Source organism: Scleropages formosus, chromosome 7 (assembly GCF_900964775.1).
Source record: "Scleropages formosus chromosome 7, fSclFor1.1, whole genome shotgun sequence".
NCBI lineage: Eukaryota > Metazoa > Chordata > Actinopteri > Osteoglossiformes > Osteoglossidae > Scleropages > Scleropages formosus.
Window position 1 is genome coordinate 9,508,718 of NC_041812.1, and position 72,089 is coordinate 9,580,806.

The 72,089-nt window shown below is 46.3% G+C and overlaps 2 protein-coding genes across 10 annotated transcripts; both read right to left on the reverse strand.

The window, feature by feature from the left end:
- Window positions 1-3,259: 3,259 nt before the first annotated feature.
- Window positions 3,260-40,734, reverse strand: LOC108937571 (sickle tail protein). 9 transcript variants are annotated; one of them, XM_018757587.2, is made up of 22 exons: window positions 40,520-40,734; window positions 40,160-40,380; window positions 26,591-26,892; window positions 19,548-19,734; window positions 17,434-17,632; window positions 16,949-17,042; window positions 16,094-16,596; window positions 15,659-15,763; window positions 15,250-15,299; window positions 14,031-14,143; window positions 13,401-13,576; window positions 12,941-13,077; window positions 12,711-12,858; window positions 11,974-12,415; window positions 11,680-11,881; window positions 11,308-11,549; window positions 10,918-11,064; window positions 10,462-10,548; window positions 8,676-8,753; window positions 6,962-8,584; window positions 6,374-6,496; window positions 3,260-5,420 (listed from the first exon to the last, which is right to left on the reverse strand). In XM_018757587.2, exons 2-22 carry the CDS (start codon window positions 40,332-40,334, stop codon window positions 5,004-5,006), a joined length of 5,550 nt encoding a protein of 1,849 aa, XP_018613103.2. In that variant the 5' UTR covers window positions 40,335-40,380; window positions 40,520-40,734; the 3' UTR covers window positions 3,260-5,003. The 9 variants fall into 9 exon arrangements, with proteins under 9 accessions (XP_018613103.2, XP_029109430.1, XP_029109435.1 ...); XM_029253597.1 differs by having other exon boundaries at window positions 8,676-8,750; window positions 40,160-40,734; XM_029253602.1 differs by having other exon boundaries at window positions 8,483-8,584; window positions 40,160-40,734.
- Window positions 40,735-51,188: 10,454 nt separating this feature from the next.
- Window positions 51,189-52,624, reverse strand: LOC108937654 (OTU domain-containing protein 1-like). Its single transcript, XM_018757691.1, has one exon. The coding sequence runs from the start codon at window positions 52,496-52,498 to the stop codon at window positions 51,488-51,490; it is 1,011 nt and encodes a 336-aa protein (XP_018613207.1). The 5' UTR covers window positions 52,499-52,624; the 3' UTR covers window positions 51,189-51,487.
- Window positions 52,625-72,089: the final 19,465 nt, after the last annotated feature.

Here is a 72,089-nt window from a genome sequence, read left to right on the forward strand (position 1 = left end):
TTTCACTATGAGATGTTAATTAGGATACAAGTCTTTGATTAACTTGCGCAAAGTTCCTTGTTGGTTTGTGAATGTCCTAGAAGATTTCTTCTGTTGATGCAGGTCTGCTTAAAGTGTTGGCAAATGTCACTTGTCTAATTAACTTTAAATGCTAAAATGAGTTATTGCCTTCTTAATTACCACCCATTCCTCATTTTGTTCAATATCCCAACATCTGGATGGTATCATTTCATGTTAAATACAATACAATGAAGGAATTACACGCTAATTACAGTGAATGTACTTTGGGATCAATTAATTTGAAAATTTGCATATCTGCTAATTATCTTAAACAAGCTAATTAGCAGTTTAGGGATTAATCTGTCCAGTTTTGTTTCTTGTTTAGGCTCCTACTCAATTTTTTTTCTTTAAACTCATCATCAGTATAATCTGAATGATTCACCTGAATCAGAAGTCTCAGTGATATGTCACCATGAATGTATTATTGACTAATGTTTTTTTTCTTAATACCAATCGAGCAAATTAAACAAATTCTTTTGAGAGAAAATACAAATTTGTTATTTTGTAATTGGTGTCAAGTGTGTAGGCTGAATAGTCAGGTGGTAACTGCCCTCTGCTGTAAAACAAGTGCAGGTTAGAGTTAATCTGTGATCGACTTTTTTTTGTGTATAATGTAAAATATTCCCCTGTCTCCTCATGTCCCACAGCAGGTGAAACTGGTCGTCTGTGCACTTGTTGTCTTGACGTCAAGTTTGAGCTCAGTGGAGCAATGGTCCAACTGCCCCCTGTCGACGATGGGAGTGTCTCCTCACTCACTCCCTGAAGTCTGATCTTTGCTCTAAATGGTCCCTGGCTGAAGCCTGGCTTGACATGGTCCCGCCAACCTTCTCCCAAAAAGGCCTAATTTGGTATTTTTCTCCAAGGCAATTTACATCATGAGCTTTGTGCACCAAGCTTCTTGCAGTGGTTTACCCATTTATACAGAAGGGTAACTTCTACTTCATCGGTTCACACACACATTTTCAGAACCGCTTGTCCCGTACAGGGAACCGGAGCCTAACCCGGCAACATAGGGCGTAAGGCCAGAGGGGGAGGAGACACACCCAGGACAGGATACCAGTCCATCGCAAGGCACCCCAAGCAGGACTCGAACCCCAGATCCACCCAAGAACAGGACCCGGTCCAACCCACTGCGCCACCACACCCCCTCAGTACTTCATCGGTTCAGGGTAAGTATATTCTTCAGCTGTGAGATGAGGGCTCTGTTATGCCACCTGCTCCCCTATTAGGGAGTGTTAAAGTGAGACAAGGAGAGAGAGGCAGTTAATGCACATCAGTGTTATCCAGAAGACCCCAGAAGTGGGACTGAAACTGAGAGCTCAGGCAGACTGTGCTGTTTAAATGGGCATGTGAAGGTAGCACACAAATCTCCCATCATCAGTCCCCTTGGAGAAAAGTTTCAGAAATCAATACACACACACATTTTCTGAACCGCTTGTCCCATACAGGGTCGCGGGGAACCGCAGCCTACCCGGCAACACGGGGGGTAAGGCCGGAGGGGGAGGGGACACACCCAGGACGGGACGCCAGTCCGTCGCAAGACACCCCAAGCGGGACTCGAACCCCAGACCCACCGGAGAGCAGGACCCGGTCCAACGCACTGTACCCCCACGCCCCCCGAAATCAATACACACACACACACACACATTTTCAGAACCGCTTGTCCCTTACGGGGTCACGGGGAACCGGAGCCTACCCGGCAACACAGGGCGTAAGGCCAGAGGGGGAAGGGGACACACCCAGGACGGGACGCCAGTCCGCCACAAGGCACCCCAAGCGGGACTTGAACCCCAGACCCACCGGAGAGCAGGACCCGGTCCAACGCACTGTACCCCCACGCCCCCCGAAATCAATACATTTAATATTAATTCTGCTTCATTTCAGGGGAGGGGGTGCGGTGGTGCAGTGGGTTGGACCAAGTCCTGCTCTCTGGTGGGTCTGGGGTTCGAGTCCCGCTTGGGGTGCCTTGCAATGGACTGGTATCCCATCCTGGGTGTGTCCCCTCCGCCTCCAGCCCCACGCCCTGCGTTGCCGGCTTAGACTCCAGCTCCCCGTGACCCCGTATGGGACAGGCAGTTTCAAATGGTGTCTGTGTGTGTGTGTGTGTGTCTGCTTCCTCCTGCCTTTCCTTTTTTCTCTTGGTGACTGGGCAAGGAGCCATGACATTTCCTTCGCTCTCAGTGCGGACACGTCGTCCCCGGAAGGGCTGATCAGAGCAGCTCCTTCTTCAGCTCATGAGTCACGGAGGGATTTTAATTCTACCCTATACTGAAAGCGTGTTGTAATCCTTGAGGAATGAATTCATATCAAATTCTTTTGTGTTCGCTCAGAGCTCCTGTCGGACTAGTTTTGTCGTGGGGAAATGCTAATTGTCACTTAATGAGTGAAGCCCAGAAGGAATATTAATGATCTGTCAATGTATTAATATATGTAACTCATTAGCCTGTACCTTATAAATTGGCTAAGCTTGGAGGAAAAAAATCAAATTAAGGGATTTGGGAATTAATGGGTCGCTTTGTCTCGACGGAAATGTTGACAACACAGCTCGACGTTCTGTAGCTTTCGTTACATTAATTTTGTGATTATTGATTCAAAATGATAGATGCCAAGCTGTTGATAGGTATGTGCTGTCTGCTCAGTAGGTGTGTTCGGAGATTGATTTTTTTTTTTCTGTTGCGCGTTACATTTTATTATTGTTATCCTTTATTTTTATACCTTTGTCTGTAGCAGTTTATAGTGTTGCATAATAAATTTTACAGTTAAGGGTACCGTGGCATCTTGAGGCAACAGTTCTGTTCTGAGGCCATATGTCATAAGAGATCTATGATGCTGAACCATATACTGTGCTCTGGTGGATCACCATGGTTTGTCTCTCTAAAGGACTGGAACCTCTGACCTTCAGAGTCATTAGATGAGCTCTGTTACTGGATCCAACAATATCCCCATATGGGTGTCTTGAATCTGGGATTGTTAAAAAAAAATCAGTAGCACCTGTATGCCACCTTGTGGACAGGTTATAAAATATCAGAAAAGACTAACTGTCACGTTGCCATGGAGATTAATGAACGAAACTTCAGAGGGAATGAATACTTGAAGTGCCTTGTCATTTTTTTTTTTTTTAAATTTTTATTTCTTTTGAGGGTCATACTTGTTTTGTTTGGGTTGTGTCGTGCTGTGTTTGACAGTTTCAAAAAGCGACTGTCAGCAAGCAGGCAGCATTTATTAAGGTTTACAGATTTCTTTCCACGGTGCCTTTCGTACAGTGTGGTTTAAAGCTTTACAAAAGAGCAGACAAATATATACACAATCAGTTTGCACATCTCTACTGACTCTTTCACTCTGGTGTCAAATGTTTGTTCCAAAATTAAGGCAAGATTCTGGCCTCTTGGCAAATTGTAAATTGTACTGTGTTTACACACAACGCAGCTCAAGAAAAATCATGCAGCATACATTAATTTAACACAAAAATATTGACTCAATCAGTGAAACTTTAAAATGACAGACAGCCACACTCTACATCAGCGTGTGAAATGCAATCTGCAAACTTGGCAATAAATGTTAGGTTTATTTAGAAATCAGTTTAAACAGTTTCATACGGTAAACCGGCAGTGCATACAGAGCTAGAAAGAAAAAAGCACTGGGGAAACTGCAGCGAACGGCACTAAGCACAGTGGTTAATGTAGACTCTTGGTTTTACAGTGTTTTACCTTTGCCTGTTGTCACTGTGACCCTTTTAAACGGATCCATTTCGTGTGATCTGTAGTCGTCAAACTGCACCGTCACAATTTGTGCATGAACACAGCAAACACTTTTATGGGGCAAACGAGAAAAATATTGAATTTAAGTCGATGATCTAATGTTATGACAAGGTACACGATTCTCGAAAGTGTTTTTATAAATGTGATTTCTTGTGACAAAGCTCTTTTAATATATTTTACTTGACCTACTATGCGCAAGTATGTATTTAAGACAAAATATATTCATAAGTACTTTAAACACATTTTTGCCTGGAATAAAGCTATCCCACACATCACTCTGGTCAAAAACATCAGCAATATTGCAAACTTATAGAAGGAATGTCAATGGGCCAAGATTTATGTATCACTAATGTAAGACTCATACACGTTTACTGCAATGCCTTGAACCCCAGAAATAAAATCACCTTCACACAAAACATATTTTCCGCTAGTGGAAGGTACCTCTTATGAAGACTTAGGAAGTATGGAAAACACCCACTGATATTTAGTATATTTTATCAAATTATTTTGCAGACTGACCTGATCCTGCAGATTATTCATCTTTAACTGCATTCGCTATTGAATATACTGATGAGCACGGCAAGATGGACCTAACAGCAAACTTGGCTTTGCGTGCAAGTGCCGTGCAACCGAATGCAGAGCAGAGCTGCAGCCAAACCGGCGCAAAGCAGTCTGACAGCACCTGCACGTTAACACGGATGATCTTGTGTTGATCGTGCACATCACACACACCGTAGCTGACTCTGTGTTTTTTAACATACAAAAACCATTGAAAAAAAAATAAAGTTAGGATTACTATGGGTTAGTCTTTGCTCTCAGCTGGAGCTATAAACTACAGGTCTCCTTGGTCCTTTGATTAAAAATACCGCATTTTCACAACTGGTTCTCTCAGATTGTTGCTCTGTTCACTCACGGTGTGAAATATGTAACTGCACTGTGTAAAAGGATGATCATCACACAGAAGGATGCTGGTGAGCTGCAGAACTTGCTCATGTTTTTGTCTTTTTTGTGTTGAAGCTGTATGACCAGCGAACATGTTTTAATCAAAGGTTGCAAAAGGACATCAAATGTCCTTTCTTTTTATGAACAGCAGACTCCGTGTGTTGTGATGTCACACACACCGACAGCCCCTTTCGCACATCCACCCAGTCCAGCGTCAAGCATCTTTGTTGGACACAGGGGACACTAGATGGCTTTGCTGCCGTTCCTGCCCTGCAGCTTGTAGCAGGTGAAGCTGGTCGTCTGCGCACTTATTGTCTTGACACCTTGACTCATGGTTGGAGAAGAAACAGGGGAGGAGGATGGCTGCAGTTGGCCATTTTGGCTCTGGGCTGAGCCGATGGGTTGGTACTTGAAGCTACGAGTGGTGCTGCTAGGGAGCCTGGGAGAGCCAGCAGGGAAGGGTTGTGTAAGACAAAGGGTGGAATGGTGAGTTTGAGCGGGGTTGTTGATAAAGGAGTTCAGGTTAGTGGCATCTGGGTTAGCAGCAGATGGAGAGCTGCTCTTTCCACTGCTAGGGTCAAAGGCAGGGATCTTAAAAGCAGGAAAAGCAGGGGAAGGCGCTTTAGCATCCCCGACAGCTTTCCCAGCGCTTCCGTTAGCCTGTGAATAGAGAGGCCGGGGAGAGGGAGCTTGTCAGAATGCCAAACTTCCACTTGAATATTAATATCTGTACATGGGGGCCGACAGCGTAAGGAGCTTAATAACTCGAAGTGAAGCGGAAAGGTATGTTAAAGGTCATTAAGCACAACTAGGACAGAGCGTGAAAGCTGGAGCAGTAGGCGGCGCAGTAGTTAGAGCTGCCACCTTTAGACCTGATGGACCCAGGTTTGAATCCCAACACCTCCTATAGCACCCTTGGCTTCGGAATTTACTCTGAATTGCTCAGGTTAAATTAGCCTGAGATGTAAGTAGGAAAATCATTGTAAGTAGTGTATCGCCTTGTAGAGAACTGTCAGCGAAATAAATAAGCTGCTTCCAAGAGGACAGCGACTGCAATGTGCCCCTTTCTTGCCTTCTCAAAACAGCAGGAAGCATCGGCTGCTCTTCAGGGCTTGAAAAGGTGCGTGTTACCTGCCGTTATTTTAATGGGAATGGAGTAAAACTGGGGAGGCGGTGATTTGAGGTACATTGTTGGTCACCCTTGTAATTGGATTTATTATTTTTGCATAAGAACTTACTTAAGGCAATGTCGAGTTTGGGAAATTGTACACATATTGCACCACTGTTGACAAGTAAGGGTCAAAAATCAAAAAGGTGGCAGCAGAAAGAACTGGGGAAAAGGGAGGAGAGCAGTAGATCAGTGGTAAATTGCGGTCCGTCAGTCCGACCGGCCTTCAGACAGCGACAGATGATCAAGGTCAACAGTAATTCAGTGGTACACCAGTCAAATTAGCGGTTCATCGGTGTGTTTACAAGCTTCTGCAAATGAACTTCATCATACAAATACACCAAAGAGCTTTTTCAAATGAACACAGTGCCATTTTTCTGCCATCTCTTTTTGTCCTGCCTGGAAGTCGAGTCCATAAACGGAACGATCTCTACAGTAAAACTACCTGCTGGAACTGCCTCTGGGGGTCCAGAAACTTCTGCTGTTTCACTGCTTTGTCTGCAGGGGCCGGCTGTGCTCTTGGTACGGTCGACGGAGACAGGCTTGCAGCAGAAGTGAGACTTGTGTTCTGCCATCCGTCATGCAGGAGGGAAAAGAGACAACAAAGTTAAGGGTTACACACCCGAAAAAAAAAAAAAAACCACATTGGATTTCACGATTTCTCACTAGTCAGACAGTGACATCAGAGGAGAGAACTTCATGCGGGAAAGCCCTTCAGCACAGTTTACGTACTAAGATCAGATGACACAGAGGCAAAAGCAAAGTCATTTCTAAAATTCTGTACAATTATTCCAACTCTGAGGTTGGTTTTAGCAGCAGTGAGGGAGTGAGTGAGGCAGGAGCAACGAAAACATGATGGTAAAAACGACAGCGACCCACAGAGCACCAGCACATGACTGCATGACTTGCAATCATAGAGAGTCAAAGGAGAGAATTCTGCTCTTCCCCTTCACCTGTGATCAAAGAGGAATAAAAAGCCTGTAAGATTTAAGAGCCCAAGCCACCAGCAAGGGACAGGAGCTGAAGGAGACACCTGATGGCTCTTGGTGGGAGAGTGGGGGATGACAGTTGGTCGAGGAGGAAGTTTTGGTTTGCGAAACTTCGGCTGTGGAGTCCTGATAGCTTTCCAAGTTGGAGAGGTGGCTTCATTCGGAGAAACGGGCGCCTCATCTACCATGTCTTTGACTATGGGCTCCATTAATGTAACCAGTGTGGTTTTGGGTTCTTCTGCAACCACCTCTTTTGTTGGCAAAGGACACATTATGCTTCCTGACGCCTCCAGCTGTTTGTTGGTCTGCTCAAGGCTTGCGCTTTTGCAGAACTCATCTGACCCGTGCTGGGAACCGGACAAGTTTGCCTGACATTCGGTGAATTTTGTAGTGGTGGAGTCGCTGGAAGACCTGTGGTAGCCAATTTCAAATCGCTTCGCTTCTTTAGCCATTTTCATAGTCCCGTCCGGCTCTTCCTCATCTTCATAAACTACAACCTGGAGTGTCTTTTTGCCTGTCTTCGTGCCTGTTCGGATAGCTTGACTTAGTGCTGTCAGTTTCTTCTTGGGAAACTTAAGCCTGAACTTCTTCTTAGGGTCCTGCTTCCCATGATCTACCCTTTCAGTAAGGGCAGATGAAGCTTCCTGTGTTACATTGTGATGATGTGTAACAGTGCTGGAGAGGCTGCAGTAATTCTGGGTGTTTCCTCCAAGAATTGCCTTACCTCCATCTTTTGGGCAAATTACCTGGATTCCATCTCTCTCCGAGTCATTCTCCTCTGGCACTTCCTCTATCCTTTTGTCCACCAGCCTTTGGTCCGGTTGCTCCTCCTCCCCTTCAAATATGGTAGAGAGCCGCTTGTAGGCAGACCGGATATCCATTGGCTCGTCCAAGATGATGATGACTGGTTTCTTGCCAAGCCCACTCTTCTCCTGAGTGGTCATATCTTGGGCTTCGCTCACTTTGACAGTCTGTATGTTTCCTCCTTCAGTACTCATGATTTCCTCATACTCACCAAAGGACAGGGCCTGGACCTCTGTGTCAGTTATTTTAAAGGCGATGTTGTCAGAAGTGGATGTTGCTTCCTCACAGGGGAGGGCAGGGCTCACGACAGCCTCCTGGGCAAACTTCACCCGAGCTCTGGATGACCTCAGAACTGCCACCTGACAGTTGTCTTTACTCAAGGCTTCTGGAAGTAAGTCCAGGTTTCCAGTGGACTCTTGACTCCTCAGAGTTGGACTTTTGGTCCCCTCTTGGGTCATCACTCCCCCACTCCAAGGATTCTGGATGGGAGTGAGAGTTGACCGTTCCTGCTCTCTGCCTCTTTTTTCGACAGGTGTATCATCTTCTGACTGGACCGTTGAGGTGGGGCTGCCTGTTTTCAGGTCTTCCTGGATCCTGGTGTTTTCAGGCAGAGAATCTGCATGCGTTTTCCTATATGTACGCTGAGCCCTGGGGAGACGAGACTGCCCTACTACCCACGGACATCCTGATGCAGCTGGACTGTTGCCTGTGGGTCTCTGTTGGATTCCTGGAGCACTTCCACAAACATTCACACTGTGAACCTGCACAGAGGTGGCTGCTGCTCCTTCTTTGCGTTTCATTGGGTCGTCTTTTCCTGGTGACAGTTGCTCCTTGGAAACTTTATCTGTGTCATAATATAGGACCTGCAGAAATGGGGGAGAGAACTTTCTCGTCTCAATGACATGTTCAGTAAGTTCACATGGAGGAACAGGTGAAACATGCTTGATGACCTACCCTTGGGCTTGCAATGGTGTTGCTTCCATTGTCTTTCATTTCCAGGTGTTTCCCTTTGACCTGGAGACCTTTGTTCTGCTATAACAGTTTGGGGACATCATTACTGCAAAAGCCCCTTATAAGGAAGACCAAGTCAGAATACATTGACTTATCAAATTATGAACACATTTGGAGCTGAAAGTATATAATTAATTTTGTTCATAAATCCAAAGTAGTTTACTAATCAGGATTAATCAAAGGTTAGTAATAGACATAACTCAATTTATTCTGTCAAAAAGTTCAGAGAAAATCTCATATATGGCTATAATTTAAATTTTAAAAGATATGCTATTATTAAATTATCTTAATGAACCACTTATTCATTGAACAATCACTCCACCACTGAAACAGTGACTGACGTGCCTTTTTTAGATGGCCTTAATAATTTAATGTGACAAAATGTGAAACAAAATAAACTTGATAATAAAATATTTACTGTTTGCAAGGTTTTGTCAACTAAGATCTGCGAATTAGTGACTGTGACCACTATACCAGCTCAGATTTTTAAATTGTTTTTAATTAAAATTAGTTTCACAAAGGACGATCTTAATGTACAGGTTTCTAACAGCACATCAATCCAGGCACAAATTACTGCAGTCAAGCAAGAAGTTGGAAAGGAGGAAAGCTCCTGCCCACTCCCACACCTCTCCAAGGTAGGATCCTAACCCTTTCCTAGCCCATGCAGTCCCTTGATACAAAGCTGATGTAAAATAAAATACGGCAAATGGAAAAGAGAACAGGAACAGAGAGACAGACAAGAATATGGGCAGAGTGTTCGGCTTCTTGAACGGCAGCAGCTGCAGCAGCTTCAGCAGAGCCCATTTGTGGTGTCTTCGCATGTCAAAATTCAAAGTACATAACAGCCTGTTCCAATTAACACTTGCAAACACACCACTGGCCCTGGGAGAAATTCTAAATTCTTCCAACAGCTCTATAGGAATTGTTTTTTTTTAAATGGGGCAGCATGGAGGCACAGCGAGTAGAGCTGCTGTCTCACAGCGCCTGGGTGGTGTGAGAGGATGTGGGTTTGATCCCTACTCAGTCTGTGTGGAGTTTGCATGTTCTCCCCGTATCTGCGTGGGTTTCCTCGGAGTGCTCTGATTTCCTCCCAAAGATGTGCTGTTCAGGTTCCCCATAGTGTGTGAGTGACAGAGAGAGTGTGTTCCACTGATGTATGGATGAGTGACCCAGTGTAAGTAGTGTATCTAGCAGTGTAAGTCACTGCGGTGAATAAGGTGTGTGGGCTGATAACACTACATAGAGTTCATTGGAAGTTGCTTTGGAGAAAAAGTGATAAATAAATGTAAAATGTTCACAGATCACACTTGGATTCTCCCTCCCAGTACCCTTGTTCTTTATATTTTATTTGCACAGCACTGGCATTTGAAATGTGGAGATTTATGCAGACTAAATCCCCAGACTGAGAAACCCTTCTTTAGTTAGCTCAGCCATCCACATTTATGCTACCTGCACGTAAGACACAAAACACATCTGCTTTGCATCCTGATTTTATTAATTTTTCATTATTAAGAAGTTCAGGGTGTGAGTCTGAAAGGAGATAAAGGGTTAGAGATTAGGACACGTGCAACTTTGATTTGAGCTCTGGTTTCAGTGTTAGAGGGCAGGGGAGTGAGTGGCATGCTGGGATTGCTCACACATCAAACCAGGGTTGTTAAGTGTTAGGACAAACAGAAGGCTCCAGTAGAGCTGCACAGGCCAGGGATGATGCCCATGCTGGCTCTGTTACCTCGTCCTCCCCAGGCCACAGCTCCCCCAGTGGGGATTCAACCAAAAACCTGGGCTCTACATCTTGAATCGTGCACTTCTGGAACACCTGCGGGACCAAGGCTGAGCTGAGCGTTCGAGCGACACCATGGCTTCCGCCAACTTTCATGGGCGTGGAGTCGTACCACCGCTGACGACTGCAGCATCAGTAAATATTATTCCGCTGTAGGGCACTGCAGGTTGGTGACCGAGTTTCAGAATTCAAACTTTGTCACAACGAAAAATGTGAATTGTAGGATATAGACTATGGAGGTAGGAGAACAGGTTCACATTTGCATCTGTGCTGCTTTCTGAGGGGTCTCAAGGTATCCAGTGTTAGTAAACCCACAGAAATCCCAATCAGAAGAGGAGGCTGAAAGCCCATCACAGTGAGAAGCAGAACCTGTGTACATGAGTGTGCGTGCGTGTTCCCACGCACCTGCAGCTCGGCCATGATCCTGTCACCCTCGTCATCCTCGTCTTCGTCCTCCGGGATAGCAGATGCTGCAATGGGTGGTGGAGTCACCGGTTTTGGGGGAGTCTTGCTGCATTTGGATTGCAGCACAAGAACAGCCTCTCCTTCCTCCTGAAGAGGAGTGTCACACACACACAAACACAGAGATACACAAGTGCAACTCACAAAGCGGAGCTGATTCTATTTGAAAAGGGCAACAAATGCGAGGAACAACTGTGGTTTCCGTCTTGGGTTTTAAGTCCGCAACCTTGCGGTGACAAGACCAGATCTGTAATTACGAGTGCTGTCGTTATTATTGCTATTCTTATTCTGTCCATCTTGCCTCGCTACACACCTCCAGCAGAGGGCACCAACCTGAGGTGCGACGAGGTCCTTCCTCGTTTTGTAGATGACCTCCCCTGACCTCCCTGTGGTCAGACCTGATCCTGGGGGATGAGTTCGCCGTGGTGGAGGAGGGGGTGGTGATTTATTACCCTGTTCTTGGCACCCATTTTCCAGACTGGGTTGTGTGGGTGTCTCTGTCAAACCCTCTGTTGGTGTATCAGTAATCGACTTAGCATGGTCTTCGGTGGCAGGTTTGAGAGGTGGAGTTTCCTCTGTAACATGACAGCACACACACGGGCACAAGCTCACGCAAACACTTGGGCCAGGACACAATAGCATATGAACGTGGAAAGTCAACGCAACATGTGCTCCATCATCAACCTTAGAGGGAGAGCAACACACCTGGGGGCGGGGCCACAGATGGGGGTGTGTTAGCTGCCTCCACAGGGGGTGTGGCTTGTGCCTCTGCCTTCTGGTCTGTGACCTCTAGGCTTGGAACGGACATCATCAAGCTGTCTTGTGCCTCCTGTAGCAGTTTGTCAAACTCGGTCCTGGTATAGCGGCTCAGGTTCTGCTGCTGCTCCTCCCACTCCAACTGGGCTGCCTGGGGGGTGGAATTCCTTATTAACTGCTGGAGTGTAGGGGGGGCAGAAGCGCACCTGCACAAGTGTACAGCGGTGCCCTCAAGGGACTCACTGCTATGGATGCTGCTCTTTGCTCAGCCTTGCTCCTGCTCCTGACAAACTGTCCCTGCGCGATCGAGCCGTTGCTGTCCGCGGCACTGTGCTTTCGCAGGGAGGGGCTGCTCTTTGTGCTCCGCGGGGGGTCCTGGCTGTGGCAAGAGAGGTCGGCAGAGTGCTGGGACCTCTGGACGTGGACCGGAGAGCTGCAGGTGCGGTGGACCACCACGGGACTCGTGGAAACGACCTCGGAACGAAAGGGGGAGCTGCAGGGTTCGGGGGGGGAAGCGGGGGCTTCCGGAAGGACCAGAGGTGGAGGAGGGGAAGCGCAGGCCGTGACAGGGGGAGTCTCCTTGGATATGATCGGCTCCGAAGCAATAGCCGTGGTCACGCGATCCATTGGGGCCACTTTGTCTCCACTGAGCTTTGAATATTGAAGTGCGTTTTCTGTAGTATACCTGTAGCGCACGCACACACACACACACACACACACACACACACACAATTGATCAGCTGAGGAAGGGGATGTGTCTCTAAGGCTACATAAGCTACTAACTCTGATTTACCCATTTATACAGCAGAGTAATTTTTACTGTACTAGTTCAGGGTAAGTGCCTCGATCAAAGGTACTATGCAGGAGAAGGTGGGAGTCAAACCTTAGTCCTTCTAGCAGAAGTGGGCAGCTCTAACCACTACACCACCCGCTGCCCCTATAAGGCAGTGACACACATGACACACATCATGGAGACCCACGTCTTCAGGGTGCCGAGCCTCTCTGTCAGGATCTTCACCCTCTTCATCATGCTCTCCAGCTTGTGCGGCTCCTCCTTGAGGAAGCGCACGGCTTCCACCTCGACCCGCAGCACCGCTCGCATCTTGGCCTGCAGCGCCGGGAAGCCGGCTGACAGGAAGAAAGTGCTGGGTTACGCCGGGCAAGTCCTTAACCGCGCCGGCCTGTGAAACTTCACTGTGGTGCTGCTCACTTCTCAATGTGGCCAGGGCCTCCCCAATGCTCCTCAGATGCACCGCACAGTCCTCCACCTCCTGGAGCGTTACGGGCCGCGGCACGGCGCCATTCTCGCAGCTCTCCTTCAGGTCCTCCACTGAGCGCTCCAGCTCGCTGTGTCAATGTTAGAAGCACAGAAAGATCCCGAAGACTGAAACATGACCTCCACGCGGACCTGAGCTCCACAGCAGAAATGACACCCTTTAACCAGCAGGGGGCTCCCTTCTCCAGAGGTCCACTTTGAAAAGTCAGTACTCAAATAATAACACATAAGCAAGAAAACATTGAGTCAGAGTCATCCAACACCGGGAGCTGTGTGTCTAAAGCCCTTCATAGACACACTCATAGTCAGTTACCTCCCTCGTTTCATCCCCTTCACCAGCCTGTCTAACAGTGACCTTCAAGCCCTCGCCTACATTCTCTCCCAGGACCCTCACCCCAGCTGCAGCAGAATCCCCTCCTCCACACCCAGGTACTCGTGTCTCTCTTCCTCCACCAGTGTCCTCTGCCTCTGGACGGGGTCGTCCGAGCGCCAGGCTGTCTGCGCCGCCTTGTGGCCGATCTCCTGGTCCATGCGCTGCAGCATCTGCTTCAGGGACTCCTGATTCTGCAGCTGTAGTTCACATACACAAGCACACACACACACACACGCACACGGCATTTACATCTGCCCGAAGCCGTGCGGTGACATATTAAACATGAGTGTAGAGCTCTCTTTAGTTCTGTGCCCAAGTGCAGATACCACTGTCTACTGAAGACGCATTCTGAGGGGAAAGGATGGCCACAAGAGGGGGCGGCGGTTAAGGAAAGCAACATGAAGGTTGCAGGTTCAAGTTCTAGGGAGGCAGATAATGTACTTAAATCGTACTCAGACAGCCCAACTCAATACGTTCCATATTTTATGGATTCATAAAGGAACGTACATGACTCTCTTCGGATACGTTCCCTTTAAAAAGTGTCTGTCAGTCAAATGAAAATGTAATAAAAGTGTCCTGAGCTGAAAAAATAATAAATAATAAAAATGTCCCGGGGTTTCACTTGAGCGGAGACGAGAGCGACTCGGCCACCTGAAGCTGCCTCAAGTCCTGAAGCTGCCGCCGCAGGTCTGAGACGCTCCTGCTGAAGCTGAGCAGGCTGCAGCGGAGGGAGGCGGGGCCAGTTACGGGGTCAGGTGAGCCTCCTGCAGAGGTGGGGCGAACATCGACAGGGAGCGTCAGGCAGCAGGCTGTGACAAGAGTGACCGCAAGCTGCATTCTGTACAACTCGTTTTTTGGCACACCTGAATTCCGAAAGGTATAATCTTTTTACAATTTATTTGCTTTTAACTAGTTTCTTCACTTAACCACTAATAACATTTCTGCCTCTAGTGAGCATAACCTGCGTTTACCCTCCAAACCGCTAGCTGGAGGTAAAAAAATCCTGACAGAATCAGAGTGTGGGGTCACCTTGATTCAACTCACTTCCACAGTGTTTACAACTCATGCCTGGTGTTCCAGGGTGTCAATGATCACAATACAATGAGGAACATTGTTTATGGGATGAATCGGTCAACGATCGGAATTTATTTATAAATGTATTTTCAATCATTCTAAAAGGATTTTAATTTTAATGTAGTTAAAAGCTGAATTAAAATGTAGTTCAAGGAATTTGTAATTCATTGCAGCTGCATCTGAGATATAAAATTTTTTTCAGACCAGTGAATAAATCATGGGATGCCTCTTCTTAACCTTTAATTGATCGGATCGTAGTGTTAAAGTGACTTTTGACTTGCGAACAAAATAAATTGCAAACAAGCTTCCAGACTCACTTGTGTTGGTAAGTTGAGTTGAGTGGTTTGTAAGTTTGTAATTTATTATTGACAGTGATGGGGGGGGCAGAGAGGGCTTCTTTTCACAGCGAGAAACTGCCCTGCCCCAGCGTCGAGGTGTGTAAGTCACCCGCCAGGGATCGGGCGGTGGCTTTGCCCGCCCCCCATGTCATGCCAAGACTACAATCACCTTTATATTAAGAGCAGAAAATCCCACGTGTGATCGCATTACGCAAGTTGGGACACAGCTTCACGATCTTTTTAAGGACTGCCTCGTTTGTGGTGTTTGCATGTCTTCGTTCAGAGAGATTCTGAGAGACCACATTCGCCACAGCCTCTCTAGGGGAGGGGGGGTGGGGACCAGTGGATCACGGCCATCCACACCTCGAGCGAAGCTCTCCACACCTCTCTTAGTTCCATTTTCTCAGCGGACACAGGAAATGGGCCACGGAGACAACGGTCGTCTGGGACAGACTCACCTGCGCTGTCCACGCTGGGCGTAGGAGAGGCCACTGGCGGCGACTTCTCGCTGGAGAATAGAGAGAGAACATGTTTACAGTTACACCGAGACATCATCAACGACCGTGTTCTGGTTTAAGACAGAAGCACACGGCTGCAGACACGTCGGTGCGAGGTAGCGGGAGGCAGGCCTAAACACACCCCGTGCGCTTGAGTGCGTGGCGTGTCGGAACGGGTTTGGACAGACTGCTTGGCGCAGGCCGGGCAACTTCTCTGAAGGCTTTTAGTTCAAAGCTCATGCGAGACCTAAGGGAGATGCACGCTGGATCCTCGGGACGAGCCACACGTGACTCGCCACCCCTCATCTCCACAGATCACAACAGTTTTACTGCTATCATTTCTTCCCCATCGTTCCTTGCTGCAGTTCACCTGTTGGTTGCCTTGGCAGTCTTAGCGTTGGGTCCCATGAACAGCGCGTGCTGTACAAGGCCTGTCAGGCTGGCTATCTGCTTCTCCATGGCTTTCATCCGCTCCCTGTGTGTGTGTGAGAGAGAGAGAGAGAGAGAGAGAACACAGAGAGGTCATTGACCGTTATTATAATCCAACATCAGATGCGCTTAGGTTTTATATTTCTACCACACACGTGGATCACAACCCAGTTCAGCAGATTCTTAAATTCTTCTCAAGTTGTCCAAACAGACCTCATATTTCAGATAAAAATGTATGGGCAACAGGGGGCCTATTGGTTAGAGCTACCACCTTCAAGTTATAGGTTCTGTGTATTTATCCTTACCTAAGTGCCGGATCGGGTTTAACACCTGAGTATGTTAGTGTTGGTCTGCATGCTGCTCCACCCTGACCTACCTGGTCTGAGGGTCCGAGAACTCAGAGGTTACACCACTCTGGATCTTTGCTCCTGTGGTCACCCTCTCTAGAGCCCCCGACTGGTGGGTCTTGTGGGGGGATGATGGCGGCGTCCTGGTGCCCAAGGTGGGCAGCTGACTGTCCCCATGCCTCCTAGACTTCTGCCTATACAGGCTGGGGTGCTCGGCAGGGTCTGCCGCAGGGGGTGGAGCAGAGCATAGGTTGCTGCTGGGGAGCCGGTGGTCGACCACATCAGCGAGGGGGCTCAGCATAGCCGGGGAGTCCTCATCAGGCTTCACATCCCGCCGCTCCAAGATGGCGCTGGCGCCAGGTGAGACTGGGGTGCATGAGGGGAGCCGGTCCCTTTGGATGGTACTGGTACTGGTACTGCCACAAGACCCGCGGGGTCCAAAGGGGATGCGGGAGGAAGAGTTGGGGGGGGAGAGCGCACGTGCCACTGGGGGTGAGATCAGGGGTTGCCCCTCCCGTCCTGTCTGCTGTACCTGCCGTGGGGAGAGAGTTGAACCTTCGTCAGAAATGACCCTGAGGAGGGGAAAAAGTCAGAAGACTTATCAGCATCCCACATGGAATGGCCTCACCTGCACCTCTGAGCTGCTCTCATCAAAGTGTGGGGAATTTAACTCCACCCTGTCAAATGGGGTGGAGCATCACTGGCAACAGGGGCAGGGTTTGATCAGTAGAGGTAGGACTTGTCTGATTGCTCACTACTTCATATTCTTCAGTCATGGTGTTTAATCACTCACCCTGATGTTCATGTCTTGCCCCTACTCACCCTGCCATTTCGGTCCTGCCCCACCCACCCTGCCGTTCAAGTGCGGCCCCCCCGCCCCTCACCCTGAGATCCCCGTTGCTGGAGTGGGTTTTGCGGCTGAAGGCTTGGGTGGGGTCCCGGTGGTACACCTTTAGACAGGTCTGGTCTGCAATTGCCCTGAAATTGAAAATTCACTAAAATGGCCTGTAGAAACGCACTTTCATGGAGTCTCTCATAACTGTGAAAATTGTGTCTAAAAATATCTGACTTGCAACATCATCTATCTCTTTTATTTAGATGTTGCATTTGGAAATACAGTAAAGTCACTGGGAAATATAAGGAATATTTAATATTTTTCAAGTCTGCAAATTAAATCTAGAACTATAGTTGTATTTATACATATTTTATTGGTCTACCATTTCCCAGTGTTGTTGACATTCAGAAAACAATGCTTTTTTCATCTTTGAAGTACATCCTCCATGCTGATTGGAGAAACACTGTATCAGTCTGGTTGCACGGCCAATCAGACGGTAGAAGAGGCGGGAACCCCTGCAGAAAGCCGTCCTACCTGATGTCCATGAGCTCGTAGTACATGTTCCTGGCATCATCCCTGATGTACACAGCGACTGTGGGCAACTCCAGCATCTTCATGGAGAGGTGCTGTGGGAAGGCACTAACGAACAGAGCCAGGATCGTGTCCAAGCTGGTGATCTCGTTGGGCATGTGGATTTGTTTGGTCTCGTCCCCATACTGAAGGTACAGCACACCTTTCACACACGCAGACACACACACACACCACCACATCAACACGTGTGTTGTTCATGACATTGCTTTCAGAAGAAACTGTGGTTAGTTCTTTAGAGATCTGCTGCAAAAAGATTCCAGATCTATTAGTATAGCTAGTATATTAACTGAGTGAAATTAACACACACACACACACACATTTTCAGAACCGCTTGTCCCATACGGGGTCGCGGGGGAACCAGAGCCTACCCGGCAACACAGGGCGTAAGGCCGGAGGGGGAGGGGACACACCCAGGACGGGACGCCAGCCCACTGCAAGGCACCCCAAGCGGGACTCGAACCCCAGACCCACCGGAGAGCAGGACTGTGGTCCAACCCACTGCGCCACCGCGCCCCCTAGTGAAATTAACATTAAAACTTATTTCACACGCACTGTCTGAAACCGCTTGTCCTGAGTGGGGTTGCGGCAAACCGGAGCCTAACCCAGCAACACAGGGAGCAAGGCTGGAGGATGAGGGGACACACCCAGGGTGGGACGCCAGCCCACTGCAAGGCACCCCAAGCAGGACTCGAACCCCAGAGCCACCAGCGAGCGGGACCCAGCCAAACCTGCTTCGCCACTGTGCCCCTAAACTAATTTCAAATGACTGAAAATAAAAATACATAATTTCCACTAAATCTGAATCAATGCTGACACCAGCTGTAAACACCATGGAAGTGAGTTGAATTAAGGCGGTCCCACATTCTGTTCTGTTTTGATGCTCTTAACTGCCATCTGTTGCCTCAGAAGGTAAACACAGGTCACTCACACTTTTCTTTAAAAATACATAAGCAAAGGTTATTAAAACTAAATAAATGAACCCAAAAATATTAGTACTTTTGAAAACACAATTCTATCAACACTAAGATGAGGAGCACTGTGCTCAAAGAGAAAAACTCTTAGTGCTGTTATTTAACTTAGATTTCATAAAATGCGTCGTTTTCAGAGGAGGAGAAGAGCGTCCAGAGGTTTGTGTTTTAACATGCCGTTTGTCCCTTCCCAGGTCTCTGGTCTCTGGTCTCAATGACTCTCTACTGCGACATGATCAAAAGGCTCACGAGTGTCTGGAGAAAAATGACAGCTGAGCCAGCAAGCGGCCGGTGCTCCCAAGCGCCCAGAAGAACGAAACCCGGCATTTGGGAGAACGCACTCCGAAGTCTAACTACAGGCCCCACGTTTGGAGAAAACTACTGCCACGTTTGACAGGGACCTCCGGAGCAGGTGGCCTTTCATGATGCAACAAACGACATCTCGCTTAAAAAGAACAGTGAACCAACGCTCAAGGACTAAGATAAATATGAACCAGTCTTCTATGACTATTAAAAGCCAGTTATGACTTTGCTTTTTGTTTTTCTCTTTAACTATTAAACAAGAGGGGGGTGCAGTGGCACAACGGGTTTGGCCGGGTCCTGCTCTCCGCTGGGTCTGGGGTTCGAGTCCCGCTTGGAGCGCCCTGTGAAGGACTGGTGTCCCATCCTGGATGTGTCCCCTCCCCCTCCAGCCTTGCGCCCTGTGTTGCCGGGTTAGGCTCCGGCTCGCCGCGACCCTGCTTGGGACAAGCGGTTTCAGACAATGTGTGCGTGTATCAAAAATGAAAAGAAACTAAGAATATTTACATAAATGTGATGCATCTGAAGGCAGTTCGAACAAACTGACATGAAGGTGGGATGTATGAAAAGACTAGAAGTACTTCTGGAAATCTTTAGACCCTTCAGTTTGACACCACTGACTAACATTTGGCAGGGAGGCAACCTGGGAGACCAGGAGAGATGCCAAGCTGCTGGTGATTAAGTAACAGAGAGAAGGACTCACAGGTGGTTGTGGGGTCAGACATGGCACCTGCAGTTTCCATGCTGGGGGGTGTGTGTGTGTTTCTGTATGCGTATCACCAACCATACCTAGAGAGCGGTCCCTGGTCTGGTTGGTGGAGCGCACTACTGGCAGACTGGCTCGGGTACGGCTGCCCCGAGTGAAGGCCGGCAGACCTGGGGGGACCTCCCCTTCCGACATGGCATCCAGTGAATCCAGCGAGGCTGCGGAGATGTGGTCCACCTGGTCTCCAGCTGGAGGCTGGCAGTTCCTGCTCTGGGGGTCACAATGATGGTGGGGGGAGATGGATACAAATCATCAGATTATCAGAAAGACAAATAGTAAAATAAGTGAGGACTTTGGCACAGAGACATGATGAGGACCTCAAGGGGGCACCACTGAGGAGCAGTTGTCAAAACTGGTGTGAGATAACGAAAAGCGGAACAGATTGACAGAACCAGGTAATAATGAAGAGAAAACAGTCAAGTCAAAACCCCCTTGGCACCAATTAATATTTATATATTGTCTGACTTCTTTATCTGAGGTGATTTACTGTTTGATAATTTTGCTACTACTACTACTACTAATTATTATTATGTCACTGCTCCTATTTATTGTACCATTTATTATGTATTTTATTATTTTTCTTTTGTATTTCACCATAATTTATATTCTGTATGTTCCATCACACTCGAGGTGCTGAAATTGAATTTCATTATACTTGTATAAAGACACACACACACACACACACACACACACACACACACACACACACACACACACACACACATTTTCAGAACCGCTCATCCCAGACGGGGTCGCGGGGAACCGGAGCCTACCCGGCAACACAGGGTGTATGGCCAGAGGGGGAGGGGACACACCCAGGACGGGACGCCAGTCCATCACAAGGCACCCCAAGCGGGACTCGAACCCCAGACCCACCGGAGAGCAGGACCCAGTCCAACCCGCTGCGCCACCGCGCCCCCCTTGTATAAAGACAATAAAGGTTAATTGAATTGAATGTTAAATTTTCCAGTTATTTCCTCAATTACACAGCTAGGTACTTCTTCTGCATCAGTTCAGGGTAAAAAAACTTGAACAAAGGTATTGATTTCCACTACAGAAAGAATGTGCTTCAAATTTGGATCCCTGAAATGCAAGTTGGGTTTGGCCTGTGCCTGCGCTCTAGTGGATCTGGGGTTCGAGTCCTGCTTAGGGTGCCTTGTGATGGACTGGAGTCCCGTCCTGGGTGTGTCCCTTCCCTCACCGGTCTTATGTCCTATGTTGCCAGGCTGGGCTCCAGTTTACCACAACCCCACTTGGGACAAGCGGTTTCAGTCAATATGTGTGTGTGTGTATGTATGTAAAATGCAAGTCCACACCTCTAATTACTAAGCCACCTGCTGTCCAATTAGGTAATAAGTAAGCAACAAAACTGGGGGGAAAAAGTGTGGTAAATTTTAACCCAGAACTGTCGGAACCCTGTACATATAAACGTTCCTATGATACGTTCTCTGTCCACAATGTTTTATGACTCTACCTTGTGTTTCTGACATGTATGGGGAGTGAGGAGGAGCTGTAGTGACAAAAGTACGTTCTGATTATCAGCAATAACTGCAGTTTGTTTATCTGCTGCCATGATCCAAAAATTACCTCCAGCAGTTTAGTGGCACACTGGGTTCCACCAACCCAGACCCCGGCCCTCACGCTGACCACTGCGAGTCTCTGTTATGGATTTCAATCTTGGATTTGGACCAATGGATTTAAACCTTTGCTGGTTAAAATGCCTTCCAGATGACAGAACCACTTTGTTTGGAACTGGCATCCAGTTTCAGCCAGGAATTCGTTGCTCCCCTGTGGAACAACTCCATTTGTGTCCTTAGTGCTGAAAGGGGTGTGTTCATTGTCACTGTGATTGAGTCCATCCATCTAGTTTCTGCTCATCCTCCTCTTTTTCCTCCAGCTTTTCCAGTCATCACTGTCTTTTTGAGAGAGTCCAATCTTCTTATGACGTGTCCAAAGTAGGACAACCTCAGTCTCCTCATTTGTGCTTCCAGTGAGAATTCTGCTTTGATTTGATTCACAATCAATCCAAGATCCAAGTCTTCACTGTAGACCTATCTGCACCTGCCCACCAATGAAACCTTCCTGTCCCCTTCATCCCTACCGAGGCCCCCGGGTTCCAAAACATGACATTCTCTCTGTCGTCCATCGTTCCCCCTGCAGACCCTGGTTGAGGACACACCCTGTACCTTTTGGCTTTTTCTGCCAACACATTAAAACACTATTTCAAAGAAAAAGCACACAACGCTCAAATGGCCATAAGATGCCAAGGCCAAAAGTGAGGTCCATTTTTACCTCAGAATCTGGTGGTGTGGGGTGTGTTTTCTCACCCATGGGGGTCCTCAAGTGCCTGGAGTGTCCACCATCACTGGGCACAAGTTCATCCCTTCCTGGGCTGATGTGTTTCCATCACACTCAGTAGCCAACACCCATGCTGACCCTCCCACCCTCAGGAGTTTACCACAGCTGATGACAGATCAATGGAGTCTGGCTTGTGGAGAGCTGATAAAAATGTTCCGTTATCATCCCACATTCATGCTCAGCACTCGTTCTGCTCATGATCACCCATCCCAAAACACAACAGTCTTCCAATCTCCTCCAGAATTTCTCTGTAACCTGCTGGTCAGTGTCCACTACATCTGTAGCAGGCAACAAGCCCTCACACTCAGAACAGTTCTTGAACCACAGCTGGTTCATCCCCTCTGTTGGGCTTTGCTTTATCTATACGTGACACAGCGATGCCTTGGAGCGGCAGAGGTTACAGGTCGTCCGATGAGCAATATTTGCTGGACAAGCCTCCTCCTGGACTTTACTGTTTAAAAGACATACCGAGCTCCCAAGAAGTGACATCATCTCATACCTCCTTCTCATGGGAAAACCTTCTGAGTGAATCACAACCCACTTAGAATGCGGTCACTGTGAGCCATCAAACAAGCACGCTCTTCTGGGGGTGATCTTCAACAAGCAGACAGAAGAACCGTGAAAGATACAGTATTCTACTTTCACTCCGCTGCCACACACGAGATTACAGAGCGATGATATCACGCCCTGCTGCCCCACCATGATGGCTACCACAGGTGCTACTTTTTTTGAGACCACCAGTGGGAGGTTTGCAGTGGGCAGCGACCGAACGCAACCAGACGCCCCTCTGGCAGCCTGCCAAAACATGAGCTCATAACAGTATCATCAGGTCTTGGGTTTGTAGCTTTTGGAAAAAGTTGCCCTACAGACTGGGGGTGGCAGGGTATGGGTACACATGCGGTGCAGGATCAGAACAAGAAGCGGTCACATCTGCATGAGTTTTGCACCTTTAACCAGAATGCTAACACACCTGTACCTGTCTTTAGCCAACAGAACATTTAAGTTCCCACCTGGCTGTCTGTTTTCTTTAAGCAATTTAGCTGTTGGAAAATTTAGAATGAGTTCTGCATCATTTTTTCTTTGTCAAAAATGATTACTGTCAAATCTGCCCTCTGGAGGGAAGTAATGGGGACAGTGGGCTCCTTTCTCTGGGTCACTTGTCCTAACCCCCCCAGGACTGATGAGGTCAACCAGACCGGTCACTTTCCTTCAACCTCCTCGCTTCCATGCCTGCTGAGAAATTTCAGTCCATTAGCACCAGGAGAAGCCAATCAGTCATGCCATGGAAACAAGATTTACTTGGCAGGGACGTCTTCATAGCACAGCGATCCCTCCTGAGGTGTGAACCTGCAACATTTTGGTAATTAGTCCAGTCGGTCAACAGAAAAAGATCCAGTACTGGTCCTTTGTTATGTGCTCCTCAATAGGTCCTCCAAACACAACATGGGGTGCAGGGGAGTGAAATGGGATCATCAGTGGGCTGAAAGCTCGGATGAACCATGCGGAGGTCCAAATCCAAACCTTTTGTTTCCTGGTTAATAACAAATAAACTAAACTGCTTGCCAGAGAAAGGTCATGGAATGAAAAGAAGTCTCTTTGCTTACTTGGGGTTATTTGACCCTTGTGGGTCAACGAAATCCTCAGGATGCTCTTCATTGTTGGAACTATTCACCTTAATGACATGTGCCTTGACCCGAATCACTAGGGCAAATTGTATACAGATGATGGCCTGTGAAGCAGACACTCATTTGACGGACTTCTACTGGTGGCCAGAAGATGGGATGTCCAGAGTTTCCTGGTTGATGTACACAGAGGCGATGGCCTGTGGAGCTGGGACACCCTACATAGTCTCATTTGGACAATATCTATACAGCTTATAGTACAGATTTGGTGGAAATCACAGCTCTTGTACACTTTCCTTAAAAAAAACGGAGTGCAGCTTTTCTGCATTTATATTTATTCATTTTTTAGATTTTTTCGTATAACTTGGAGTAAACAAAGGTCAACAACAACAGATGAAGAGCTTTAGACCCAGACTCAGAGGGATGAAAATACAGCTTGTCTGTCTGATACCACCATGTTGCTGGTTCACATCCTTCAAGTAGGTGCCTATAGAAGTGACATTAAAATAACAAATAGACAAGTAATCATAGCAAATGGTGTTGGACTTATTTATGTAGTTGTCAGGAGAGAAGTGGCTCGGAAAGAGATGGGTTTGAGGCCCTTCCTGAATGCTGGCAGGGATTCAGGAGCACTGAGGGCCAGAGGGAGCTCATTCCACAAAATGAAGGGCAAAACTGAGAACCAGACTTTTGATTTTGGACCCTTTGTGAGTATGACCAGCAGGTGTTCAGAGGCTGGGGAGTACAGTGCTATTTTGGGATGCGGGGAGTAATCAGGTCCTGAAGGTACTGGGGTGCAGATCCTTTGTAGACAGAGTGACATTCCAGTACTTTCACATGTAGCAGAGCTTTAGTAGTAATGGCCAGAATGATCAGTTAAGTTCCAACACATTATAAGAGCTGATAAATGCAGCAAGAAAACAGGGCCCGTCATCCACAGCAAGGCCCCTCCAGCGGACCAATTTGGGACAATTCGATTAAAGTGAGAACTCTTTATGTTCAAAAAAATGGCACATGTGCAATCCTGAAGCTGTATGGAAGCATGTAGGTTGGGACACGCTGTTGAAAGGTGCAGGAAGTGAAGCAGAGACAAGTCGGTACAGGACAAGCGAACATCCCGGCGAACACCTTGGGGTTACGCTGCAGCGACTAGAAATGAAAACAATAATAATAATGGCAATAATGGTCGTGTGAGACGTCCTTCTGCCTTCTGAGTTACATTGCGAGGAACTTGCTCGTCGCTGGGGAGGAGCTCGGTGCCGAGACCTTTCAGTTAAATTCCTGCACATTTCACACAGATTACATGCGACCAAAGCAAAGCAACCAGATAAAAAAACATATCCACGCACCGTATGTTAATATCTTATTTATTATCAGTTAACTGTGGGGTTTTATGATGAATACCCAGTTATGTATGGAGATGCAAACTGCATTTCAACTTTGGAGTGAAATCTGGGACTTAGAGAAGAAGGGTGTTGCTGTGTCCTCAGTGTTTTCTACCTTTCAAGTGCCGAGGACAGTGCCCCCTGGTGTCCTACTGTAAACTTGCTCGAACCCGAGACCCCCCAGCTCTAAAACAGCATTTCTCCATCATGTCAATGAGACCCAGGCGTCTGCACACGGATGCAGACAGACGCGCGCGCAGTGAGTCGGACTCGTGCCCTCCAGTAAGCTGTCAGTTCTTTACCTTTTCTTTACCACGTTTTTCCCCTTGCTCCGACGATCGGCTGTTCTCTCACCCCACTCACTCAGCAAAGTCAGTAATCCGGCACGGGGGCGAGCTCCCGATTGCGCGTCACCGCAGCCGCGGGCGCGTTGCGCATGTCGCGCGCACGGCTCCAACGTTCCGTCTGAGGATCCCGCCGCGCGACTCCGCTTGTAAAGCGAGCGGCGGTGACATCACGGGTCCCCATGGCAACGGAAGCTCCACCCAGCAGCGTTTACCTGTCCGGCTCAGGCAAGAGGCACAGTGCTCACGGTGTCTCCATAAGAGGTGCTGCAACCCACATGGGGGGCAGCATTATAGTGGGGGGGGGGTCACAGTGAGATGGGGGAGTCACATTGTCGTAGTGCAGTTTTTTTTGTTTCATTCTAAAACTTTCGTTTTGCTCTGCGACTGCAGTGGTCCAGCTGGACAGTTTCAGACCACAGTCCACAGTCCACAGTGCATAGTCCACTCGGTCTCCTCAATCCTCTCAGTCCGCTCGGTCCACTCAACCTTCCAGATTCTCTCGGTGCGCTTGGTCCACTTGTCCACTGTCTCAGTGAGGTGATCCCACTCTTACATTTGGGGATGGGGTACAGAAAGGAACTGTATCGTAACCAATGCAGGGCACAAAGATTGTACCATGCATGGCACTCCTGGTTCAGATGGGCCAGCAGGTGGTGCAGTGGCTAAGGAAGCGACCTCAAGGTGTGTACATGTTCAAATCCCGGTAGGGAATGGCTGCGGCTCCCTTCAGGGAAGCTCTTGGTTTGGTCCGGCAGGCAAACAGCTTTATAAAGGGTTACTGATATGAAATTGTACTCGTGAGTCCTTTTGTAAAACTTTACAAGTTTGACTGGCAGAAGAAGTCAGCAGAGGGCTGGATGTGACCCAGTTCTCCAGCATGTAATGAAGACGCTGTTTAATAATGCAGAAGACAAGAGCGTACACAGCAGTGAAGTGCTGCCAGGTTGAGGTGTTGCTCTTTGGTAGCACAGGTGGGCAGCTGCGCTGTTGATACCTGATGAGACTCCACCCCCTCCTGGAGCTGCCCTGGCATGCCTGTGGTGGAGCCAGGGAGTCACTTCCCTGTAAGGCTTTCCTAATGTTGCAGAAACACTGCAGGCAGCCTGTTTGCTTTCAATGGTTGGACCGCAGAGGATCCACCTCACCATACAGGCATGCCAAATAATGATGAGGTCAAAGGATGAGGTTTGCTATGACAACCAGATGATGGACAGGTATTTCTGCTTACAGAGCTGCTCCTGGTTGCCCATGATGCCAGTTACCCCGTCCACCGCCTCTCCTCCATCATGACTCAAGTATGGTAGGTGGGGCAACCCATTGTCATGGTAACCAGAAAGAAGGTGGGTGGGCCTACCTGCTCGTGGAGCCGCTCCTGGTGGCCCATGATGGTGGAGGCGTGGTGAGGGTACTTCTGCTTCAGGTGCTCCAGGAAGGCCTCTCGCTTCCTGTTCATGTCAGCAGGTTCTTTGGTAGGGGCTTCTGTTGGGGCGTCCACTGGGGAGTCTGCAGGGCAGTGAGGTCCTCCTAGCGTGTGTCTTCTGGTGATGCCACGGTGGTTCTTGGACTCCAAGCGACTGTTTCCGTTTGCCAGGCTCGGCTTTCGTCTGGAGGGGTCAGCATCCTCCAGCTGGGTCGCCCTCAGGCTGCTTTTACCTTCTAGAAAAGCCAGAAAGAAGATTCCTGAAAACTTGGTGAAACATGATCTAAATACACACACACACACATTTTCTGAACCGCTTGTCCCATACGGGGTCGCGGCGAACCGGAGCCTACCCAGCAACACAGGGCGCAAGGCCGGAGGGGGAGGGGACACACCCAGGACGGGATGATCTAAATATTCCCACTGCAAATCCTCATGATGGGGTGGTGGAAGTAACTCTAGCTATGTTGTACAAGATGGTCAAAGGATCTGCATCCCAGTACGTACAGGACCTGAACACTCCCTACACCCCACCAAAAGCACTGTGGTCCTCCACTTCTGGACACTTGGCGGTCCCACTAACAATCAGTCCAAAAATGAAAGTGAACTCTATAGGCAGCTACTTGAAGGATGTGAACCAGCAACATGGTGGTATCAGACAGAAAAGCTGTGTGTCCATAATCCTGTGTCTGTGTCTAAAGCTCTTCATCCGGTGTTGATACACTTTCTACTCTGAGCTGCGTATCACCTTGTGGAAAAGTGTCTGGCAATAAAAAAATGTAACAGCAAGGAGGGAATGACAGAGGGGTTGGGTGAGACAGGATCTGTGTTGACACCTCTACACCAGCAACGCTGATGAACACTCACCTGGGCTCCTTCAAAGAAGTGACAGCATATGAAAGTAGTTTTCTCTTCTGGTAGTCAGTATAATACTGTTGAAAGGCTGTGCATTTGTAACCAGTTTTTACTGGCTAATACATCTTTCGGATTCCAGGATCGCCCCTGTTGGCGTGTTGTGGCACAGGAACGCTGCAAAACGCTCGTGGCGCTTGGAACACGGTGAAATCCAACAGCGGCCTCGTGTAGGAACCACCTCTGGGCCCAGGCAGTGAAATTACAGATCCTGTGGGTTTCTACCACGGAACAGACTTCTAGAACCTTCCCCCCAGGGATGTAACATGTGGCATCAGAAACCCAGCAATGGAGGGGGGCATGTAGAGACTGCACTGCACGCCCAGGACCGTGACTGCGGAGACACACGCAGTGGAAACAGCTCCAAAACTCACGGCAAACTCTTTTAATTATGCTTTTTGCACTGAATACACACATTTGAAAGATGTAATGCATCATGAAAGCCGACTGGCGATGGCTCGAGCATCAAAGGTTCGGGGTAATAAGAGGCTTAAAGTAATCCTTCCTCCATTATCTTACTGCTTCCTTTAGCCAGGAGTCTGCAGCTCCACGCTGGAGACACCCCCCGACTCCCACACAACACGACTCCGTGCAAGAACAGGAGTTTGATGTGAGAGAATTTTTTTAAAATCTAATTTCAATGACAAAAATATAAATCCAATGCAGCTGTTGCATCCTTGACAGCTGTTGAGCCCCTGACGGTACGACAGGAGGTTACCCCATGTGCACTTTGCTGCCGTTGGGTGTAAAAAGGAAACAATGTTTTCCCATAAAAAGCTGTTTCCCACTCTTCCTCTCAGCATATTTCTGGGACATCTCCAAGTTAAATGTGAAATAAAGCCAACGCCCAACAAGAAAAGAGCTCGTTTAGCAAAACAAAGTCAGCTGCCATGTCAAAAACAAGGAACACGCAACCAAAACTCTGCTGTCTTTCACTGCTCCTGAGCATTTACTTATTTTTAATGGATATGCAGATGGGACTCTTTCAGAGAAACTGTAAAAACTGTTCCACAATGGGTGAAAACACATACACTGCAGTGAGATCCTGGTGTAAAATAGGAAGCTAACCCATATTTTCAAAGTGCAGTAGCTGCTCACATTATGATCATAACTGGGATCAGATGCCTGTTTGCAACTTGCTTTGTTTGTAACTCCAAAGTCACTTTTATCAATAAGTCAAAATGAAAAAAAAGCTTAATCATACAGAAGTCTCCTGATTTATTTAGAGGCTGGTTTCTGTAAAAATCTTCGCTATACCTATTTTAAATTAAAAGTAATCTGTAAAACTATTTATTTTTTTATTAAATTGAAACAATAATGAAATAAGAAAGGTAGCACAGAAGCAGTTTTACATTTTTGGGGAATGCTGTAGGCGGAGCTTGCATGCAGATGATGTGAAAACTAGTTGGCGTCTCCAGAGACGATGACAGGAGAGGACGCCGCTCTGGATGGCATGTTTTCACTTGCAGGGGAGGCGCTAACATGCTGGACCTTTTGCGCAAAGTTGCAAATCTAACCAGACATGGTTACAGTTGCACATCTTATCGGAAGGTTGTCAGTTCCAGCTCCCAGAGCTGAGCTACAATCAACCATTGTGGCTCAGTGTGGTGTGCAACCTCTACCACAGCATCAGCATGACAGACACGGGTCGTACAGGACCACATGCTGAAACATGGTCACGGTGACCGTACCTGCACGAACCACATGAGCACAGACATCTCCTGCAGCTGAACGTCCCACTGCATCCGTTTTCTCAAAGTGAAGAAGAACCTGCCATTATGTACAAGAATGTCCTGAAAGGATCACCAGTCATTCTTCTCCTTGCTCTTTCTGAACAGAAATCTGGGGAAAAGTCCAGGAAATCTTGCAAGGGATTATGGGTTTCTCCCCATTATCACTCACCGCTGTCCCTGCAGACAAGACCCTGGTGTCATGACCCTGACTCTGCAGGCGTGGGTGTTTAAAGGATTTCCATGGGTAATGATGGAGCTCAGCAGGACTGCAAACCAGCAGTTTTGTGCTTACAGAAGTAGGAATGCGCCAGTTCATAGAGAGCTCATTAAAACAAAATGATATTGTATACTGCTGAAAAAAATCTACGCTAAAAAATGTGCACTTAATATTCAAGACTGGAATGCTGCTGTGTGTGTCAGACTAGTGCATGTTTGTACAATCATTGTGGCAGAAAGCGAAAGCATGAGCCTATGAAAAAAATGTAGTGAAATACCACAGGAACAAAATTTTTGGCATCATAAAAATAATTATTATATTGCTTATTAAATAATGATTGTAATTATTATAAAACACTAATTATTATACAAAACACTAAGTAAAAATGTTTGGAACAGCGAACGAGTCTGTAGGAGACAGGTAGGACTGTGCTGTGAGAAGCAATTTCTTTTTTGAGCTATATGTTCCCTGGAAGGACTGAAATGCTAGAAGAAGCCGGATGTTCATTTCCGCCTCCTCGTTCGCCACGGTCGTCCAGTACTGACAGCGATCTCAACAGCAGCACACAACTTGTCTCATCAGCGAGAACTTTTCCTCATCCTCCTCTTTGACTGACATGCCTCTGCATTCTATAGATGAGCTGTCACTTTCACCTAAAGCAATGCTGTGTCACCCTGCTTTAGGGGAACTAGGGCAGGACCCCTCATAGGGCTTGAGCCGACCACCTTCGGAATGCATAAGAGCCCTTCAGGACAAGCTAATCCAGAAACGCTTCTCAGTTTGCCGAAGCTGTCCTGGTCTGTTCACTCTGAAAGATTATCCTTGGGAATATTTCTGCAGATTTCATTGTGGTTATAATTTTACCCTGGAGCTGCTGACATATCATGGCACCTCTGCTTGCTGCTCAGCTGTTATAACTTTTAAGGTCTTTCATTGGACAAGTGCTCACATTTGATGATGTACCTGCGCTGAAGATACACACACACACACACACACACACACACACACACTTTCTGAACCGCCTGTCCCATACAGGGTTGCAGGGAACCGGAGCCTACCTGGCAACACAGGGCGTAAGGCCAGAGGGGGAGGGGACACACCCAGGACGGGACGCCAGTCCGCTGCAAGGCACCCCAAGCAGGACTCGAACCCCAGACCCACTGGAGAGCAGGACCTGGTCCAACCCACTGCACCACCGTGCCCCACGCTGAAGGTACAGATGATTAAATAAATTATAATACATACATATATACATAGACATATAGGCTCCAGTTCACCGCACCCCTGCTCAGGACAAGCAGTTATTGAAACTGGGTGGATGGATACATACACATCGGAGGAGGCAGTCCAGAAATCTGCACTTTGGACACAACTTCACCCTCTAACTCCCCAGTGCAGTTCAACTCCCACTCACCCCTTCCCCCCAGCGCATCGTCTGTCCTTGTCTCCCACATGGTGGAAATGTTCCGGTCCTTGATTGGCTCTCAAAAATTACTTGCACTTAGGGCACAAGGGATGACATGACTTGTGTCACATGGCTGTGTCGGCATGGTAACAAGAGCACTGGCATTGTAGTGAAGTCATTCCAGCGTTTGTCTAATTTTATTTAAAACGAGTGTATTGAATAGAAGTCTTAACGCTGCCCTTAACACTTATTGTGTGTGTATTGTTTCCATCGAATCCTTTAACAGCCCTCCCCCGTAAAGCCCCTTTTATGGAGTCTCTCTCCATGCGGAAAATGTGATTAACTGTCTCATAAAGAGGAAGTCTGGGGAGGCCGGACGCCCCCGTGGAATCACTGCCGCAAGGAAGACGGATCAGTTCTCTTTCCTGGAATGGAAAAGGCCACGAGAAGAGGGTCACCTCCCCGATGGAGGGGACGTGTAGCCGTATGTGAAACCCTAACGGTTGGTTGCTCCGACCTCTCCAGTCACAGCAGAGCACGTCTTCCAGCTGCCCATTGTCCCAAAGAGTTCGTTTTTACCTGAAGTGGTGACCCCTCTGTGCTGTGCTGCGGGTGACTGGTATTTCCTGTGACCCCTACACACCCCCCCACCCCAAATGTTTACAGCTATTTTCTCAGCTCCAGTGACAGACTGTACTCGGGAATGGATGAGTTTTAAAATGAGTCACAAGAGTGGCGCTGTGTGCTGTCACACCATTATAGCACCTGTGTCTGAAAGGTTCCAGTATTGACTGAAACCGTTCACACACACACACACATTTTCGGAACCGCTTGTCCCATACGGGGTCACGGGGAACCGGAGCCTAACCCGGCAACACAGGGCGTAAGGCTGGAGGGGGAGGGGACACACCCAGGACGGGACGCCAGTCCGCCACAAGGCACCCCTAGTGGGACTCGAACCCCAGACCCACCCGAGAGCAGGACCGCGGTCCAACCCACTGCGCCACCGCACCCCCTACTGAAACCGTTCAATTAATTACATTTATTCGCTTATCAGATTCTTTCCTCCAAAGTGATGAGAGAAAACAAAGGTGCATCGAGGACAGATGAAGAGCTTTAGAAACTGACACAGAACCGTTGCTGGTTCACATCCGTCAAGTAGCTTCTTACGGAAGTGACATTCAAGTAGTAAATACATAGATAATCATAGCAGATGGTGTTGGATGCATTTATGTAGCTGACAGGAGATCAGGAGAGAAGTGAATCTGAAAGACATGGGTTTGAGGGCCTTCTTGAATGCTGGGAGGGATTCAGCAGCTCTGAGAGACAGAGGGAGTTCATCCCACCACGTTGGGGACAACCAAAGAACTGTCACGTACTGACACATTGACGGTGGATGCTGGATGTTGTCTGACCTTAAGAACGTAAAGTAGAAAACAACGCTGCAGTGTTGGGCTGGTTCAGAGCACCAGAGCTACTAAAACTGATATTAGAAATGGACATATTTTACACTTCTATGCTCCTGTCTGTTTGTACGATGTTGTGGAGATCCACATCCGCATCTCTGCTCTTTTACGTATTCATGTACGTGGTTCACGCTGCAGGGAAACGATTCGACTGAGCCGTCAGGCGGCCTTTCTTAGAGCATCGCAGAAAAAACAAGGCACAAACACTGCAATGTCAAAGCATTTGACCGTCCTCATTCACAAAACAGGAAGGAACCAAAATGACCCACATGGTTGATTAGGACAACAAGGAGCGAGAGCCATAAATACAACCAGAATGTGACCGGAGCAACTCTGAACTCCTCTAAAGCATCGATCTCAAATAATCACTAATAGTAGTATTAATATAGCAGTAAATTTCACTGGTTTTCTAGCTCAGGTTTGTTCTTCTTATAGATAGATAGATAGATAGATAGATAGATAGATAGATAGATAGATGTTGCTGATGTCTAGCAAACAGCAGTCTGAGAGCTGCAGGTGGTAGCTACACACACTGCTTTCTAGACAACACATGTCAGAATGACAGTGACATGTAGAACAACCAGCATCAAGAAGTCTGTTCTCCCTGCATGCAGCATATTTAAGCCTTGTTTATACAGTGCCATCTAATGTCTACTGCAGGAAATACACCGCAAAAGGCCTTTTTTGAAGGGAATCTCCCTCTCTTTCTCTCTCTCACACACACACACACACACACACACACACACACACACACACACACACACACACACACACACACACACACGCACGGTCTGAAACCAATTGTCCTGAGTTGTGTCACAGCGAACCAGACCCTAACCCGGACACACCCAGGACAGGCCGCCAGTCCATCGCAAGGCACCCCGAGCAGGACTCAAACCCCAGACCCACCAGAGAGCGGACACAGGCCAAACCTGCCACACCACCAGGCCCCTACGAGGGGAATCACAAATTTTTCCAATTTCATTCCGGTTGTAATGGTTTAGTATTTCAAGTTATCTAGACAGTTTGTGCAGCAAAGTTCTGTTCAGCAGGAAGCTCTGTTACCCTCTTGGGTTAGGACTTCAGCCCAGCTCTGGGCGTTTTGTGTTGTTTCTTTATCCTAAGTGGAAAAATTACATCAAATTAAGACCAACCATATTTTGGGATATTACTTTTCTTTAGTATTTATAATACAAATGTTGGTGGAACAGGTTGCCGGCATAACTAAAAATGTATGAACAAATAAATAAATAAATAAATGAAATTAATAAAAGTCTTATAAATAGTTTATTAGCATACACTAGATTTTAACTATCAAAGTCCCAGAAACAAACTTCATTAAGGAGCTATACAAATTTTTATATTATTATTGATCTGAGGGTCACGTGTGATTCTTTGATGGTCTTTTGACTCAGTGAACATGGTGGTCGGTCTGTTCTACACGTGTGCAAAGTGGCCTTCGCTAATATCTGAACGCCACATGGAACTCATATCCACAAACGAAAAAAGAAAGAGTGTAAAACCCCAGAAGACACATTTCCTCCTGAGCGGGAACCTCACCCCCTGCAGTTCACGAATGTCCCCAGAGGTCCATTTCAACAGTTAATTAGGGGACAGCTGAAGTGCTGTTATAAATGTCATAGAAAAGACAAACATTTGGTCTCTGCAAACTCCTATTCAGTGCTGACTGTTAACTGATTCATCCCAAAAATATGTGGGACATTTTTCATCCTGTCGTTGATCTCTAACACTCAGGAACACCAGACAAGTGAAATAAACACTGTGGAACTGAGTTGAATCGAGGCAGTCCCACATTCCTATTCTGTTTGGGTGCTCTCTGCTTCCATCTATTGGGCCAGAGGATCAACAAAGGTCATGTTCACACACACACACACACACACACACAGTCTGAACTGCTTGTCCCATACAGGGTCGCGGGGAGCTGGAGCCTAACCCAGCAATACAGGGCATGAGGCTGGAAGGGGAGGGGACACACCCTGGATGGGATGCCAGGCCATCACAAGGCACCCCAAGCAAGACTTGAACCCCAGACCCACTGGAGAGCAGGACCCAGGCCAACCCGCTGTGCCACCGCACCCCCCCGCAGGTCATGTTCACTCCACCCTAAATTCAACTGCAAAAAACTGTAACCTGACTGCTTGAAACACAAGGAGGCAGTGTAACTTTGTGTACTTCGAGTACTGGGGCTCTGTAAAGGAACCTACATATAAATTTGCATGTAGTTTGCGAGTGACCACAAAGTAAGTAAGTAAAATAAGTTTTAAAACGTGTGTGAAGAGATGTGGCTGATCCCACAGTCCGCTCTCCCACAGCGGTCACACGCTGTTTAAATCACAGCGCATACTTCACATTGTTACCCTGTTGAACAACCAGACAGCATATATAACACACTGTGTACACTTAAAGCGAAGTGCGTGACGGCTGCCTCGCGTTGCCTTCTACAGATTCTATTTTTAAAATAACAAAGCCGCGTTTTGCTACAGGTTTCAAATGCGGTTTGAGACGGGATTTCCATAAATGGTGAAATTTTGAAGTGGGCCCTCGAGGGTTGGCCGCCCACCGGTGTGGTCCTCCTCACATGCTGACGTGCCAAAGGGAAACCCCAAACTCCCGACGGTGGTCTTCACCTAATGGCCAACCGAAGTGGGTCGGGTGAGAGTGGGGGTGGGGAGGTGCGCTTCATAGCGTGGGCAGGGTTTGCAGGCACCCGGCACATACCTGCCCTTCTTTCAATGGACTCCTGGAGTAAAACAAAAACATTTTGTTCCACGAAAATGATCCCAGGTGACAAAGGACCATAAAAATAGGGAGGAATGACCGGGATCTGTCGCCTTGGAAGGGTTTCCATTTGGTCATATTGCTGTCGCCCCAAGCTGTGATCCGGAGCCTTCCAGTGGCAAGATTACATTTCATTTGTAGTAAAACAAACTTTTTACAGTATTACAGTATTCGCTGAATGTACATGTATGATAAGAATCATAAACCATGTTTAAAAGCAGCACCGCTCTTCCATTGTAAGAGCACAGAGTGTTGCCCTGGTGATAAACATAATAATACTTCTGGCGTATTACTGCTCGCTGGGATGTTGGTGCATGAGCAAGGGTGCAGTCTCACACACATACACACACACACACACACACACACACACACACACACACACACACCTGTCGACTGGACAAATGCCCAGCATGCTCAGGCTTCATCGCTAAACCTACAACCACTTTTTCAGCCGCGGCTCCATTCATAAAACACCCAAAGTAGTGTGAAAAGTCACCTTCTGCTACATGTTTACACCACAAATCCTGTTTACCAAACTCAGCATTGGACAAACGCTTGGACAACATGCCTATAGACGAAGCTCAGGATCTCCATGGAGAGGTACTGATCTACTCACGCTCCACTGATTCTGGCCTCGGGCTCCTGCTGCAGGCGTTCGGCTATTGAGACGGATGAAAAGTTTGACTCCTGGACAGTCAATCAAAGGCTTTTTGAGAACCTCCAGCACTCCTCCTTCCAGAGCTGGTTATTTACTCAGGACTGGACACCCCTCCTCCCATTCTGCAGTCGGCCTCATTCCTCCCTCAGAGACTTCTTCAACCCCTGAGCAACAGTGTGTGTGTGTGTGTGTGTGTGTGTGTGTGTGTGTGTGTGTGTGTGTGTGTGAGAGAGAGAGAGAGAGAGAGAGAAGGAGATAGGGAGAGATCTGGAAGCCCTTTGGGTCCTGACGGTTTAGTCCAAAAGAAGCAGCAGGTCTAATGACATCTGACAAAGTTCTCGCCTGTTGGCCGAAGGAGATCACATGGAGGACCTCCTGCAGTGAATTCCCTCTGAGGAACAGCATGAAGGAGACTGGTTTGGGGCCAGTTCTGCAGCAGAGGGTTTTGGAGCCTCTCATGACCTTCTTCCAAACCCATTGGCCTGTTTCCTCTCACCCTAAAGCCGGATGAGCGGCTTGGATAAATGGAACAATCTCCATTTCTAACTCTGACTTTTGAAGAACAGGAATCTAAAGCATCTTCAACAATTTGGTCTATGTACTTATCTATCTATCTATCTATCTATCTATCTATCTGTCTACTTAACATTATTACAGCTCAGGTGCTCTGGTTTCCTCCCACAGTCCAAAGACAGATGTTTCAGGTGACTTGGTAACTCTAAATCCAGGATGATACCTGTTGTTCACCCTGTGCTGACAGGACAAGATGATGATGGATGGATGGATGGATGAATTAATGAGCTATTAAAACAAATAAAGTGGAGATCTCAGGACTGGGCAGCACTGAGTGAATTTGCAGGCTAGTTTGTTTCACAGAAGCGAAAAGCACAAGAAGTGTGTATTTTATTTCCCCAAGAATTGAGACGAGTGGGCGGTCTACATTCTCCAGCCCCGACCACTTTCTCTCTGAGTCTCAGATCATCACAGACCGCACTCGCTCAGCCTGTGGTCTTCTGGGCGCTTTGCAAACCACACAGTCTGGCAGCGGCAGCGGGCGTGTCAGAGAAATGGGATGAGAAGATTTTGTTGGGACTTGCTTCACATTCTCCTCCTCTTCTAGAAGATCCAAACATCTTTCTACATCACCCTTATTTCTTCAGTGCTATGGTTCATCCCAGGTGTTCTTGTCATTGGACATCAGGTGGACATTTGGACATGACCCTCGGTGACTCGTGAGGAAGGTTTGGCCCCGGTGGGACCCAACTACAGAAAATAATTTTTTAACAATCAGTATAATTCCACTGCAATGGACTGTTATCCTGTCCAGGGTGTAACCTACTTATCCTTTCGCCCTGTGCTTCCGGGATAGACTCCAGACCACTGCCACCCTCCGTTGGACAAGCAGTTAATGATAGCGAGTGAGTGATATCATTCCAAACAAAAGGTTGTCTTTCGAGGTTTGCTTTTGTGTGCTAATTCCACCTTCGGCCTGCCATTCAGACCACCATCCTGGAAAGGGAAGCTAAGAAAACTGATCTACTCTGCGGTAGTACAGCTTTCAAATTACAGTGTGGTGGAGCTAGATAATCTCAGCTCATATCTATGATTAAACGTGCAGACAAGTCAGTCCACAGCATCCCAGTTCAAACTCCCTGTTTGGGAGAAATGTGATCTTATCCTAAATCTACTCAGATAAATTACTTTTGGAAATTAAAATTATCCAGGAGAGTATGCTACTACTATTATTCATTTATTTACCCGACACATTTCTCCCAGGTGACCGAGTGTGAGGTTTGTGCAAAAGATAATCACACTGATTCACCCGCTTGTACAGCTGGGTAATTTTACTCTATCAATTTATGGTAAGCACCCAGTTCAAAGGTACCACAGCAGGATCTGGGATTGACAGGGACAGCTGTAACCACTATGCCCCCTGCTGGCCCCAGCAGCAGCAACCAGTTCAGATGGCCTCGAAGAGATATACTGACCAAGGAAATACCTCAATGACAGTGAAGCACGCTGGTGGTCACAAGCGCTCATCTCCCCTCACAACTGTAGAACCAACAGGGAGAGGAAACACTCGCCGCAGGCGTCCTCCTGAGACTCCCTGCTGTTTACTTCAGCTCTCAGGTGTGATGTTACCTGAGCAGGAACCTGACACGTTGAAGACAGTATCCAGATGCTTATCGCATGTTTGTTAGAGGGGAACCAGAAAAGCTGCTCTCAAAACTCAAACAAAGACGAATTCCACAGTTTAACCCTTTCGAGTCGTCAACTAGTACTGATCTCAGCTGCAGTAGATAGCACATTGTCCCCAGTCCTCGATCTTCAGCCAGCAGGGGACAGAGTGATTAGGGAACCTGAATGACCCACATGTGCAGAACTCATTTTTATGCCTCATGTGAACTTGGGTCAGAAATCACAATATCTTTTTAAGGAAAAAGTGAAGTGTATATAAATAAGGAGTATAGCTGTGCACAGATACATCTGGGACCAGAAGTATGTAAGTCTCTTTTACTGTTAATTCGCAATCAATAAGAGGTCAATAATACCCATGTCCCTTGATTTATTCACTAATTAGTTTCACTTAAAATCAGTGAAACAGCTACAGTAAATAAAATTCTTTTAAATAACATAAGTTTGTAAAATACTTTGCAAGACATTTTATTAACTTTTGGCTCCATTTAAATTAGAACTATATTAAAATGACTGAAACTAAAAATGTTTCACCTCCAAAAGCTCCTATTCAGTGTCAGGTGTTGACCGATTCACCTCCGAAACATTTGCAACGTTTTTCATCTTGCTGATGATCACCGACACTCAGGGACACCAGAAACAAGCTGTAAACACCGTGGAAGGGAGTTCAAATAAAGTTGTCCTCCGTTCCTGTTCTATTTACAACAGAAATTTTCGAAAATAAGTAAGTGAGGAAATGCAGTTGAAAACGTACAACGATGTTGTTTTAATTAGCAGCGTGCATTAGCTAGTAATTAAGAAGAGACCGTAAAAATAATAAGAAAAAATAAGAAAAACAATAAAATCATAGTAATAGTAATTTTTTGAGTGTATACCGATAAAAGGTGTTGAGTCCTTGCAGCTCTTCATTTATTCATTTAGCCAATGCTTTTCTTCAAAGGAACGTAAAATGTTGAGGTACTTACAACTATTCACCCATTTATACAGCTGGGTAATTTTACTGCAGTAATTTAGGGTCTTGCTCCAGGATAGCACAGCTGGAGGTGAAGCTAGAACCTCTAACCTTTAGGTGCAAAGGCAGTAGGGCGAACCACTATGTTACCAGCTGCCCTCACCAAAGGGAGCTCTGCTGTAATTGAGGATGTTTGCCCATGGTGCAGTCCTTCAGGAGTTGTAGGTTCAAGTTCCAGGACTGGGTGCTTCTGTTGTACCCTATAGCAAGTATACTGCTCCACCTGAGCTTCTGGAAAACACAGGACTTATGAACACAGTGCACCGCACCTTCGGCGTCACGTGACCCGATGCTCGGACCCGCTCTCTGTCTAGCGCGTGACCCATCGGCAGCTGATGCGGATCGCTCTGGACCACAAAAGAAATGAGGTAATTGGCTTCAGCCACAGGGAGCTTAATTACGCTGACTCCTCAATAAAATGTGAACACAAAAACACATCACAATTAACTTGTGAGCTGCTCTCGGGGCGTTAATCCAAGCCTGATGGCTCCTGCGATCCCACTGGAGGGGAATGTGATGATGCGGGTAAACGGGAAATCGGCAGAGCTGTGCGGTGAAAGGCCGACCCGCCGCCCTAATCCTCGGCCCGCGGACGGCAAGGGGGGCAGTCGGGGGAACAATGCGCTGCGAGCAACCGGCGACTCGTGAGGCCGGGACACAAGGCGTGAAATAGGGTCGCTGACACGATGACCTCAGCAGATACCGTGCATCTGGGGGCAAAGTGCTGAATTAACTTCTCACAGCGCACCAACGTGTGCCCGTCTGCTTTCAGCCGTCTGGTCGAACCCGGTCGGTCTGACCCTTTTTGTCTGACCCCTTGCTTCATTATCACATATGCGAAGTCAAGCTTCACTTAAAGGTTTCCATTAAATGAGAGATGATAAGTGACTGATGCTAAAGGGACACAGAAGAAGCCCTCCCCTGACCCTAACCCTTGCCTTAACCCTAATCCTAGGGCATGGCTATCAACAGGGACTATGGAGGACAGTAACAGGTCCTCAAGCCAAGGCCACCAAACATCCAGCACAGTTAGAGACCACCGTCCATCTAGACCACAACCACTGTATCATGAGAAACTAAATTTGAATCCTCCGCCAAGTCTTACCTGTGGGGGGCGCAATCTTACTCCTGGGTAGCTGGTCTTCCCTGAGGGTTTGTTTCCCCGGGCTCAGCGTCCTCTGTCGCCCGGCCGAGGACTGTTTGGATGCTGTCCTACTCGAGGACAGCTTCAGGAGGCGAGAAGGTCTGAACCCCTTCTTGGAGGACGATTCCGTACTCATGCTCACAGCTTCCTGGGCCTCTTGGCTGCTCTTCCCTGGGGGGGTCCTGCGGGGGAGCGGGAGAAGCGGCTACAACACGCTGCTGGCTGAGGGAGAGTGCCAGGGCTGTACAGACCCTCTGCGACTGCAGGCCAGTCACTCCGTTTCTCTGTGAGACCCCCCACGGTGTGAATGGCGTCACTCACAGTTAGAGGGTATTTCCCAGAGGAGTCGGCTTCTTCCAAACGCCTCTCCCTCCCTTCAGTCCAGACACTATTATTCCTTCTTTTACTCTTCGCACACCTACTCTTTCCCCTTTTCTCGCTCTCGCTCTCTCTCCCTCTCGCTCTCTCTCTATCTATCTTTTCTTCTCTCACTCTCTCTACCTCCTCACTCGCCAGCACAGGCTGCTTTCCTGAGCCGTCTCAGTGACACTCTAAAGTAGGCAAATGGCCAGTCCCTGTGGCAGAGTCCCCAGCAGATCCCGCCCCCCTCAGGTAGAGCCAGTAAGGGAGCCAATCAGAATGCTCAGGTAGAGCAGTGCGGACCCTATAGGAGAGTTCAGCCACGCACCGCCACCCCGATGGGACCCAGCGTGTTTGGACAGGCGCTCCGTGTCCTCCAGCTGTATTTGCTCCACGTGCCTGACCACATGGCACCTCCCACTCAGACACGCACGCACGCTCACACACACGCTCACACTAACTCTCACACTCACACTCACACACTCACACTCGCATGCACTTGCTAATACTGTAATGGAGTAAACATCCCTGGAACACTATGATTTTGTAAAGACAGCTGCGATGAAGGAGAAGTTGTGGGACTTTAATAGTGACTTTGTGTATGGTGTTCTACCATTTTATACCTGGCTTTGTACCTCTTTTTAACGTGATCTTATATCTTGGTGGTGTACCTTGTTTTATATTTATTTTAAACATCATTTTATATCAGGGTTCTTGGGAGCTGATTAAAACAGACTTTCACTGCATCACTTTCCCAGTTTCCTGACAATTCACCTGTACTAAAAGTGTTTAGTGTAGCAATAGTGTAACTGATGATGGTTATTCTAAGATATTCCCATGTATATATTGATTTTTATATTTTCCAAGGCGCTACACAATTTCAGGAATATTACTGATCTGTATACCAAATCCATACCTACTGTTAAACTTGGGATACAGGAGAACAAAATAAAAAAACTGAAATACACACTTTCCTCTGGTGCGACCTGCCTATTCCGAGCCTGGCTGGAACGGTGTTTTTAACTGGACTCTCACAAAGTCCTCAGAGTGAAAGAGCAAAAACCAGACTGAAAAGGCCATTTGCACCTGATATATATGACCATTTGTTTCATATACCCCCAGGCGAGTTACATGATCAACCTGCTGATGTCTCCGTTTCCAAAGTGGCTTCATTAATGACTCTGTCCTCAGGCTGTAAACAACAGACTGGTTGGTATTTACAGGTGTATTAAGGAAAAGAGGTCCATCACACTGTGCGGTGTCCATTAATTAATGGAATTTAAATGAGCTATATTAGTGCACTGTGATAAGGAGGCTGTGATCCGTAGCCCAGAAAAAAGAGACGGGTAAAGCACACGACTTGTATGGTGCCTAATCATGGAAATCCGTTCCCATTAGAGTAAAAGCAAACACGGTCGGGTTGTTTCCTCCCTGACATGACATCCGAGTGTGTGAAATAATGGAGAGATGTTTATTCAGAAATACACTTTCCACTTGACTGAAAGGCAACACATCTACCTCCACAGGGTTAGGGTTGGGAGTTAAGGGGTTATGGGTTATGGACTAGCAATGGGGTTTAGGGTTAGAGTTTGAGTTAAGGCTAATGTTAGGAGTTAGGTGGTTAGGGTTAGGTGTTTGAGGTTAAGAGGTAGGGGTTAGCTGCTCACCTTTTTTATTTCCACCTATGCAGCAATCAAACCATGGTGTCAGTGCTGTGGGGGTCATTCAGTTTGGGCCCATTGATCACACTGTAGTTGCTGAGGGTTTGGGTATGCGTTGCTGCCACGATGAGGGAGGTGTGCTCTTTCGTGTGAGAAAACCTCTGTGGAGGCAAATTCCCGACATAAAGTACGAAGAAACGCTGTGTGATGCATTGATCTGAAAAGTTTTCTAATTGCCACAGGAAACTGTGTTTGTGTTGTTCCTGCTTGATAAAGAAAAAGCTTTTCACAGATTTAGTCCCACAGCACTAAACTTAATATTAAATCTTTAATAGACACTGGAACAGAGTGTCTGTAGTGCTGCACATGTTTAAATGTCCATATCTATTTTCTTACATGGATATTTATTTATGTAACTATTGCGTAATGGTAGAATTGCAAGCGATGTAATGCATGCAAGGGGGGCGGGTGGCACAGTGGGCTTGGCCGGGTCCCACTCTCCCCCTTCAACAGATTGGCGTCCCGTCCTGGGTGTGTTCTCTCCCCCTCTAATCTTGCGCCCTGTGTTGCCGGGTTAGGCTCCGGCTCACCGCGACCCCGCTTGGGACAAGCGGTTTCTGACAATGTGCGTGTGTGTAATGCATGCGTATCATTTCAGTGTGAATGTTAATAACATAATATTAAAATGAAGACTCTTCCTGCATTTGGCACATTGGAAAGTTTTCCTCATCTTTCAGGCGCACGCGCTTTATGGAAGAACGTTTCTGAGATATGAAATCACGAGCTGTGGGAGGACCTCGGAATGGGCTCTTCAAACCAAAAGGGCCGAACTGCGGAGAAATGTTCAGGCGCTGCTTGTTGGCCACATTTCCCCAGCCTCCTCATTTCCCCATCTACCCGGCATTTCACGGACGGCGCCTCTTCGGCATGTTGACCCGGCCTGTTTACAGCTTCGCTTCCCGCAGCGCTAATTGGACCGCTTGGAGCCAATATCCCTAACTGACCTGCCGCTGGGCTGCAAAAAGGGGAGCGAAACCCTCACAGTCGAATGAACATCACAACACGCGGGAAGCAGAAGATCACCGCTCATCGATGAGGAAAAGGGGCAGTAATTACTTCGGTTAACCCCAGTGACTGCGTTTAGGGAAACCAATAGAAAACTGATCATATGTGGATTGTACAGTCACTTCTACACCATGTAATAGTTACGGGATTTGGATATAACACAATGACCGAAAAGAGGATCACAATTTATGACACTTGATCGTGTCCCCAAAATTCACACACACACACACACACACACACACACACACACACACTTTCTGAACCGCTTGTCCCATACGGGGTCACGGTGAGCCGGAGCCTAACCTGGCAACTCAGGGCATAAGGCTGAAGGGGGGGGGGGGACACACCCAGGATGGGACGCCACTCCATCGCAAGGCACCCCAAGCGGGACTTGAGCCCCAGACTCACCGGAGAGCAGGCCCCGGTCCAACCCACTCTGCCACCACGCCCCCCTCCCCAAAATTCAAATTTCTGCTACATATTTTTAAATGTACTCTTTGATGTCTGTCTGCTGTAGTACAGTTACATGTAAGTGACCAGAGTGGTAAGAGAGTGAAGGAGCACTTCAGGGACAGCTGGTACAGTAGTGTTTAGAGCTACTGCCTTTGCACCCAAAGGTTGCAGGCTTGAACCCTTTCTTCAGTTGTAGAACCCCTGAGTGAGGTATTTACCCTAAATTGTGCCGGTGAAAATTGTCCACCTGTTAACTTTGTAAGTTGCTTTGGTGAAAAGTACCGGCTGAATGAATACATGTAAGAAGTAGTCTGAGTGGATATCCAGAAATAAAGACTAATTCAGGAAAAGAACTGTCATAAACTGCTTTTTTCTTTCATTGTTTTCATGTGTTTTATTGTTTATTTACATTTACATACATTTACACTTATTTACTCAGATGCTTTTCTCCAAAGCGACTTCCAATGAACTCTATGTAGTGTTATTATTTTTCAACAGATTATGTTCTTGGTAGGTTTTTCACCAGCATATATTTTAATTTTGTGTTTATTTTGAGTTTTTTTATAGGTGATGATTACTGCATTTAGTATTCTCTGTCCTTAGCCCCATTTTACTATAGAATTCATTTTACACAAATTTGCATAATATGACATTTCATAGGGACACAACTATGGCGCTACAGCAGAATTATACTTACTGTACACTTCTGAACTCCGTACTTACTTTTTGTGTGTTTTAAGCAGAAATTTCACATTTAACTCACATATAGTGATTCAATTGTTATTGAAGCAGATTAGGTTTAGGTACAGTAGGGTACAATAGGGTACAACAGGGTACCAAAGAGTTAGGGTTTGAGAGGCCATGACTGATGGGAGGTCCTCACTATAAAATGAACCTGTGACTGTTTGGTGTCTGAAACCCTGTACATGTTTACTTTGTTGGGGGTTTAACTTAATGAGAAACTACTGACAGCAACATTTTGTACACATTATTCTCATTTCCTGTTTCCATAGTTTGTGTGGTTGTGAGGTTGTGTGTTTGACCGCACAGTCAGCGAGGCACCAGAGTGGTCTGTGGTCATCCCATATCGGCCCTGTGCTGGTGTGGCTGACCACTTCTTCTGCTGTGACAGCTGGTTTTCTTAAGTTCCTCGGGTAGCTCTGAACAGACCTTCTGCCGTCTGTCCCACGTCTCGCTCCCTTCAGCATCACGGGCTGTTGCTTCATCACTGACAGAAAAGCCAAAGTGAAGCGATATGAGATGGAGCAGTAAAGTCTTCCTGGAGGAGTCCCGACACCCAGCTATCAAGTTAGGATTTCAAACCTAGTCATGTTCATCTTGGGCTGTACATTTGGACACGGGTTCGAATCCAGCCTAGCCTGTGTGAATTTTGCATGCCCTCCCTAAAAGTAAGTCTTACTAGCAAGTGGGAGCAGCAGCTGAGGATCTAGATGACTGTTTATGACATCTGAAATCTGTATGTTGACATTGAATGCGTGCAGAATAATTCAGAAAAAAATAGTGAAACTAATGCAAAGCTTTGCATATAAGATACTTCTGAAAGTGAACTGCCTCGCAGGATTACACCCAAAGCGAGAGGACGTTGTGAAATTTTCATGTGTGCAGTGAACAGTGAAGTTGGTCCAGGGGACAGCACGCACAGCAACATCGGCTGGGTTCGGTGGTGCTTTGGACAATGCCCTGCCTCGGACATGTGAGACACACTGAGGAGTCTTTCTTTCTTCCGTCTCCTCTCAGTCTCCAGCATACTGAGAAAAACAAAGTGGCAGAAAGACCTTATTAAGAATGGGATTACCCTCCTGTCTCAAAATTCCATTGGAAAACCTTATAATCCTTTCAGGTTTCGTGTGCGGAGATCCTCCTTTGCTCTCACGAAAGTTGCCCAAGTGCCTCCTAACTACACTGGATTTGTCTCATTCGTCTAGTTTTGTGTTTGTCTGAGAGGCGCCAGAGATGCCACTGTTTTAAAAACACCTTCTGAAATCCTCCAGGGAATGCGGACGGATTATAGCACAAACATGGAAGGATGGCTTCGTGGAAGGGGAATTCAGTGAGGTACGGCCATAAACCCCGGGCTTATCGAAAAGGTCTGTTTCGGTCAAAGCGGGGCCAGGTTTATGATGAAGTGTTCCTAGACCTAAGGGTGCTGAAATCTGGGGGCTTCAAATTTTCCAATTAAAATAAAAAAAAATAAAAACCTTCCTTAATAATAAACAAATGGTTTTCTTACTAAACTCAGTGAGATCTAGCGCTTTATACATTTTGTAAACGTGGTACGACACATTGCACCCCTGTATCTGAAATGTTTCATATTCCGAGGTAACAGTTTCTATTAAACAAATGGTGCCTCTGCACACTAAACAGTGCATCTCTTTTTATACTCTGAAGGCTCGTCTTGAAAATAAGCTTTGTTTTCTATGAAGTTTAAATTAGTGTTCTGTGGGCATATAACGTAGGTGTTATACATAAATAATTACAGTAAAACTTCTTTATAAATTTAAATTTTATTTCCCTTTCATGATCTGCGTGTAGCTATATTTAAAATGAAAATAATTTTTATAATGCATATATTTTGGTCACGTACAGTATGCACAAGTGTACATTTATTAATTTTGAGATTAAAGTCTAAGGGGCACCAGAGTAATGGTATAAAAAAAAAATGTAAGAACCAAAAAACCAAAAAGGAACTCAAAATGTCAGTGCTGAACCTGGGTCCGGAACCAGAAACGACTTCTCTACTGCTCCCACTGTGCCCCGGTTCCCTTCGGAGAACCTGGATCGGCTTTGAGGTCTGAGATGGACTCCAGCCTGGAAGGGTCTGACTGGCCTGTCTGCAGGGCTTAGGGCTTCCTACTTCCCTCACACACGACTAACCCTTATTAAGCAAACATCAAAGAGTAATCTTTTTCATACTTTTAATCAAATATGAGCTGGCAGAGAACCGTCCGAATGCCAGACCTGGAGCCCTCGAATGCAGGCTTGTATCCCGTAACCTTGGTTGAGCTTTCTTTTCCTTTTTTTTCAACATCAGACAGTGTGAGAATATTATGGGAGGTGTGAAAAGTTCAGTCGTCTTCGCTCCACTGAAGAAACGGTGTTCTGCAGGAGAAAGGAAAAGCCACTGGAGTGTGAAACTCCACACCTCCCTCCCTCCATTCACATTTCCTTTCATAGTTTTCTCTGCAACTCTGATGAGAATTGATTGAGAGACCTTGTGGTCCTGGAGAGGCTATGGTCGGCCTGAAGAGTCTGAGGCTGACTAGAAGACACGCTCCATGAGATCTTCACCCCGAGAGCCCCACATGTAGAGAGTTTAATGTAATGTATCTGCTACTGGACAAGGACATCAGCTAAAGAACGAACTCACACGCGCACACTGTCTACAGTCGCTTGTCCCAAATGGGGTCACGGCATGACAGAGCCTAACCCGGCAACACGGGGCGCAGGGCTGGAGAGGGAGGGGACACACACCAAATGGGAAGTGAGACCACAGCAAGGCACCCTAAACAGGACTTGAACCCCAAACCAACCCTATGGCAGGCCCCGGCCAATCTCCCCGCACCCCCACCTAAAGACTAATTAATAGTAATAATAGCAATATTGGGCTCTGCTCCCAGTAACCCTGGTGACCAGGTTACCATTGCACATCCAGCGCTCATCCAGGAAGCATCATTGTCTCTTGTGTGCTCATAAAAATGATACATTTACCAGAACACCTGTGTACCACCCCTAAACATCTTGTATCAGGTCTGTGAGCATCTCACTCCTGCCCTCTGTTGGAGACACGAGGAAGGAACCGTGCTGATCTTGTGTTGGAGAGTCAAGTCCATCCCGGACCCCCTCCTCTTCCCCAGATGCTCTCAGCAGCACGGCCCCATTTTCACCCATTTCCTTCACATCGCCCTGTCTCCTCAAACACAGTCTACATGCGCGACATAGACCAGCTGCTTTACTTGTTTCTGACACTGCAGCTCTTCTCTCCATTTGGATCATTTTTGGCCAGGCTTAAACATTTCTCTTTTATGCTTCGTTTTGGCCCCCTGCCCACTATTTCGGGCCCAAGGGATTAATTTGATGCCTATGTTAAAATACCATTTTACAGTGTGTGGGTCAAATTGCCAACTAATCCACTTCACCATAGCGTGTATTTTTGTCTGTCATCTGGTCCCCACGGAGCAGAGGAAAGTTCAGTTTCTGACGGCGACTGACAGTTTCAGAAAATCTCGGCTTCGGATTTCAAGTCTGATTTTTAAAACGTCACCTAAAGGAGCCCTGAAATGGGAGGTAACTGGGAGGGTAATTTGCTCAGCATTTCAGAGATGTTTTGCTCCACAATTTAACACACGGCCTGGTCCAGAGCAGCATAATGAGAATTTACAATAATCCGGCTTCCTTGGCGATGATGAACCACCATGTAATTAATGTAGACCCCCCACCCCCCCAAACTGAAGTAATTGGCTTATTGCCCATTTCTGACTTTGCTGATTAAAAACATGGGCAGACAGCCTGTTGACCTCATTTCTTTTGTGTGTAACATTTTGGCACCGTCTCCGCTATGGTCTTATGAGCCTCATTTCAATTTAATATGAGCTCTTGTCGTGTAGGTGAAGCCAGAAATGTCAGCAGCGTTGCAACATGTCCTTAACAACTCATTTAGACTGCAGTTAATCAGCTCTTTAGCTTTCAGTGGATTACTGTTTAAAAACAGGCGGTTTGGTTTGGCAATTTCACATTATTTAAACATTATTTGTTTGCTGTGCTCGTCGTTGCTGCTGGAACGTGCGAAACACCAGAAACTCACAGATGTAAAAGTCTGCTCTCTTCGGCCGGTGTAGTTTTTGCTGCGGTACATTTTTCCACCACAGGGTGGCAGTGCAGACACTAACACGCGAATAGCGGCGTGAGATGGAGTGATTGGGTGGAGAGTGAGTGATGACTGAGTGGATGGAGAGTGAGTGATGACTGAGTGGATGGAGAGTGAGTGATGACTGAAACGCATATTTCCCTTCTTTAACTGCTTCTTTTCTTTTTTTCAACATCGTTCCATAATATCAGTCATATAATTATCATATAACGGACTGAGATAAATAAATACTGCATTAATCTTAAAAGAAACAGAGGGTCCACGGACCCTCCACCTATATATAGGTTATTTACGGATGAACTGCCGTTTCATCGTTTGTGACGACGACTTTTATCCAGCAGATAAGTTGATTACTTGATTTTAACTTGAAGGCTGTTAATCTTGCGGTCAGTGATTCCCAAAGAGGCTCCGGACCAACACGACCCGGACCAGGAGAGCAGTGAAAAGAGGTTTTGCTGTGCTGCAGCTGCACGAATATATTCATTCATTCATTCATTAATTCATTCATAATCTGTTTTAAGACGTACAAATGATCTGAATATTTAACGATACCTGACATGATGTGTACACGTGGTTTCGCTGTTAGAGCGCTTCCTATAAGCGCCATAAAGTGGCAATCAGTCGGTGCTCAACTCTCACTTATGGCTGCAATTATACCGTTCCACCTCATAATGACCACAAAATGACAACAGTATAATACCAGAAAAAAAGGGAGACAAAAAAAGATCTTTATTGGCAGTGATTTCAGGGACTTTTGACACTTTTAAATGGGACCTCTAATAAAAACGGTCCGCCTCCAAATCCTGTATTAGTGCAGATTATATAAGTGAGTTTGATACACAGATTTACAAATTACAGGCAAATTCACCCTACAGCGAAAGAGGGCGCCTGCCAGAGGGATGGACAGGGACAGGGACAGGGGCAGGGACAGGGGCAGGACCAGACACGGAGATTAATTAAAGCGCCATATTGCTTGCCCCCCCAGGGCAGACTCGTACAGGAGAAACAACGCTTGTGTTTGTGCGGGGGCGGGGTTGGGGGGGGGGGGGACATACCTCCAGACTGTCTTTATGGAGCGAGGGCGATTGGGGGATGTGATGGGTCTTAGACAGGAGAACAGGAGGAGAGGGGCATGTCTCACATGTGGGGGATTAACCCCCCAAACCGACTCTAACAGACCAAGCTACTCGACCAGACAACGAGAGGGGGTAAAACAGTCTGGTCGTTATTATTATTATTATTATTATTATTATTATTATTATTATTATTATCGTATGTTTATTAAAAAAAAACTGCGGTGGACAAAATCCGCTTTTTAATTTATTGTAGAAAAATTAAAACTGCTTCTGAGAACCTACAGCGCCGAGTTAGGAGGGAAAACGACTTCCATGTGATGACAAGTGACTTTTTTTTAAACGATATTTCTAACATTTAATTGAACACGACAGGGAAGACAAACGTGAGAAATGAGCCTTCTTTCTGCGTCTTTGATCACGTCCATTTCTGATGGAAATAACATTTTTCGACGTACACGCAAACATTACTAAATGTGACGCTGACATTTGGTCTCATCAGGTTTTTCGGTAGCAAAATAACTAAAAAAAAAAAACGCCCGTGCCTTGAATATATGACTGATATAATTAAACACGAATAAACTATTTGTGTGTTTGAGTGTTGGGGACCAAAGGTAAGAAACCTGTTCCACTAAACAGATAATGTCTGATAATTACAGATGACATAATAATAATAATAATAATAATAATAATAATAATAAAAGAAGAAGAAGAACAACAACAACAACAATAATAACAACAAGAACAAGAAGACATGCACACTAATTCAGTCACACCACAAGCAATTTAGAGTTTGAAACACACCTTTAGACTGTGGGAGGAAACCAGAGCGCCCATGAGAACACACAAACTTCACACGGGCTGAGGCAGATTCAAACCCACGCTCAAAAGTTCAGACCAGGAACTGTCAGGCACAAGTGCTACCTGCTGTGCGACTGCACTGCCCAAGACAAAAGTAGTGAATAGTGACTGATGGCCCCAGAGAGAGGAAAAAGCAAGTTGGGGAAGTCTGGGCTGAAGTTTCAGTTTAAGAAGAAATTTTTCTTTTGAGCACTTTGAGTGCTGGTGCTGAAAACTGGGCAGTTTGATATGGACAGAAAATATAAGAAACCACCCATAAGTCCAGCCTTTTCCATCCCTCCCCTGTCACCTCCCAAACCGCGCACCACCCTGTGTGTCACAGGGACCAGTGCCACGCCCACACCTTCAGACCAACACGGAACACCTGTGACTCAACGCAGATCGCAGCATAAAAGGCTGCGTCGGACAGCCAGCTGATGCGGAACCTTGATCTGCCTCCTAGTTAGCGACCTTCTCCAGCCCTTTACCTGTTCCTGAACGCCTTCCCCGAACCCGTACCTCGTTCCCCCGATCTACTGCCTCCTTTGGATTATCGACCTCTTGCCTGAACACTGACCTCGCCTTTTGGATCCTCCCTGTTACGACGTTCGCACCTCGAAGACCTTTTGCCCGTCCTCTGACCTCCTCTCTTGGATTTCCCCGAAGACACCACGATCATCGCTCTGCACTTGGGTCCGCCGCCTCCCTCTGACGCGAGCATGACAACCAGTCCCAGGTGTCATTCAGACCAGTTCAGAAATTCATTTTCACTTTTTAATATGAAAACTGAACTTTATTTAAGTCAGACAATGACAATTAAGACAGCAATTAGACATGAAATAGAAAAATAAAGAGCCTTATTTATAAATAATTTATATATAAATAACCTTCTTTGTCTATGTCACAAGTGTACATAAAGAGCGGAAAACGGACAAAGATTTGAGAGGGCCAGTCAAGAGTGACTCTGGTATTCGGTGTACATTTGGGACAGAGACTCCGCCAGCGATTTGACTGTTTCCTCCTCCTGCTGCTGCTGCTGCCTCTGCCTCCACCAGGCCTCGTACTCTGGGTTGTCCAGCCGCTTGTCCAGCACCACGTCGTAGTGACCGCAGCTCAGCCAGCTCAGCCAGATGGACGGCTTGGATGGGTCCTCTGGGCCCAGGCAATGCACCATGCTGGACACTGTGGGTGCCTGTGGGCTGCCCCCCGTGGTGACGTGTATGTTGGTGTCCAGAAGGTGACTGATAGCTAGCAGTTCCGTGTAACCGGCCCACTCCCCATCCTGGGCGGCGCTGATGAGGAAGCCACCGACGTCTCCCTCGATGGTGGGTCCCAGCTCCTCCAGATGGTCTGCTATATGGTAGACGGTCTGCTCCCTCAGCTCGGCGTGACGCGACTGGTCCCCGTAGAGAGCCTGACTCATCGCCCTGTAAAGGCAGTTCCCATCGGGGATGATCTGAAAGCGGTATTTGCACCTGTCCTGCAGGTATTCGTTCTGTTTCTCAACCTCTGTGAGGTAATTCTTCAATTTATCTTCATTTCCTGTTTTATTAAATTCTAGGGGGCTTTCTTCCTCCAGGGGAAAACGCTCCAAAGCCCCCATCCTGGACCGGCTTCCTTCAGGCGGTTCCTGGATGAGTCTGGGGACGCTCTCTGCGGTCAGCCTGACACCCATCTGTTTTTGTTCAACAGCAGGCGCCACTTTGACTTTCAGCTGGTCAAGAATTTCGTTTATCCATTCAGGATAACCATTGTAGGAATTCTCCTCGTCATTCTCCTCGCACTGCACTCGTCTAGGACGCAGTGAATACAGTGAATGCGAACCTCGATCTGAGCCCGGTTCTCTCACGAGGCAGACGGGAACCACTCTTTTCAGCCCGTTGGGTCCAGAGATGATGATCTCCAGAGAGCAGGGAAAGGGAGAATGTCCCTCAGAAGACTCGTAACAGGACAAGGCTGGCATTTCCTCTTGGATATGATCCTCGTCACTTCTTCTCAGTTTGCGTGAAAACAGGTCAAAGATTCAATCTCCTTCTGGTGAAGTTCTTCACAGGACTCCTGATGGATGCAACCTCCCCCAAATCCAGGGCTCAAGTCTCGGCTATGCAGTTGCATCTCAGAGCTTCCTCCTTTATAGGACCCAAGCACCAATGACAGCAGGGGTCAAAAATACCCTCTCTGTCATGGAGAATGTCCTCCACAGAGTCCAGCTGGTGACACACCAGATCCAACTTTAGCCATCGTGCGTCACGGGGACCGTAATGAAATTGGAGATGTGAAGAATGCAACTGCACTGCGGTCCTGTGAATGAGAACTCTGAGGAAGGTATCAGAACTGTCGGGCAGGGTGGGGTGTGAGCCCCAGATACAACCAGTACGTCAGGATGCAGGAATGCATGATGAACATGGGCCCACTGTGTCACTGTGGGGAAAAGGAGTGTAGCCTCTGTGGATTTTATATAATACAATGCATTGTACTATATACCCAGCCATTTGCGCTGTTACTATAATTATGTGCAGCAAGGAGCAGGTGGTGTAGGACTTAGGGCTGTCACATTCCCTCAAGGTTCCTGGGTTCAATTCCCTCATCCTGCTGAAGTTCCCTTCTACAAAGGCCTTAGCCTCAATTAATATAGCAAAAATTACCCAGCTGCATTAATGGCGAAATCGTTGCAAGTAGTGTATTGTACAATCATGACACAGCACTAAATAATAATTAGCTCTTAGCTCCTTTGCTAAGAGTCTGGGAGTAACGACTGATGCGAGTCTGTCATTCTCTCAACATATCGAAGCCACAACCCGGTCCTGCAGATACATCCTACATAATATTCGTAGGATCCGTCCTTACCTCACTTCTGACTCCGCCCAACTACTTGTCCAGGCCATGGTGACTTCCCGTCTGGATACTGCAACTCTCTCCTGTGTGGCCTTCCTGCTAATGCCATCAAACCTCTGCAGCTTCTACAGAATGCTGCTGCACGAGTTGTGTTTGATTTGCCAAAGCGCTCCCATATATCTCCTCTACTCATTTCTCTGCACTGGCTTCCTATAGCTGGCTGGATCAAATTCAGGACCCTAGTTATAGCCTACAAATGCATCAATAGAACTGCTCCCAGCTATTTACAAGACTTAATCAACAGCTACACCCCGACCAGGCCCCTTCACTCATCTACTTCTGCTCGCTTGGTGGTCTCGCGCACGAAAGGTAAAGCCTGGAGGTTCTTGGTTCTGGGCCTGTTATGGTGGAATGACCTTTCCCGACACTCGGAATTGCAGAAACTACATTCAAAAAGGGCCTGAAAACTCACCTTTTCCAGATCCACTTCGCCCAAGATCTCTCCAGCTCATTTACGGTGTAACTGTTCATGCATCGTAACTCCATAAGCATCCCCAGATACAACCTTATTCAGCCTCTACTCTTGTTCAATAATATTAAAAAAAAAAAAAAATGGTGGGAGGGTATCGGGATTCCTCCATCCTGTGTCTTATGCAACTTCTCAAATGATGAACCTCGGTGCAGCAAGCGGTAGGTAACAAACTAGGTTTGCTTGAGACTTTCAAGTCTGCAGCCATGTCTCTTTCTCTTAATGTATAATAAATTGTACTTTTGCTGAGATGTACTATGTCGCTTCAGACAAAAGCGTCTGCTAAATGAATAAATGTAAATATAAATGTAAATGTAGTTCAAGGGGTGAGATAAAGAATTATTGTCAGCAGTGCAATACATTTAATCTCACTGAACTTTCCATTTCCAAAAGCAACTTATTATGTTAAGCTACCTACAGTTTATCTTTATCTAAAAACAAGCTAAAACAAAAACAATAGTTAATAACAGTTACAGTTATTTACCCATTTATACTGTGAAATTACCCCGCTGTAGAAACAGGTAAAGGGGCGGTGGTGGCACAGCGGGTTTGGCCTATGCCTGCTCTCTGGTGGATCTGGGGTTTGAGCCCTGCTTGGGGTGTTATGTGACAGACCGGCATCCCGTGTTGCTGGGTTAGACTCCAGTTTGCTGTGACCCCACTTGGGACGAGTGGTTTCAGGCTGTGTGTGTGTGTATAAATGAGTAAATCATTGTAAGTAGCTTAGTCACCTTGGAGAAAGTGTCAGATAAAGAGTTAATAATCATACAGAATCCACTATTACTGTTCCTGCTACTTATGTGCTAATGAAAATGGTGATAATAAACACCCAGCAGATGGCATAGAGGTGAATAACCAGATTTATGCCTAGTTGTTCAGTGACATATACAGCTTGTGTGAATGGATGTGGACTGTGAATGAGATTGCTGGTGTCTGGTGTGTAGTGTTTCCAGGGTGTGTGTTGAGTAAGAGCGAGTGTTAAGAGAACAGTTGTTGCCTTTGGCTCTGAGTGACTGTTCTGTATGACTAGTGGTGCCCTGTTCTCTTGTCTTCATCCTTGGTGTCATTTTCATTGTACATCAGGGCAGAGATTGAAAATGAAACTCATATGAACACTTTAACTGGTATACAGTGTTGAACCAAACTTTTTCATACAAGTCAAGGTTTTCGGAGTTTGAACAATAAGGCACAATAAAGCTTTTTAGTGGTTTAATACAGTTCTCACCATGTGTGATCAATCACAGACGTACAGACATGCACGTCTCTTCGCCATCTTTTTATACTTCCAAAACTCGTCTTCCTACTTGTACTCTTAAGAAAAGGCCATCTGAGAACTTCTACATCCAATCCCACTCAGTGAAATTTACCAGTAAGAGGTGCTTTTGAGAAATTTCTACAGGAGGCTGTGTCATAGGCATAAGTTAATCAAAGAAAAGAAAGAGCATACAAATATTATATAATGGGGTAATACAGTAAAATACAAAAATGAAATCATATAATAAAATAAGTACATAATAAAAGTAAGTCGTAATGAAGAGTAAATAATAAGGAAACTATTAAAAGGTAAGTAAAATCGAACAAAACTATGCTGAATTTAAACATGGTAAATACAGTTAATAGGTATCACATTGGCAAATTTTTCATGTATTGTGTGATTTTTAAAATGAATTTGATGCATTTTCAGAGGATCATTTGTCCACTTCTGTCTGTGAACATTGTGAGCTGAGCAGTTTCCTTCTGATGCTCCTCACTTGTCTCATTAGTGGTCATAAAGCAGCAGTCTTCACAGGTTTCTGCTAAATTTCAATTGGGTCATTTAAAGCATCTTTTCTTTTTTCCAGCCCATCCTTCCTCAACAAACCTGGGATGCTTCTCCTTCTCAGAAGTTTCCAACCAGTGGTCAGTCTTTAGCTTCCCTCTTGTTAAGAACAACATTTTTAATGGGGTAGTGGTTTTTTCAAGAAAAAATTAAAAAGGTGAATTCAAGGAAAGCTTGTTATGACTGCTCCGCTGTGTCCTGCAGCCGTCAATCTCAGCAGCGGACGCCGTTCTGCATGACATCCTGCTCCCTCTGTCTCCACCACTTAACTTCCTCTTCTCAGTTCAGGGTTGCTGCTCGACCGCCTTGTTTAATCGAGCGTGTCATGGCAACACCATGGCAACCGTGTCCCACACGGCCCGTGTAGATGGTCAGGTTTAGTGCTGAGACACGCAACCCCTGCAGAGTCAAATGACTAAATAGGCAGAGCTGTATTGGTGTTTTTATCTGTTTTCTTTAATGACACTGATATTTTAGAGCTAATTAACTGCTGCATGTTCCCTTCAAACTGAACAGGGAAATGAATGTGACCAATCTGGAAAATTTTGAAAACTTTTTTAAATATACAGTATGAACTGTATAGGTGTTAGAAAACTGAATGAATAATAAAATGTGCCAAACAACACTGGAAATGTTGGTTCAGTATAATTACAGACATACTTTGCGGTAAAAAAGTGGCCCTTGGATAACTTGCAGTTGTAATATGTGTTAAAGTGGTTAAAGCCATCACTTTCTAATCGAAGGGTTGCATTCAGATTCCATCTCCTGCTGTAAGACTCTTAATTGAGATATTTACCATAAATTGAGACAATAAAAAAACACCTCTGCCGTATAAATGGGTACATCAGTGCAAGTTGGTTAATATAATAATCCAATACTCTCCAAGTCACCTTGGAAAAATCAGGTAATAAATATTAACGTAATAAACCTGCCTAATCACTCCTAAGTGAAATGCAATGTCCACAATCGCTGGTCCCGAGCGAGATCGCGGCAAGCCGGAGCCTACCCGGCAACGAAGGGCGGACACACAGTGTATGGGATGCCAGTCCGCCACAAGGCATCTCAAGTAGGGCTTGAACCCCAGACTCTCCACACAAACCTGCTATGCCGTCGCATCTCCACCCCCCTAGCCCCAATGCACTAAAGATCTCACTTTACTTCTACATCGCGAACAGAAGGTAGGGGGAAAACTTGGTGGAAATCGTCCAAACCAACCACACTGTAATCTAAGTCCATTGCAGCTGTGTGTTTCTGTTGCACTGTATGATCCAGGTCTCCTGATCCATCCATTCAGATGTGCTCTCTAGTTGAGAAGTACATGGCTCAAAGGCACTACTGCAGTAGGTGGAATTCAAAATTGTGACCTTCACATCTGAAGGTACCAGCACCAGCTGCTACACTACCAGCTGCCCCTTGAAGAATAAACTGTAGCACATAACCTGTGATGTCATGGCTGAGTGGTCAAGGTGATGGACTTCACTTTGCATGTGTGGGTTTGAATCCTTCTCTTTTCCGGTTAGATCTTGTCTTTTCTGATCGTGTTAAAAAAACACCTCCATTGAGCGATCATACCTGAGTATTTGGCATCTCTGGAAAAACAGCTGCAGAGTGATTTACTGAGAGCTGTTTTGATAGAACAGTTTGTGGTGTGGTGTTTAGAGCTTTGAACTTTGAAGGTCCAGGTTTGAATCCCATGTCCCACTGTACCCTTGATCAAGGTGCTTTCTCTGAAATGATAGTCAAAATTATACAGTGGTTTACATGGGTAAATAAGCATGAGTAGTTTTGTGCACATTATGGACATTATACATTAATTCACTTAGCTGACTCTTTTTTCCAGAAGCAGGTTATACTTATTTACCCACATGTGCAGAGCACAACAGATTAGCAGTCCATCATCTTAACCGCTCAGCCATCTCTTCACAGCTCCAGTGTTTCACTTTAGTCTTCTAAAACACTCTATCCCGAAGGCAGAACATGTTCACAGGAATACAAACGAAGCAAAAGACAAGGCACCACATGCAACACATATATGAACAAGATATAATGCATTAAAGTCAACTAAAATACTAAGATCAAAAGCAAACAAAAAAATGATTCAACACGTCAATAATGAGCAATATAAGAGTGTTGTTAGCGATGTACTTTGTGATGAAGAAGTGGTCAGTCAGCAATTCTATTCAAACGCACCAGCCGACTCATTTGTTATTTGCCTGTAATATAATACGTTGTAGATTTATAGATGAGACACTAATACTATCACATATTATTTCTAGGTTTAGAGTTCAGGTTTTCACACAAGAAAGCAAACTGCCATAGGAAAAAAAAGGTTTTTGGTTATTTCATTGCATGCAAGGCCATTGAGATGTGTTCAGAGAGGATGTCACCATGGTAGTGTGTTTGAACACAAACACGTATTCGCGAACGTGTGCCGCGGCTCTCCTTGACCTCAGGCCTTTCATTAACTCTGGAAGTGCTGCCGCTAAGGCTCTACGACTGCGTTAGTCACCTTTCACTTTCCACGGATGTAGTAGTTTCATCTTAGGGCCTTGAAAGGTGAACAATGCGACCGCAATCATTTTTTAGTGCTTGCCTTTTGAGGGCCTGAAAGGGCGCTTGGTGGCTTAGAGTGCTGCTTCATGACTGCAGAATGGCGAGCAGGTAGTATTCTGCCGAGGGGAATCGATGTTTCGCCGCACTTTCACTTATGCCTTTATTTCCGAGGGGTGGGGGGAATCACCATTAATTAGATATTAGGTGTCAAAAGGTGAGCTGCCGTTCTTTAATTGCAGTTTTTTAATGGTGCTTAGGAGGCCTCCTCGCGGGTCCTCTTGCCCCAAGCCCTTTAGTTGTGCCCAACGAAAGGCCGTAGGCGCGGGCAGATGGCGGGGAGAGCGTGCACACAAAACGCGCCACTCAGAGTGAAACAGATGACCACGGCCCCGCAGAATGCGCCCTTTGTTCGCTGTGCTAATGAGAGCTCTCAGGATGCGGGAGAGCGCATAGCTAATCAGCCGCAGTACCGCTGCAGGACGCACAGCGGCGCCGCGGCTACAGGGTAAACCCCGGGTGAAGGTTTCATAGGTGAAGACCGGATCACCATGGCTAATAAAGCCAAAAGTGACAGAATTAAAGAGACGTGGGTCAGCGGAGGACCTCAGAATATAGCTTCGACTCGCAATTCGGAAATGGGAAATCTCTCGGATGGTTCATTCATTCGGATGTATGAATTTATTCTCTATGCTGACGCTTTTCTCCTAGCAATTTACAATGATGCACGTATCATTGAGCACAGTGCTTTTTACTGCATCAGCTTGAACTTTGCTCAAGGGTAATACAGTAGAAGCAGGATTTAAACCCAGCTCCATAGAGCAGAAGGCAGCAACTGTGGCCAACGCATTATCTGCCGCCCCAGCACCGAGCTTTATTCCCTTTTTATTTATGATTTATGCATATGGTCATACACTTTTCTCCAAGGTGACTTACAATTTGAAGTTTGTACACTAAACGATTTACAGCGATTCGCCCATTGATACAGCTGGGTAACTTTTGACATCTGTATGAATTCAGGGGAACAATCGGGGGTACTACAGCTGTAGTGGGATTTGAACCTCGGCTCTGGTCCTTCGAGTGAAAGATGGAAGTTGTACCCGCTACCCCACCCACTGGCCCATGTTTATGCCGTTACTTTCCAAAGAATTTGTTACTTTATTTATTCTCACATTATTACAGACCGGGTCTATGTGTGCTTGTGTTCCAGCAGCACACTGACGGTCACGCCCCCTGCTGTCCCCCCAGGCGTCCCCCCACTGGCGGATTCAGCCACAGGCCCCAGCGACGCTCCGGGTGGAGAGCAGCTGGTGTCACGCAGACCCCGTATGCCTCTGACTCTTTGGCGTCCCTCTCGCCCTCTCTCTCGTCCACTCGTTTAAACAGTTGGCATTCATGTGTCCCCCCCCGCATAACTCTACACCAAATACTGAACTGTTTCTCCCCTTGACGCCACTGAACTTTGCAGCCTTCGGGTTATCTGAAGTTTGGCTCAAAGGGCAATTATTTTTCCCTTTTTAATTTTCTTTTTCTTCCTTTATCTTTTTTTTTAATAAGTTTTCTTTTCAGTGCGCAGTTGCATAGAGCTCGGTTTTTATTTGTATGAAACGGCTCCTTTTTCCGCGCAGTGTGCGGAGACCCGCCGATTTGGATTCCCTCCAGTTAAAACAAAAACGCATTCATAATATTAAAAAGTGAGATTTCTTTATTTTACTGTGACCCCTACCAACAATGTAGCCAGCGCTTTCATAATGAAAACAGAGGCGTATAAAACAAAACAAAACCAGGGGTAGGTGGTGGGGGGGTGAGAAAGAGAGAGAGCGAGTGAGAGGGGAGAGAGAGGAGCGCGAGGGAGAGAAAGAAAGCCTTTGAGCGGCTGTGGTCCCCGGGTGTGACAGGCATGGAGAGGCCTGTTAATGTCTGGGCCCTGAATAGCGGCCGGGCCGCGCGATCACAGGACCTGATGGGCTCCATGTGGACCCCGGCCTGCAGACTTCACCGCCTTGACGTGTGATGTGATCCTGGTGACACGGAGTGGCGCAGTCCGCGGGGGGGGGGGGAATCACACAAAGACATGGAGCCGCCCGTCTTTTCACCGGCCGCCCCCAGACACACTGTGCTCCGTGGGCCCCCCCGGAGCAGCACGGACACAGCCGCCGCCCCCCGCCCCCGCCCGGTTACGGCCCGCGCTCCGCGCTTGTTAGGCGGCCGCCCGGACCCAGATGGCCCCTCCGACTTCCAGAATAAATTGACCTGAATGACATGGGCCCACAAACAGTATGATGTGTATTATCCTTGTCAATAAAAATGTCCTCATGAATTATGGTCTTTGTATATAATGTACGGCACTTCTTTCTTCCGGGCCAGGAGGAAAAAAAGAGAGAGGGGACCCTCCTCTGGGAGCAAGTTTTCCTTTTCTTGTGCCTCTCTTTTTTGTCATTCAGGGGAAATCGTAGGAGGCAGAAAAGTCGTTTTGACCGCTTTGTTGCTGCAAACACTCATATTTGGCACACAGCTTGACGGAGGTGTCTTTTGTTTGCACGCTGGAGGAAAAAGGGTGGGGGTGGATGGGTCGGGGGGGTTGGCGAAAAGTACTTTCTGTAATTTTTCAAAAGCGCTTGGAGCCAGCGCATGGTCCAGAGGCGGGACAGCAGCGACACGGACGTGGAAGCAGCGCGGGAGGAGCACGTGGGGACTCAGGGCGGAGCGGCGTCTCCGGGTTATACGATGACCCAAAGGCCTTGGAAGGGTCTGATGAGTTCTTTACCGAGAATCGATGAAGAATGTCTGCGGCGCTGTGTTCTCCAAAGTGACGTGCAGCTCATTAACAGATTACAGCGTGAGATTTGTCCACTGACCTACTTACGTTACACACACACACACACACACACACACAGTCTGAAAGCGCTTGTCCCAGGCAGGGTCGCGGTGAGCCAGAGCCTAACCTGGCAACACAGGGCGCAGGGCTAGAGGGAGTAGGGACACACCCAGGATGGGACGCCAGTCTGTCACAAGGCACCCCAAGCAGGACTCAAACCCCAGACCCGCCAGAGAGCGGGACCTGGCCAAACCCACTGTGCCACCGCGTCCCCCTACTACTTACATTAATTTACCAGTTTATACGGCAGGGTAATTATTACTGTATCCAATGGCTAAGTACCTTGATCAAGGACACTACAGTAGGAGAGAGAACTGAACCAGGTTCTTCTACCATATGGTGATGGCTCTAACCACTACATCACCTGGTGCCCCATAAATATAACTATCGGACACAGTCAGTCCCTAAAAGAGACCAGTACTCTTTGCGTGCATGCATGTGTATGTGTGTGTTTGTGTGTGTGTGTGTGTCTGTGTGTAGGTAAGCTGCACAAGTTTTGAGAAAGAAACCATAACCAAAACGCTCTGGCTGGTTTGAAGCAGCGTTTCCTTACACACCGAGGAGACCTCCGCCACGTTTGCTGACTAGCAGAGCTGGCACCTGTCCATGACTCGTGGGAGCGCCTTGAGTGAGAGCAAACACGGGACAGGTGCGCGTTCAACAAAACTCCGAGTTGTGAGTACAAGCCGTGTTTGACCTCCGTTTGGGGCTTACGTAATTCAGAGTTCTATCTGCGTGGGTGAAATGGCCACTTCGGATGCCGGTGGGTTGGAGATGCGGCTTGAAGCACGGGGTCTGTGTTGGGAAATGAAGGCGGAGGAGAGGCCGTAACGCGCTGTTAATGAGCCGCTGCGCGTACATGCGCCGCAACGTGTCCCGTTGTCTGCAGTAATAGAGCATCCCTCCCTTTGATACGCGCTCTTTCGGGAGCCACCTGCTGAAGGTTTTTGTATTGGCTGTGACTAAGTTTAAGGCCTGTCCTGTCACATTGTCCCCAAAGAGCGCAGACACACTCCCACACTTGGCCCTTGAACCCGCAGGCCGGACTCTCGGGGCCTTGACGTCAGAACAGCGGGAAGGGCCTGGCTCGGCTCATGGGTGGACCGCAAGGTCGCGGTCCTTCCAGGACCCTCCGGGACCCAGGCCACCCTGAGTTCAAGTGGACTTTCTGTGAGTGACCCAGAGAACTGCTTGGACGGAGCGCACAAAGGGTGGGGGGGCACGTCATGTTGTGTGGTGGCTTCTCTCTCTTTCACTCTCATATGCTCCTCTCACTTTCTCTCGCTGCCTTCTTTCTCCCCCTTTTTTGTTGCAGGACAGAATTCGGCCACAAAGGAAGTCAAGCTGGTGGAGGACAAAACCAACATATCAAAGGTCTGAGGATCTGGCCTATTGTTCTGTTGAAAATGTTCCTCCACTAAATGGCCAACCACAGTTCCAGTTCCCAGAAATCAAAAGTCTCTACCTTATGAAAGCCAATCCAGGATATCAAGAACCTTATGAACATCTAGCTTTTTGGATATGGAGATACAGAGAAGTGTTTGTGACACATACTGAGTCAAGGATGCTGTGTTCCTCTTAAAGTGAATTGACTGACTGACTGACTGACTGACTGACTGACTGATTGATTGATTAATTGATTGATTGGTGGGTTGGTTGATTGGTTGGTTGAGTTTAACTGAGAAAAATGAGTACCAGATGTTACCAAAAAGAGGTGTAGTAAAAGTCCATAAATGTTTGTGTTTTCAGTGTTGTACATATACTTTGTCCTTGTATTTTGCTTTAATCCCACTGTAGAAATTGTAGGGTCATTGTAAACTCCCTCAAGACAGGAACCGGTGGGCAATCTTATCTCACACACACACACAAATACAAATACAAATACCAATACCAATCAACACTCTGAACGGACGGGTTTTTCTCTTGTTAATTCTGCAGTTAATGTCAGCTCTTGTTGACCACATATACAGAGGGCTTCCGAAAAGTTCTGTCTTCCACTTGTGTCCTTAGTGCTGAATGGGGTCTGCCAATTGTCACTGTGATTGAGCCGATCCATCTTGTTGATGCTTGCCCTCCTCTTTTTCCTCCAAGTTTTACAACCATCAGCATCTTTTTGAGAGAATCCAGTCTTTTTGTGATGTGCCTGAAATATGACAACCTCAGAGTCTCATTATTTGTGCTTTCAATGAGAGTTCCTGTGTGATTTGATCTGAGATCCATATGTTTGTTTTCCTGACCCTCCAGGGTGTCCTTAAAAGTATCGCAACTCCACAATTCAAAGGAGTCCATGTTTCTCCTGTCCCACTTCTTCAATTTCCATCATAAAAATTCTTCATCAGAATAGTCAGATGTTCAGGTTCATATCATTTAAAGACAGTAACATTTATGTAGATGATTTTTTTAATGCTTCAAACTCCAGGTGCACCAGTTTCCTTCTCCAGTTCAACAACGTGAGAACTTGTGAATCTGAATTGCCTGTAATGTATGTTAGTGTGTGTGATTGCCATGTGATGGACTGGTGTCCTGTCCAGGGTGTACCTAGCCTCACACCCTATGATTCTGGGCACCGTCAATGAGCCTGGACCACGCCCACCATGAGTCCACAAGGTCAAAACAGAGGATCCCAACACGGAAGCAGATGGTAGCGTGAGCAATCAGCACAGAGCCCCTGGTTAAAGACTCTAATAGAGACCTTCATGGAGAAAGGCATGATGCGTCAGAGCAGGAGCAATTCGCACCCACTATTCCCCCTTGGCCTTTGTGTCTTCTGCGCCCTTTGTGCTCTGGCCGACAAACTCAGTGCAGAGTTCTCAACGTGCTATTTATGTATTAAAATGTAACAAAAAATTCAACTTTTTTCCACATTATTTTTGTGACTTTGATCAATGAAGCAGAAAATGAGTTTCCATAGTGTCCATAGTGGGGATTGTCCTTGGGGGGCGTGCCTTCAGAGACCATACATAGGATGTCAGAGTGGCAAGTGTGAAAGCTTGCCGAGTGAAAAGGCTGGCCTTGAATCGTGTGTGTGTATGTGTTAGAGAGAGATAGAGAGAGAGAGAGAGAGATAGAGAGAGAGAGCAAGAGAGAGAGAGAGAGAGAGAGAGAAAATAACCCCAGAAGTGACTAGACTAGATGAGCTAAAACCACCTTCTACACCTCTGATATGAGCTGACTGTAATATGGGATCTGTACCTATTTGGGATAGTGGGATGGGTTCTCTACCAGGATGTGCACTGAGTTCTGTACATCTGTGTCAGAAGGTTCCTGTCCCTGTGTGTGGGTTAGGGTTCTTTAACACTTTATTTCTGCCGAAAAGATGTTTTAATTGAAGTGTTAATGTATAATCCATTCAGATATAACAAAATGAATAAATAGCAGAACACAGTTTACATAATTTAAATTTTGCAAGTGTAATTTTAGAAAAATGCAATAGCACTCTAAAACTTCAAACTCACACCATGCATTTTTTGCATTTGTTTACTGTTTATTTTTCATCTACAATATTACAGTTAAACATGGTTTTCCAAAGTCATAAGAACAGCAAGACATGTTCGGATGTTCAAGTGGAGGTCCTCAAAGAAAGGTTATAATACTGGAACAGAAGTTGCATGTTATAAATGCTTTGAAAAACATAAAAGTTCTAAATGTCACAAACTGCACATTATTTAATCATTTTTTCTATGTTATCATTTATTTGCAATATATTCTGTTTTTGGTTGGTTGTGCACCACCACCTTATTTTATTCTGGGTGCGCTATGGGCTTTTACGAGCTGTTGATTATTGTATTTTATGTGCTCTGCGCCATCCCCATTTTTCTCATTGAAACTTTCATTATGCTAATTACCAGAATTTTGTCCTGCAACTCTAGGTGTTCATCAGTAATATTGCTTTCAATATTGTGACTGTATCTCACTTTCTTCTTTAACTTTAATTTATTTAAAGTATCCATAGTGGGTTGGTTCTTACATCTGGTTCTGAGGTTCTGTCATTATCTGGGAGGTTACACTGTAAATGTGACTTAGAGACATTTTACAGGCCTTTTACAGACATTTTACTCCATATACAGAACAGCTTTCTGATGATAATGAAGGGTCTATCTGATAATGAAGGAGATGTAACGGTGGCACGGGCAGCACGGTGGCAAAGTGAGTAGCGCTACTGTCTTACAGGGCCTGTGTAGTGCAAGAGGATGTGGGTTTGATCCCTGCTCAGTCTGTGTGGAGTTTGCATGTTCTCCTTGTGTCTGCATGGGTTTCCTCCCACAGTCCAAAGATATGCTGTTCAGGTTCACCCCTAGTGTGTGAGTGACAGAGACAGTGTGTTCTACTGATGAGTGACCCAATGTAAGCAGTGTATCTAGCAGTGTAAGTCACCATGGTGAATGAGGTGTGTGGGCTGATAACACTACATAGAGTTCATTAGAAGTCACTTTGGAGAAAAGTGTCTGCTAAACAAATAAATGTAGAGCATGAAAGAGGAAGAGACAGAGGTCACACATGTGTATGTGTGTACTTGTATGGACTGCTGCAGGACTGCTTGCTCGGGATGATTAAGCGGTCTCGGTGTGCCGGACAGGAAGACATTAGCATCTTGCAGTGGTGATAAGAGGGCTGGTGCACACGCTGAGGCCATGCCATATTGATCACGGTTGTGGGAGTTGGTTAAAACACAACCAGGACTTCAGGACTCAATGAGACACCTTCGTCAGAAGGAGAGATTTGAACTGGATGCAGCACACTTCTTTCCTCACAGACTAAGGGACAACCGTGAACCCCATCCAAGTATCCCTTGGAGACCAGGCTGTCACCAGGCTCCAAAAATATCTCATGTATTTGACATTTGATCTGCTAAAAAACATCAATAAAACTCAAGCACCTAATCTCCGCTCTGATAATCTCGCCTCCTTTTATTATTATGATTAATCTACTGATACTCTTGTGTCTTTGCTTGGCGACACTCCCTGGCCACTCACTCTGTCAACAGTGCGGCCGCATGGAGTGAGAAACCGCTCCGACGAAGCGAGCGATTGCCCGCAGCTGACACAACACAGCAAGAAGCTGCGGCAGCCGGACCACCAGAGAGGTGAAAGTCCACTCGACGAATCTGATGTTGGTTGGCACTCTGCCCGCGGTCCGACCAGCCTGAGTAAAATGGCCAGCGAGTGCTCAGTCTAAGTGAATGCATTCCTTCAGGCCTTAACTTTACCATGGCCCTAATGTCCAGTCCCTCAAGACCTCCCTGCTTGAATCTTGAGCTCAAAGATGTGTGCACAGCCCCTCCCACCCCATTGGCGCCCTCTGACCTCTTGGGTGAACGGGCTGTCCGAGTTCGACCTTCTCTTCACACCCCTGTGACCGCTGACAAGAGAATGCAGTGAAAGATGTTGGGGTCCCAATTGGACATGGCAGAAGAACAGGCCTTAAGCAAACTGCAAAGCCCTTCTTCAGAAAAGCCATTGTGGAGGGTGACTTTGCCCAATGCAGGCAAACATAAGGCTCTCTATTTAAAGCATCTTTAAGGGTCCCTCTAAGGGCCTTTGATGTACCGCTGCTGGGCAGCATCACCATGAACCATCAATGGAAAGGTCAATGTTAAATTATGGGAAGGATGTATGGTGAACAAACACAGTAAATATCGCTTTCGGACGTTCATCGTGAGTGCGGCAAATGACAACTTTCAACAAAAGAAACACCTGCAATGAAAGTCAATGAATATTGATCCGAAGGGAACGCATATTGTTGAGTTGTTACATGCTGAGGTGGGACCAGGTGTTTGGACATGAAGGTATGAAGGGGAAAAGTGTTGAAGATGTGAAGGAGTAAGGAAGTAAAGGCATCAGGATGTGCAGGTGAAAAGGAGTGAAGATGTGAAAATATAAAAGTTTGAGCAAGTGAAGGTGTGAAGACATGAATGTGTGAAGATGTGTACATGTCAAGGAGTGAAGGTGTGAGGGAGTGACAGCTTGAAAGAATAAAGGTGTGAAGGTGTGAAATCCTCAGCTGCGAGTTCAGGCACAGGTGGTTCCGTCTGAAGCTCAAAAACTTCTGAACTCTTTGGTGAACTGTGCCATTGTCCCAGAGAAATAATAACTCTAAAGATATTAAAAAGATGTAAATGAGGTCCTGGGATTGAGTGATCAGGTCCTGAAGGTAGCGAGGTCCACATCCATTGATCATCTTGTAGGTCATAACCAGACTGTTGAGCTTGATATGGGAAGCTACAGGAAGCCGATGGAGAGAGATCAAGAGGTGAGACACATGGGAGTGCTTTGACGGGTCAAACATAACTAGTGTTGTACCCTTCTGGATCAGTTGTAAAGAGATGATGCTGGAGGCTGGAAGATGAAACAGTCGGGAGCTGTAGACGTCCAGGTGAGAACTTACCATGGCCTGGACCAGGAATTGTATAGAGTGTGTTGTGTAGAGTGTGTTGTTGCATTTACAGAATCAGAAAACTCTGATATGCCTTCTGGAAGCTGAGTTTCAAATATGTTGGTGTTTCTTCTGAAAACTGACAGATGCTGTAGCTACAGGTTATTGAAGGCTGGAAGCAACAGTAGATAGGAGTGTGTGGCAGGTAGTTACCCTTTTGACTAAAGCCAGTCTGTGTTGAGCAGCACATTACTTTTTGGGCTATGAATACAACTATGAATGTATGAATACAACTGACCATTTTACTTACCAAGATGATTGATGGGCACTTCTTTACATTCCAAAAAAGAACTTCCATTAGTCAATGTAAATTAGCAGAATTTTGTGCACCATTTTGTCCAAATCCCAGACTGCTTTGTGGGGGGGCTCTCACCTCCATCCCTGCTAGCACATGGCTTCCCACCTGGGTGCAATGTGCACAAATACAGCGGCCCACAGCTCCTCGTCCTAAATTTCCATGACACAGACGCACAGAGCAATCTGAGATCAGACATTAACAGGTGCGGGACCTTAAAGCTCTTCACCGCTGCTGTGAATGCTCCCAACCTTATGAATATGCATAAGTATTGGCTTGTGTTGTTTTTAGCCTCCCCCACCCAATTGTGTTTGCGTGGCTAATCTGTCTCAGATCACGGTATTCATGCTGAAGGAGGTGCTGAATAGACAGGAAGTCAATGTTTAATAATACTGAGGTTGAAGATTTTATGTGTGTGTGCCTGCGTGCGTGTGTGTGTTTTGGTAAAAAGTATATGTGTATGTCTGAATATAATACGGATTACTGGGTACCGTTCATTTCTTTTCAAAAAATAGATCATTTACCATGTGAGGTCTATGGTAAGAATATACATGTTGCGTTATTCATGCAACTGCAGCAGAAGAAACTGCAGTATTTCAGTGTGAAATGTTTCTTCTGAAGGGGTGGACACATCTGTGGCACTCCGAGGAGAAAAAAAACAGTGGACTGCAAGCTCAGGAGAACAAGAAATTCTTCAAGAGAAATACATCAGGAAAAAGATACAAGGAAAAACTTCTCAGAAAGACAACTGATGTCCACACAGCAGGAAGGATATGCAGGAATTGATGCTCAGGCTGGTTCCATTCACAAGAAGCAACTAAGAATGTATTTACTTAAATAATGGTACATTTTAATGATGACAAGAGCAATTAACATTTTGCTCTGCAGTAACTGATAGTTATACTGGTTGGATTCAGTAGCACAAACACATAATGCAGGTTTGGATTAGGAGTAAGATGTGACTGTGACAACCTTTGTAATGCATTTTTTGTTTTTCTAGGCAATGGTAATACTGCCTTGCAGATATTAAGTGTATTGAGGTAGCATCTGTCTACGTCTTACTTTGCAATCTGTTATATTTTTTCCTTCAACTGTTTGTGCAACACCTTTCAATGCCACTATTTTCTGGTGTATAAGAAAAGCTTATGATGTCAATTAAAAATTTAAAATGTTAAATAACATTAAAAATTACATTTTCTTTCTCAATATTAATGTCGGGTTTCCCTCTTGAGAATACAGTACAACCACCAGCAGACTTTGTGGATATGCTCAGGATCTAGTATTTATCTGTGTAGCGAATTTATTCTAGAAACTGGGCTACATTTGTCTTAACACTTAATTTTATTTCATTCTCTGGACCCAGTTTTAATTTTTTAGTTCACATTTCCTTTTCTTCTGCTGTTGATTTAAGCACTTTAGGGAATGAATCTGATATAGCAACAGTCTTATGAAGATTTTGTTTTCCATAAACACCCTCAATTGTCTATTTATTTGAGTCAAGGCATATTATTAGTTACTTATAGCAATTAGAAATAACGCATCAGCACACATTATGAGTCAGGATACATATCCTGTATATATACATATATACATGTAAGGATTTTAGGATTAAGCCTCAAAAACGGCAGCGAGAGTAATCCTGGCTGAGCTCTTTTTAATCTCTCTATTTACGAGATATTGGCATTTTGACAATTAGGGGCTTCACTAATGAGCTTAAGGGACAAAACTCGGACAGATATCCGGGGGACTTAATTCCTTCTGTCAATATGGAAGCTCTTAAGCAAAATATCTGAAGCTGACAAATTAATCTGATAGATTACACTGCTGTCCCACTGAAATATTCAAACAATCCAATAATCAATGAACACATCTTTTCCAGGCTCTTTTTTTTTTGTCTGACACTTTTCTCCAAGGCCAGTTCCAACTTTTCGATTTCTACGCTAAGCTACTTTTGATGATTACACACAAATAAAGCTGGGTAATTTTTACTGTCTCAGTTCAGGGTAAGTACCTACTTCCAGGGTACTGTAGCAGGAGCAGTGATTAAAATGAGTACTTTGAGTGGAAGGTGATGGAGCTAACCCCTATGCTACCTACTGCCATCCATATAAGTAATAAATAATGAGTCTGGAAGTTTTTTTTCACTATATTAATGTACATATAAATAATAATTTATTTTAAAAAATTAGGAGATAAATTGAGGCACAGAAGACTGCAGTGAGTACTACATTTTTGTATTAAAGTTAAATTAAGGCTGAGTTAAAGGCCAAAGAAGAAATGTGTGTCGATACCTATCTATTCTGCTTTAAGTGCTTCAGAGTGTTTTTTAATAGGGCACTTTTATCTTGCACCTAACATTTATTTCTTTTTATAGTTAGTTGGATGAATTTAAAGGCCTGGAGAGGTCAGCACGGTCACCTGTTACTACATCAGGTGGTCCACTATGTGCCTTCTAGGTCCAAATTCAACAGAGCACAAGAGACTAAATCTCTTGTGGTCACTATATTATGGGGAATGGTTTGGGTCCCTCGACCTGAAGAGGTGGACAGGGCCCCTAAACTGAGATGTGTCCACATGGCTGACAGACTGTGTCTCAGAGGGGTGCTGCAATAAAAGCCCCTCAGTGGAGCAGCCCTCAGCAGTGACCTCTACCACGTCCAGCGATCACCCCCACCACACCCCCCCCAGACCACACCACACCATGAGAATTTGGCCCATACATCACCAATGACACCCTTTAAGTGAAGTGGGGAGATAAGGCACCAGCCCTAGTGGACTTTGGGAACGTTAGTAAACACTCTCACACCACATCACATATGTTCATCCTCAAGCTGCTTGCAACAAATCCAAGGGTGCCCCTGTGGTTTTGGCCTTGTACCAGAGACTGAACTGTGGAATTATTCTTTTACTGGTTTAAATAAAAAAGTATTAAATTTACCTTTCAAAAACAATTTGCAGTGTACAGCTATCAACAACAAGCCTAAATGAGCTGTTGCTAGTGTGTCAGCAACAAGTTATTCACATTTAAAGAATCTCAGTCCAGTTCTTTGCAACACACGAGAAAAAACAGCATCATAAATATATGACGCCGGACTTTATACATATATATATAACTGATACTATCTGCTTCAAGTGTTAAGCAGCAAACACTGATTTTCCTACATAGTTTTTCATGATTCTGTAAAGTGCATAAATAGTTTAAAGTTTGAGCACATACAGGTTATGGCATTTAAAAGTCACTTCAAAAAGACGAGCCCAAATGGTTCTTTTTAGCACCGCCAGTCATCACAAGCACAAAGTCAATGACCAAACAAAGCATCATATAAAGCACAACTGCAGGAATGTACAACCATAATAAATTGTGTGCATTTTTTGTCGCCAAGTCCGTCTGGCTCGTATACAGACACTACAAAGCTATGTGAAAGAGGCATATACAAACTTAAGCCCACCGCATTAAACCAAAAAACAATCTTTATTCATGGTAACTTATCAGTCTCAATTAATCAAGGGCAACAATGGAAATTCTGATGTGTTTAGGCAACCTAAGAAGTGCAGGTCATCGTCGGGCCAGCGTTGTGCCTTCACCATTTCTCTCCAGAACGTTTGTTTCTCTCCAGTTTGGTTACATTCGTTTGTTTTTAACCGTAAAACATTTACAGCAAGAGGAAAAGAAACAAAAACCAGACAAAAAAGGACCACCCCCCCCCCCTCCCAGTAAGTAAGTACAATGGCCTTTCTGTGTATCTCAAAGGCCCTGAAGGACGGGTCTGAGACCCATTCCCCCGTCCCAGATGAGCATGTCCTCTGAGCGGCGATGTGAATGGCTTTGTGCCGCCCGCTCCTGCAGAGCTGAAAGGAACTAACCACTGGTTTGATTCGGTTACACGGTTTGGTTAAGTTCCCCTCCCACCACCTTGCGCTCTATGGAGGGTGTGTGACCTGTTTTGAATTGCCCGGGGAAATGTCATGTCGCCCCTCCCACGAGGGAGTAGCTGCATTCATTTGATTGGTATAAAAAATGATTGGGGATGGTTTAATCACCGCCTTTCCATGGCCCGTTTGGAGCACTTAGCAGAGATGTGCATTGTACTGGAGGAAGCAGAGAGGACATGGTTCCTAGTGGGGCGTTACCTGGGAAATGTCACAGGTCTGTAAGTGCAACACCCACCCCCCCAAAAAAAACCCTGAAGCATTGTGTGATTTTCAGTTGGGGAAC

What these genes read in the sequence shown, in the direction of transcription:
- LOC108937571 (XM_018757587.2), bottom strand. Translation starts at nt 40,334, where the DNA reads ATGAGTACGGAATCGTCCTCCAAGAAGGGGTTCAGACCTTCTCGCCTC. An exon ending in ATCTGTGGCCCCGCCCCCAG is followed by an intron (nt 11,550 to 11,679) that starts GTGTGTTGCTCT and finishes GTCATGTTACAG; the next exon opens with AGGAAACTCCACCTCTCAAA. An exon ending in AGGACCTCGTCGCACCTCAG is followed by an intron (nt 11,065 to 11,307) that starts GTTGGTGCCCTC and finishes ACTCCTCTTCAG; the next exon opens with GAGGAAGGAGAGGCTGTTCT.
- LOC108937654 (XM_018757691.1), bottom strand. Translation starts at nt 52,498, where the DNA reads ATGCCAGCCTTGTCCTGTTACGAGTCTTCTGAGGGACATTCTCCCTTT.